The 70,011-nt window shown below is 55.1% G+C and overlaps 1 protein-coding gene across 3 annotated transcripts; it reads left to right on the forward strand.

Moving 5' to 3' along the window:
- The first annotated feature begins 2,605 nt into the window (after positions 1–2,605).
- NEK7 (NIMA related kinase 7) lies at positions 2,606–58,600 on the forward strand. Of its 3 annotated transcripts, XM_036277410.1 has the most exons (9): positions 2,606–2,688; positions 17,149–17,289; positions 23,530–23,592; positions 25,066–25,176; positions 35,303–35,411; positions 36,227–36,334; positions 44,857–44,951; positions 48,964–49,077; positions 55,852–55,983. In XM_036277410.1, the coding sequence occupies exons 1-9, from the start codon at positions 2,632–2,634 to the stop codon at positions 55,960–55,962; spliced, it is 909 nt and encodes a 302-aa protein (XP_036133303.1). In that variant the 5' UTR covers positions 2,606–2,631; the 3' UTR covers positions 55,963–55,983. The 3 variants fall into 3 exon arrangements, with proteins under 3 accessions (XP_036133303.1, XP_036133304.1, XP_036133305.1); XM_036277411.1 differs by lacking the exons at positions 44,857–44,951; positions 48,964–49,077 and having other exon boundaries at positions 55,852–58,600; XM_036277412.1 differs by lacking the exons at positions 23,530–23,592; positions 25,066–25,176 and having other exon boundaries at positions 55,852–55,984.
- Positions 58,601–70,011: the final 11,411 nt, after the last annotated feature.

Genomic DNA, 70,011 nt, shown 5'->3' on the forward strand with positions numbered 1-70,011 from the left:
AAAGATGCTGTGAGCCCTTCTTCATGCGGTGCCTGAGGAACATGTCCACACGGACGGCCCCTATCAGAAAAGCTGACCTGAACGGTCTGGAGATTTCCCTGGTGCCTGTCTCGATACCCCCTTCCTGTGGACGCGCCAGCGACCTCCACACTGTGTCAGAGCTCGAGCGGGATTCGTAGCCTTGGTCCTTCTGGGCTCAGTCTCCGGGGAGAGCATGGCGTCCACACTCCCTCAGGGACAAGAGCCGTGTCACTGGAGACCGGTGCTAGACATCGAGTAGGCAGGGGGTCCTGTCTCCTCTGCCAGATGGGAAGGGCATCGCTTTCCCCAGTTCGTCATCATCTCTGCTGGAAACGCGAGGTCTCATTTCTTTCTCCTCACTGGTGACGTGGCACAGACACAAATCCACGAGGCAGATGCGACACGGGGTCTTTGTGATCGTCTCGTGGAGGGGTCAACAATGCAGGGCTGAGCGAGGAGACCGCCGGGGGCCTCGGGGACGGTGTGGGCTCAGGCCGACCTGAGCTACTTCCTGTCCTGCCGGCCCACGTGATGGCCTTTGCACATGCGCCCTTCACTCCGTGAGACCCTCCTCAGCAGCCCCATCCTGGACATTTGCTCAGGTGCAGCGAGAGCTGGGACCCGCGTGTAAGAATCTGCAGTGGGTCCTTTGCCACCGTGCACACTGGCAACCGTGACGATGGCTCCGGTGGAGTCTGGTGAACAGACTGGAACGCACAGTGGGCACGGCGATGCTGCCTTAGGGCCATGTGTGTGTCCTCATGTCGAGATCAGGCGTGCGTGTCGGCAGGGAGTCCCCGAAGGGGCTTCTGGGTGCTGGTATGCGGAGGCGGGTGGTGGTTGCTCGATCCTCTGGCCAGGCGAGGGCTGCCAGGCTCTGCCGTGACATTTCCTTCCCCTGGTAATTGGTGGACAGGGTTTGTGTGTGGCGGAGATGCTCCGAGACTGTCACGACCTGCTCCACCGGTCCACCTCCGCTGATGAGTCTTGCCTGAATCAGTGGTTTCCCTGAAGACTGGCAAATAGTGGTTTTTCAATTCTACCACTGTTTCTGTATAACGTGACATTGCGTGAGGAATAGCTTCCCCCTTTCCGCGGCTCATTAATGTAACCTTCATGGCTCAGCGCTAATTCCATTCGCTGGACTACATGCTACCCTAGTATTGTCCCGGATGTGGCCAGTGGGCCCCATGCAAGCTGTGTCCTGGAGACACGTCCACACTGCCCTTTGCAGTGTTGTATTTGCCGGCGCACCAGGGTGTTTCAGGCTCACGTGGCACTTCCTGGCCCCACCCCACCCCGCCCGCCCTTTTCCAGGGAGACCAGGGACGGTGCCCACTGGCTGCCTGGTTCCCACCGTCAGCTCCGACCTCCTGGTGCTCTGCCAGCCTGGACCACCCTCTTCCAGAGCTGAGGGTGCGCTCAGCGCCAGGGACTCCCGGGGACAGGCACGTAGGGACGAGCTGCTGGTGCTGCACACTGCTGCCGAGCTTCCTCCGTCCGGGTCGGAAACCTGACTGGCCTGACGGTGGGAAATTCTTCATGACTCAGCCAGTTAAGTGGAGACCGAGCGTGAGGTCAGAACCATCTGCTCAATGGAGAGTTCTGGGCCAAGGAAATACCTGGTTCTGGATCTGAGCACGTAGACTCTGCCGAGTCTCGGCCACCCTGACATTTCCATGATGCCCTTGGTCAGGTTTTGGGTGTCACATGTCGAGTGTGAAGCCGGTGACTTTCTTTTGGACGAGGGTGGTTCTGCTATTTTAACTCGGCCGATCCTCTCTGCTGCTCTGTGTAAGTCGTTATTTTGCTCAATGGAATATAACATTGATATGTCCTCATACACTGTTTAGGTGCCACGTATAACTTGAGATTTTATGAATAACCTTGACAATTGAAGGGCAATTTCATTTCAAGGAAAGGAAACCATTAAATAGGTTTGAGCTAGTATTCCTCAACTCTGTAGAGTCCAAATTAAATCAAGGAAAGAAAAACTTCTAAAACCGTTTGTCTGAAATCTCTCTGCAGACGGTCTGTGCAGTTCCCTGTTTGAGTGCACGTTGAGGGGTCAGTGTGGAGGCAGCTTCTGGGGGCCAGGGCCGGGTCTCGTGCGCAGCTCCAATCCTGATCCCTGCGCGGGGCCTGGCGTGCAGCGGGTCATCGGCCGTGTTCACGAGCTAACGGGACACGCGTCATGATGATGCCGGCGTGTGCGTGAGGACTGGCCTTTTAGCCGGGCACACAGAACCGAGGAGCACGGGCTGCAGGGCCCAGAGGCGCGTGCAGGCCAGTCCCGCCCTGGGCGAGGCCGCAGGGGCGCTGTGACTGCCCGGGCGGGGGGGGGGGGGGCAGATCCGCAAGGCCTTCGGAGAAGAGGCATGTCCTCTGGTGAACTGGGGTTTGCTGAGCACATCACGTTGCTCTGGAGAATATCGCGGGGAGACGGGCCGTGCGGGTCGCAGGCGTGATGTGGGAGCGTGGCCGCCGGCGGGGGAGCGTGGCCACCGCGGTTCTTCCTGGAGCTGGGGCGCCGCCTGGGCTGGGTGACAGCGCTGGTGCTGACCTGTCCCCTTGCCTCTTGCAGATCCCTGAGGTCCCTGCGGACGGACGATGGAGCAGCCGCCACAAGGCCTGCAGGGGCCGCCCGGCCCTCAGTTCCAGCCGCAGGTAAGGCGCTCCCGGCCCCGGGACGGCGGCCTGTGCTCGGGGGAATGTCCGAATTTGAGTCAGATGTTCCGCATTTTCAGACAGCAGTTTAGAATAGTTCCCACGCGCAACAGTGAGAACAGTCGCAGCAGCTGTAGTTTTAGCTGGACGGGAGGGACCTGTGGGCGTCAGGGCTCGTGTGAGGCTGAGCGCGGAGGCCGGGCCGGGCCGGCTGTGGGTGAGCCCGTGCGGCCTCCGCTCCGGTCACTGACCCTGCATCGCCACGGCTGCCAGGCGTTTGCTTGGTTTCCTGGAGCAGGCGAAGAGCGTTTGGGTAACCTGTGCACAGCGCTGTGTTCACGCGTGGCCGCGTGCACCTAGCTCGAGGTGACGCTCACGGCGACATGCCCAGGGGCAGCCCCGGTCAAGCCGGCCCCTTCCCGGGGCGGCGCTCCTCAGTGTGGTGCGCGAGGCGCCTGCAGTTAGCTCGCTTTGCCTGCTCACTGGTCTGGGTTTGGCTTGGATGGTGACTCCGAAATCGTCACTGGGTCTTCCGACGCACCCTGCAGTCCTCAGGTTTGGGAGGCGTGGGTTCCCCTGGGTCAGCTGTGCCTCAGCCTCGCTCACAGCGGGGTGCTCAGCTTCCCGGGCGCCCTGGGGGTGTTCCCAGTCTCCCTGGCCAGTGGAACCCTTCCTTTCTCCTCTTCAGGACATCTGTTGACTCCTCCGAGAACCCGTCTGTGACGTGCATAGTTCAGAAACAGGGCCCGCCAGGAGACTGTAGTCTGTCCACACCGTCCACCACACTGCGGTTTGGCTCACTGTCACCACCGCCTTGTCCTGTTCTTGAACCCGGCAGAGACCCTCACAGGTCATCTCTGCCGTGACGTCTGCCCCGTTGGCCAGTGCAGTGTCTTTTCTCGGAAACATGACGAGACGCCCTTTGCCGTCCCTTCCGAATCCCGGCCGCGCTGGGCCATGTGCTGTGGGCACGGTCCTGGGCTCTCCTGTCGGGGGAGTCCTCCCGCCCGAGGACGAGGCCGGGGCAGAGCCGCCTCAGCAGCAGGGACTCCCTGCGACTCTGCTGGGGCGCCAGGACTCCGCCCAGCAAGCGGGGGCCGCTTACCTCCCCTCTTGGCTGCTGCTCCCTGGTTTGGAGGAGGGGCCCTGTGCTCAGGGTACGGCCACTGGGATTTCAGGACGGTCGCTGTGTCTCAGTCTCCTCTCTCCTTTGTGTCCTGTCCTCTGTGACCGAGCCCGGGCCGCAGGCAGCATCTGTCTGTCAGCCGTGGCGTAACTCTCCACCTCCTCCGTTGGTTTCTGGCAGAGGAGCACCTGGGAAAGCGAGGCCATTCGGCTGTCACCTTGAAATGGGGTTCCCGCAGCCCGAGGGGCGTGGGCCATCGCGCTCATTCCTTTCTGCCCTGCTGGCCTCCAGGCGGAAGGGCGTGGGGGGCGGGCAGCCGGAGCAGGTGGTCTCCTGGAAGCTTGAGGGGCTGCCTGGGGCCCTGGTCTCTCACTGAGCCTCCGTCTACGCCTTCTGCTGCTGCTTCTGCCTGCGGCTGCCTGGGTCCCCCCGAGGGCCCCCCTGGTTCCCGCTGTGGCCACAGGGAAGGGAGGAGGCATCCCGTCCTCAGACCCAGTGAGACAGTGAGGGGTCCTGGCAGGCGCTCAGAGGCCTTCCTGCTTATGCGTCTTCGAAGGCGTCCCTGCCGCAGCAGCACCTCCTGAACAGGCGGGGACAGGACGCCCTGCCCAGGGGGACGCCGCCCGCCCGCCCCCTCCGCGCCGCTGGCCTGGGTGATGGGCTGATCTGCAGCATGTGCTCAGCAAGCGACATGGGTCACCTGGGATGCTCGTGTCGTGTGGACAGGACAGAAACCCCGCGGGGCTGTCAGCTCGGCTGAGGGTCCTGGGCACAGCTTTCCCTGCTCTGCCCCAGCGCATCGCGCAGGGCTCGGTTCCCGCCTGTGGGAGTTTGTCTTCAGTTCCGGACGGACGGGACAGGGGGGTCTGCATCTTACTCATTTCTTTGGGGTTACTGTGCTCCTGTTGGACTGCGGGATGCTGACCTACCAGGTTCCCTCTCTCCCATTCCCTCCCTCCCCCTCCCCCTTTCCTCCCTCCCCCTCTCTCCCCTTCCCTCCCTCCCCCTCCCCCTTCCTCCCTCCTCCCTCCCCTTCCTCCCTCCCCCTCTCCCCTTCCCTCCCTCCCCCTCCTCTCCCCTTCCCTCCCTCCCCCTCTCCCCTTCCCTCCCTCCCTCTCTCTCCCCTTCCCTCCCTCCCCTCTCCCCTTCCCTCCCTCCCCCTCTCTCCCCTTCCCTCCCTCCCCCTCTCTCCCCCTCCCTCCCCTCCCCTCTCCTCCCCTCCCCTCCCTCCCCTCTCTCCCCCCCTCTCCCCTCCCCTCCCTCCCCTCTCCTCCCCTCCCTCCCCCTCTCTCCCCCTCCCCTCCCTGCTCTCTCCCTCCCTCCCTCCCCCGCTCTCCCCTTCCTTCGCCTCGCCCTTCTCTCCCCTCCCTCCCCCTCTCCTTCCTCCCTCCCCCTCTCTCCCCCCCGCATCCTCCCCCTCTCTCCCCCATCCCTCCCCCTCTCCCCTCCCCTCCCTCCCCCTCTCCCCTTCCTTCCCTCCCCCTCTCTCCCCCCTCTCGCCCCCCTCCCTTCCCTCTCGCCCCTCCTCTCCCTCCCGCTCCCCTTCCTCCCGCCCCGCTCTCCCCCTTCCCTCCCCCCTCTCTCCCCCTCCCTCCCTCCCCTCTCCTCCCCTCCCCTCCCTCCCCTCGTCCCTCCTCCCTCCCTCCTCTCCTCCCTCCCCCTCTCCCCTCCCCTCCCTCCCCCTCTCTCCCCCCTCCTCCCCCTCTCTCCCCTCCACTCCCTTCCCCACTCTCCCTTCCCTCCTCTCCCCTCTCCCCTCCCCCCCCTCCCCCCCCTCTCCCCCCCCGCCCTCCCCCCGCTCATCCCTCCCCCCCTCCCTCCCCCTCTCTCCCCCCTCCCTCCCCCACCGCTCCCATCCCCGCCTCCCCCTCTCATCCCTCCCACTCTCCCTTCCCTCCCTCCCCCTCTCTCCTCCCGCCCTCCACCTCTCCTCACCCCCTCCACTCCCCCTCTCTCCCCCCTCCCCTCCCCACCTCTCACCATCCCCATCCCTCCCCCCTCTCCCCTTCCCTCCCCTCCCCCTCTCTCCCCTTCCCTCCCTCCCCCTCTCCCCTTCCCTCCCTCCCCCTCTCTCCCCTCCCCTCCCTCCCCCTCTCTCCCCTCCCCTCCCTCCCCCTCCCTCCCCTTCCCTCCCTCCCCCTCTCTCTCCCTCCTCCTTCCTTCGCATCCTCCCACTAAGCCTTGAGGGGCCGACAGGACGTGCGCATTTCTCCGGCATGCAGTCATTGCTGCGGGACTCTCGTTTCCAGGGCAGGGGATTTAGCTTAATTTTTAGAAGATGCAGACTGTAAACAGATGCAGCAGAACTAGTGAGACAGGCACTCTGTCCTCCGAGAGGATTTTAAGGGCGGAAGGAGCAGCTGACTTCCGTGGGCATGATTCTGCGTCGCGGGAGGGCCGTGGGGCAGTCGTCTCTCTGACACACAGTGAGATACGAAACACTGACACGCAGGCCCGCGAGGCCTTTCTGGGCCGCTCGGAGGGAGGACGATTTTAATGGTAATCACCAGGGCTTGGGTTAAAACTGATATCTGGAAATTTGAAGATACCTGGTGCAACCCTTGGGCTACCTGAGACAGGGAGGGCATCCCCGGGCTCCAGGTCGGAGTGGTCCCCCCTGCTCTTTACCTCTGGATGGCGTGAGAACCTTCTCGAGTCGCCCAGCCCAGGCAGTGAGGTACTTGGACCGTTTCTTCAAGCTTCATGGCTGCCCCAACTACAGCCCATAGTGGCCACGCGTCCCCGGGAAGGGAGCGTGGACCGGGAGGTGGAGCCCACCTGGCAGCGGGTCCGGTCCTTCTCCAGGTGGTTGTGGGCCAGGCGCCGATGCCCTGGGGGCTGTGTTGGAGGTAAGGTTGGACGTGGTCGCTGGATTACCTTCCCTGCTCTCCGGGCGCTCCCAGCACTGCCTGTCGGTGAGATAGGGGCTCGTCCAGCTGGCCTGTGAGACAGCCCTGGAGGCCTCCATGGGGACGCAGCGGCAGGGTGACATAGGGGCTCGTCCAGCTGGCCTGTGGGGAGCCGGTGCTCCCGCATCACACGGCCCTGGAGGCCTCCATGGGGACGCAGCGGCAGGGTGACATAGGGGCTCGTCCAGCTGGCCTGTGGGGAGCCGGTGCTCCCGCATCACACGGCCCTGGAGGCCTCCATGGGGACGCAGCGACAGGGCGCCCTGCTTTGGACGCTTTGCCTCATCGAACAGCTTCCAGGAAGTGCAGGAGAATGAGCAGCAGCTCTTTGGGGACAGAAGACTCTTGCCACAGTTTAAACTCAGGACCACGGCCCTCGAGCTGCCCTTAACGCTGCTGCCCAGCGGTCCTGCCCGTCCCCGTCCCCGTCCCCTGTCCTCGGGCCGCTCAGATCCGCTCTCCTCGGCCCCAGGCTTTCTCCCCTTCTGCTTCCTGTTTCACTCCCCAAATGGGAGCAGTCAGAGGAGGACCTCCCCACCCTCCCGTGGGTGTCCTGCTCCCCGAATCTCTCCTTCTCTGTCGGCAGATGAACTGGCCACACTCTTGTCCCAGGTCAGCCTCCACCTCACCTGCCTTCTCCGTCCATGTGTCCGTCCGTCTGTTAGCCGAGACAGGCTGTCACTCCTGCCATCGGGACAGCCAAACCGAGCCGACGTCAGGCTGGGATCCTTGCTCTCGCCTAACCTGCCCCTCGCCGCCTTTATCGCAAAACTCCTGCAGGGGTTTGCGTGTCGTTCGTCTCCCCTTTCTCCTTCCACCTTCTGAACTGTCCTGCAGCCGCCTCCCACCTGCTCTCCTGTCCACCTCCCGGCCACCCGTCACGTCGCTCCGTCCAGGGTCAGTTCCCAGGCGTCCACTCAGTGGGCGCTCAGAGCGTGGGCCGCGTCAGATTGCAGGCCTGAGTCTCAGCGCCCAACTTGCAGCCGTGGGTGGAGGGCCAGGAGTCGAACCCCTACACACCCCGCTTTCCTTCCCAGCAAGTGGGAAGCATGGTTTTCACCCCCCAGAGTGACCTGGAGCACGTAGGGTGGTGATCGACACGGAGCTAGTGCTCTTCAGATGGCGGACAGTGCTGGCAGTCCACTGCGCCTGTGGCCGGGGGCCAATGCTGGTGGTCCACCGTGGCCGTGGGCTGACGCTGGTGGTCTACCGTGGCCGTGTCAGCAGGACAATGATGGCAGTCCACCGTGGCCGTGTCAGCAGGACAGTGATGGCAGTCCACCGTGGCCGTGTCAGCAGGACAGTGATGGCAGTCCACCGTGGCCGTGTCAGCAGGACAGTGATGGCAGTCCACCGTGGCCGTGTCAGCAGGACAGTGATGGCAGTCCACCGTGGCCGTGTCAGCAGGACAGTGATGGCAGTCCACCGTGGCCGTGTCAGCAGGACAGTGATGGCAGTCCACCGTGGCCGTGTCAGCAGGACAGTGATGGCAGTCCACCGTGGCCGTGTCAGCAGGACAATGATGGCAGTCCACCGTGGCCGTGTCAGCGGGACGATGATGGCAGTCCACCGTGGCCGTGTCAGCAGGACAGTGATGGCAGTCCACCGTGGCCGTGTCAGCAGGACAGTGATGGCAGTCCACCGTGGCCGTGTCAGCAGGACAGTGATGGCAGTCCACCGTGGCCGTGTCAGCAGGACAGTGATGGCAGTCCACCGTGGCCGTGTCAGCAGGACAGTGATGGCAGTCCACCGTGGCCGTGTCAGCAGGACAGTGATGGCAGTCCACCGTGGCCGTGTCAGCAGGACAGTGATGGCAGTCCACCGTGGCCGTGTCAGCAGGACAGTGATGGCAGTCCACCGTGGCCGTGTCAGCAGGACAGTGACCGTGGCCTGTCAGCAGGACAGTTGGCCGTGGCCGTGTCAGCGGGATGATGATGGCAGTCCACCGTGGCCGTGTCAGCAGGACAGTGATGGCAGTCCACCGTGGCCGTGTCAGCAGGACAGTGATGGCAGTCCACCGTGGCCGTGTCAGCAGGACAGTGATGGCAGTCCACCGTGGCCGTGTCAGCAGGACAGTGATGGCAGTCCTGCAGGTGGTCCACCATGGCCGTCAGTGTGATGACGCTGGCAGTCCACCATGGCCATGTCTGGGACTGTGCAGGCGGTCTACCGTGGCGTGTCAGCGGGACGATGCTGGTGGTCCACCGTGGCCGTGCCCACTGCTCGATTCTACTCCACTTGTGGCCTTGTCTGTTTTTATTGCCTGTCTTCTGCCCAGACTACTTCTCCCCTGGCCTTGTTGACACCAGTGACCAGCAGCGAGTGCTGTCATCCAGGTGCTCAAGCCGACATCTGTGACTTGTCCTTGGTTTCTGTCCCCCCATGTCATTCTGCTCACTGTCCATAGCACCCCGGAACACGTGGGCAAGTCCATGGCCTGCGTCCTGTCTCCTTGTGTCCTCCCCTCCTTCGCTCCCCTCCTTCGCTGCCCGAGGTGAATGTTGCGCGTGTGCGTTAGGTTACGGCATGGTGTGATCTGTCACCTCACCACGTGCTGGGTTCCTGCACTCCAGCCAGCCTCCTGTGCCGTCCCCCGACACACTGGGCTCCCTCTTCCCCTTAAGGCATTTCCTCAGCTCTTCCCAACCTACAGCCCAAGTGTCCATCAATGGATGAGTGAATAAAAAACTGTGGTGCATGTACGCAATGGAGTACTATGCAGCTGTAAGAAAGAGAGATCTCTTACCTTTTAGACAACATGGAGGGACCTCGAGAGTATTATGCTAAGCAAAATAAGCCAAGCAGAGAAAGATAAATACCACATGATCTCACTTATTTGTGGAATACAATGAACAGGATGGGCTGATGAACGAAATAGACCCAGAGACAGAAAGGAGTGTGGTTCAGACTGACAGACCTCAGAGTGGGGGGGGGGCAGTGGGCATGGATGAGATGAACCAAAGAACTTATATGCACGTGTGCATAACCAATGGACATAGACAACAATGCTGGGGGGGGGGATGGGATGGGGAGGAGGGTGTCTAGGGGGAAAAGGAGAAACATCTGCAACAAAAATAAATCAATAAAAATTGGAAAAAATAAAATAAAACACCCGACCTACAGTGCCTAGTCTAAATACCCGATGTGTGGGTGTCTACTGCCCTTTTCTTGTTTTTGTGTTATGTATTGGTTTGTTTAACCCCTTCCCCTGTTAATTTTGTAGAATGAATGGATACATTTTAGACAAGCTTTCCAATTCCCGTCTCTGTCTCTGTTGTGCTTCTCAGTCAGAGGCTTCTTCTTGCCATAGTTCATTTTACCAGGTGTGCGAGTCAAGGAAGGATGGGGTCCTTGTCACTAATTAACAGTCATGGTAAGCTGGGCGAGACAGTCAGTATTATCAGTTACATGATTGGGATATAGTAATCATTATGCTGGGCAATATAACTAATGATGATTAAATGATGCAAATACCAGGGGCTTATAAATGCTTAGCTGAATAATTGGTTATATTTGGCCACTCACTTTTCTTATGCTATAGTGACTTTCCTTTTTTTGTATGCTAAAAAGCCAGTTATAATGATTAATGGCATCTTGTTCAAACTGGTGTAAATCTCTGACACTTAGTATCTTTAGGAATAGGTTACTTTTGAAATAGTCCAAGAAATTTTAGGGATATAATTTTTCAAATGGGAAGAAGCATAAATAATCAGACTTTGTTAACACATGAAGTGTGTGTGTGTGTGTGTGTGTGTTTGGTTTACAGTGAGGTTTGTAGAAAATAGTGTATGACAGAGTTGTGCTAGGTTAGCTGAAAGCATATTTTAGCTTGGAGATGAGTAATACCTTTTTCAAGATCACAGGATGAGCTTTATTGACAAACAACATTGTTTGTTGTTTGTTGTTATGTGAAGCTTCATTCACGCTAGGGCTTGATTTCTGAGTTGTCTTGTGTAATTTTGAATATATATTTTTTGTTTCTGAGATTTTAAGTTTTGTTATTTTTAAATTCTGTTAAAATTCAACAACATTAATATAAAACATAGAGTGATTTGTTAATTTGCATAATTGCCCATCTGAAAATCACCAGTAAGCGATGGTTGCAGAACAATGCAGACCTTATCAATGACGCTAAAAACAGCTAATGTTGGCTTGTGTGCTAGATCATTGGTAACAGCGCCTCTGGGAATCGCCCGAACGTGATTTTCTCTCCGGGGACTTGCTGTGACTTTTTAATTTCCCCAGAGACAATCATCACTGTAATGTTACCCTGAATTATCCATTGCTCAGTGAACGTCCTTGGCTTCAAATTTAAAGCAAATTAATTAACCTAGTCCTAGGGAATGATTCACTGTCTCGAGCCCACACCTGTGTGTTGAAGTGCCGGCCGCGCAGCGAAATGCACTGTTTCAGAAGGAGGACCGTCTTCGCGATGGGGCAGGGAGCTCGCCAGGCAGAAGTTAACCCAGGGAGTCAGCCGGGCCTGGTGCGTGGGACCACGTGGTCTGGTCCAGGGAGATGCGCTCCCAAGAGCCCAGCACACTGACGTTGTTACGTGAAGCTGCATTCACGCTAGGGTTCGATTTCTGAGTTGTCTTGTGTAATTTTGAATATATTTTTTTTTTGTTTCTGAGATTTTAAGATGCTTCTATAACATAACCTTTTAGTATATAGAGTCAGATTTCTCAAGAGACTAAATATTAATTTACCACCAAAAGGGACTGTAAATGCTTCTACAATTGGTTGTAGTTGTGCCCTGTAAGTAAAGAGTTGTGGGTGTCTCATAGTCCGTCACTAAGAAATAAAATCATATCTAAAAACAGCGTATAGGCCGGTTTGGCTCAGCAGTTAGAGCTTCGGCCTGCGGACCAGAGGGTCCCGGCTCGGTTCCCGCTGGGGGCGCGTTCCTCCTTGCGGTTTGTCCCCGCCCTGGTTGGGGTGGGGTGGGTGGCGGCCACTCGATGCGTCTCTCTCCCATTGCTGTTTCTCTCTCCTCCTCCCTCCTCTCCCTCCCACTCTATCTAAAGATAAGTGCAAAATAAAACCCAGCGTAGAGGCTTATGTGATCCGTGCTGATTAGTTACGTTCCGGACTCCAGAAACGAGCTTGAACAGTGGTTACCGGGAGGCGCTCCCTGTCGGGAGCCGTGGAGCTTCGTGTCCGTTGTCACGGGGTGCAGGGCGGCCAGGGTCCCCGTGCGCTGTGATCTCGATCCTCAGCATGTTCCCACCGAGAACCCATGTGCCCCCTGCCCCCCCCCATAACTATTGGAAGGACTGCGGGCAGGTAACTAGGTTAGAGGTGCTGCGTTGTCCCCGACTCGCCTGCACCGAGCGCTAGGCTGTCTTCGCTCATGAGTCAGGAGCCAGTCCATGTGGAAATGGGGTCTCTGTGGGCCGCAGAGCCGGAGCCGGCTGATCCCTGGACCTCGTAGTAAGCAGGCCATTGGCCTGGGGGTGATGGGGCCCAGAGGGGGGGGACCAGACACTGGAGCTGTCTAACCTCGCAAACTGGAGGACGTCGGAGGTTCTGGACAAGCACAAGCTCCCCGTTAGTGGTCGGTGGGACGGGGTCGTAACCGGTGCTGAGCACGTGCCCTGTGCTTGGCTCTGTCCTGGGTGCTTTATGTTCATCCTCTCACTGAGACACACCCTTGGGGAGGCGTGACCCTGTTTTAAAGACGAAGGAAACAAAATTTGAGTTGCTCGCCTGGCTCAGAAAGATGCTGGTCTTGCCCACTAATCCCGAACCTGTGCCTTTTCTCCGCGGCAGCATGGGACCTGGAGGGGTCTCCGCCGGGCCTCAGCCGGGCTCCGGGGCAGCATGGGACCTGGAGGGTCTCCGCCGGGCCTCAGCCGGGCTCCGGGGCAGCACGGGACCTGGAGGGTCTCCGCCGGGCCTCAGCCGGGCTCCGGGGCAGCACGGGACCTGGAGGGGTCTCCGCCGGGCCTCAGCCGGGCTCCGGGGCAGCATGGGACCTGGAGGGGTCTCCGCCGGGCCTCAGCCGGGCTCCGGGGCAGCATGGGACCTGGAGGGGTCTCCGCCGGGCCTCAGCCGGGCTCCGGGGCAGTACGGGACCTGGAGGGGTCTCCGCCGGGCCTCAGCCGGGCTCCGGGGCCGTACGGGACCTGGAGGGGTCTCCGCCGGGCCTCAGCCGGGCTCCGGGGCAGCATGGGACCTGGAGGGGTCTCCGCCGGGCCTCAGCCGGGCTCCGGGGCAGCATGGGACCTGGAGGGGTCTCCGCCGGGCCTCAGCCGGGCTCCGGGGCAGCATGGGACCTGGAGGGGTCTCCGCCGGGCCTCAGCCGGGCTCCGGGGCCGTACGGGACCTGGAGGGGTCTCCGCCGGGCCTCAGCCAGGCTCCGGGGCAGCATGGGACCTGGAGGGGTCTCCGCCGGGCCTCAGCCGGGCTCCGGGGCAGCATGGGACCTGGAGGGGTCTCCGCCGGGCCTCAGCCGGGCTCCGGAGCAGGACTGGGGGCAAAGGTCACAGTGCTCAGTGCTCCCTGTCGCCCTGCAGGGACAGTGGACTGTCACTAACATCCCCAGACACCAGGGGTTTGAGGGACATCAGCTTCACCTGCTGAAAAGGTGTTAGAGGTGAGACCACAGTGCAGGGCAGGGCAAGGCCATAGCCTATGGTGAGGTCATAGCCCGTGGTGAGGTCATGCATAGCCCCTGGTGAGGCCATACGTAGCCCGTGGTGAAGTCATAGCCTATGGTGAGGTCATAGCTCGTGGTGAGGTCATAGCCCGAGGTGAGGCCGTAGCCCGAGGTGAGGCCGTAGCCCGAGGTGAGGCCGTAGCCCGTGGTGAGGCCGTAGCCCGTGGTGAGGCCGTAGCCCGTGGTGAGGCCGTAGCCCGTGGTGAGGCCGTAGCCCGAGGTGAGGCCGTAGCCCGTGGTGAGGTCGTAGCCCGTGGTGAGGTCATACGTAGCCCGTGGTGAGGCCGTAGCCCGAGGTGAGGCCGTAGCCCGAGGTGAGGCCGTAGCCCGAGCTGAGGCCATAGCCCGAGGTGAGGCCATAGCCTGTGGTGAGGTCATATGTAGCCCGTGGTGAGGTCATAACCCGTGGTGAGGTCATATGTAGCCCGTGGTGAGGTCATAGCCCGTGGTGAGGTCATATGTAGCCCGTGGTGAGGTCATAGCCCGTGGTGAGGTCATATGTAGCCCGTGGTGAGGCCGTAGCCCGTGCACTCGGGGAACAGCAGGTGTGGCTGCTGGCCCAGGCCTCAGGCCAGGTGCAGGAGCACTGAGAGCCCTTTGAGGTCGTGAGGCATCACTGTCCCTCTTTACAGGGTAAGAAACGGCAGTAGGTTGTACTTGGATGAGGTGAAGACTCTTTAGGTGACTCATGTAGAATCCACAAACCATTCTGTGCAGCTCAGAAATGCCCTGGTCACGGGGGACGGTGGTGACGGAGGCCTGGTTTATACACCACACCCAGGGCAGCAAAGGCAGGTTAGTGATTTTGTTTGGTTATAATTCATCCTGATTTGAGCCTCATCCTTTTGCCGAGTTATTTCACTCCCAGTGTAAGAGTATGGCTCTTTCTAGAAACAGGTCTTAGCTTGGGTGGCATTCCCCTGGTGGTACCGTGCTTTTGTCGATTTACTTAAAAAATTTTTTTTCTTTACTGGTTTTAGAGAGAGAGGAAGGGAGAGGGAGAGAGAGGTAGAAACATCTGTGAGAGGGAACATCGACTGGCCGCCTCCTGCCTGCCCCCCACTGGGGATCGGGCCCACAACCTGGGCATGTGCCCTGACCGGGAATTGAACCGGCGACCTCTTGGTAGGTCGACGCTCAACCACTGAGCCACACTGGCCAGACCGTCCTTTTGTTTAAAGCACCTGACACAGTGCTCCCTGTGGTCGGTGTGGGCATCGAGCGAGGCATGGCACTGAATGGTCTGGTAGGTTCACTCCCCAGGTGTCTGCACCACCCACCTGTCTGCCGGTCTCCAAGGGGCCCTGTCGCACTCGCTCGTTTTGTGCAAAGTGCAGTGCGGTGGCGAGACCATGGCACTTGGGGTGTGCAGCTGTGACCCTCTTGTGCCAGCTCGCATGTCCCACTGGGCGCCAGGACACAGGAGCCAATGAGAACAGCTGTCATCAGCCACAGTGCCTTTGAAGAGCCATGGCGAAGGGGCCGCAGACAGGCTGCGAAGCTGACACACTGCCCACTGTTCAGCAGACGACGTGTGACGAAGCTCTGATGCTCAGGCCACGTCAGCCTAATCCTCGGTGGCAGCTCATCCCTCAGCTGCCAAAACACACTGCCCCCTGGCCCTCTCTCGCCACTCTGGCCCCGAGCACCGGGAGGTGCCCAGTCTAACAAACCCAGACAATGTGCGATCGACATGCAAATGTAGGTCATTGCATATGTAAATGTGTGATTACAGACCTACATGCCAGGCCGCATTAGCGAGACTCCGCTCTCCGCGCGTGGCTGTCACAGAGCCTTAGCGCTCATGCTGACGGTTGTCAGTTACTGTGCCGACAGACGATGGGATTCCCAGTCCGCACAAGTGCGGCTACGACAGCGCCCCTGCGGATGAGGTCGATGGGGTCACCGGAGAAACCTGGAAGAGGAAGGAATTCTGCTTCTTCCATGTTGTGGACGGTTTAAAAATACCTGCATTTCTTAGAAAATAGCAGACAATGAAGAAATCTCCTTGCCCTGGCTGGTTTGGCTCAGCAGTTAGTGTCGCCTGTGGACCAGAGTCTCAGGTTCGGTTCCTGCTAAGGGCACGCACCTCGGTTGCTGTTTGGCCCCGGATGGGGTCGTGTGGGTGGCAACCACTTGATGTGTCTCTCTCACATCAATGTTTCTCTCTCTTCCTCCCCCTCTATCTGAAGATAAATGCAAAAATGTCCTCAGGTGAGGATATAAATAAATAAATACGAAATAAAAAATCTCTCCTCTCTAAATAACAGCTTCTCCAGCTGGCGCAGTGGGGAGAAGGGCCGGCAGGACGTGAGCGGAGTTACTCACCCCTCATCCAGGGGTCTGGGAGAGGCCCGTGTGCACTTAGCCAAAACCAGAAACCAAAACCCCGAAGGGCCCACGGTCACTGGGCTGTCTCACGTAGGTCGAGCTGCTCCGAGTAGGGGCGATGTCATGAGCGTAAAGGGGGGCATCCTTGGGTGCGAGCTGCGGCCTCACAGTGGACAGTCTGCGCACAGTCAGGCTCAGTGCCTCCCTCTGATCGAACGAGTGAGTCGCGAGACGCAAATGACCGAGGGGCTGGGCAGACGCACTGGGTTTGTCTCAACACGGGAATGGCCGTCGTGCCCCCTCCGAACCCCGCGATTATCGCCCGCGTGGCATTAGGAGCTCTTCCACGGACTGGCAGACTCCTGGCGCAGAAATCGTCCTGACCCACCTTGGCCTCCCCAGCAGCGAGCCCAGTGTGTGGCGCATTGTGAGCACTGAGAAATGTTAGTTACACAAAGAAGTGACTTTTCCAAGAACAAAAAACCATGTTGTTTAAAAATGTAATTATGAAGTAAGTGAAGAGGCCACCATGAAAAGTCTGCAGTGTGTGGTTCCAACCCTGTGCCCCCCTGGGAGGCAGACTAGGGAGACAGTCTGCTGGGGTGGGGGGGGGAGGGCGCGGAGGCGGGGGACAGGCTGTCAGGGCAGGAAAACCCTGTGCGGTACCCCAGGGCTGGACACGGGTCCCCACACAGCTGCGCCAACCCAGACTGCCCACCACCCGCAGTGACCCTGACGTCCACTGTGGACTCGGGGTGCTGACCGCGTGTCCATGCGGGGCATCGACTGTAACACACGTGCCATCTGGTGAGGCCCTGATGATGGGGGGCTGTGCATGGAGGGCAGCGGGCGTCTGGGAGGTCTCTGGACCTTCCTCTCGATTCCGCTGTGAGCCTACAACTGCTCTAAAAACAAAGTGTTCTGTTTTTTTGTTTTTAAGTAATGATGTACTAGTCGACTCCTTGCCATTGGAAACGCTCTTAGTAGAAGTTAAATGATTGTCGGGGAAACTCAGAAGTTTTCATGCATTTGTGGGCAGGGTGAGCTACTGAACATATATACTTACTCCAGTTCAACTCAGAGCCTTTGAAAAGAGAGTTACCCGAAGTACTAGATGCACAGGGCACGTCTCTGTCCGCCCACCTCAAACCCTGGTCTCTCCTCCCTACATTTCACGTCCCTGGTCCTCGGTGGGCATCTCAGTCCTTCCTGCCTGACAGACTCTGTGTATGTTTCACATTTGCCCTGTGTGCGGCCCCCTCAGCATGTGAGTTTTGTGGGGCCGGGCTGTGCACAGCTCAGGACCCCGGCCTGGAGGAGAGCCCGCGGGGTGGAGGCGCCTGCGGGGAGCGTGGCTGCTGCTCTTGGGAAACATTGCTGGTTGTGACCCTGTGACTGACATTTCTCTGCCTTTTTTTTTCTTCTGCCTACAGAAGGCCTTGCGGCCAGACATGGGCTATAACACCTTAGCCAACTTTCGGATAGAGAAGAAAATCGGCCGCGGGCAGTTCAGCGAAGTCTACAGAGCAGCCTGTCTCCTGGACGGAGTGCCGGTGGCTTTGAAGAAAGTGCAGGTGAGGGGATGTCACTCTTCGGATCCGTGTGGCGCCGTCCTGAGTGACCGTGTCTGGCAGGGAGGGCGCGCTGTGCACTGGCCGGCGCGGGCTCACCTGGGGATCGTGGGAGTTCGCACAGGGACCCCCAGGCCTCCCGGGGCGCCCAGCGCAAGAAGTGTCTGCTTCGCTGTGGCCTCCGGGCTTCCAAAGCGGAGCGATTTGCTTTGTGCGGGTTCGGGGGGAGCGCGGTGTCCCAGGGCCGCTGTCCCAGGTCTGCGGGTGACCAGTCTCCGGCATCGCTCCCGCGGGACGCGGAGCTCCATGCGCTGCTGGCAGGGGTCCTGCCGCCTGGGCATCAGTGGGACAGCGGTACCGCCTCCACTGCTGAGGTGCGGGCAGGGCGTGGGCAGGGCAGGGCAGGGCACGGGCAGGGCGTGGGCATGGCAGGGCGTGGGCAGGGCAGGGCAGGGCGCGGGCAGGGCGTGGACAAGGCAGGGCGCGGGCAGGGCGTGGACAAGGCAGGGCGCGGGCAGACCATCGGTAGCAGATGAGACGCGCGCAGTGATCCGAGAGGGGCTGCGGTCCTGCCGGGACCCACGCCGCGTGTGCGTCCGCGGGAGCCGGCTGTGCTCATTCTGGCTCCTGTGTTCCTGCTCCCACGTGTCCTGCGTCAGCTCCTCTCCCCACGCCCTGCCCTCACCTGCGACCAGCCCCGCGGAGCCGCTTTCACGGCCGAGGAGGTCCCGCTCCCCTTGCCGTCTGGTCCGAGGACTGTTTCTGGCTCCGGGCCCCTCTGGCCGCAGGCAGTTTGACTCACCTTCAGATCCGGTGCCCTGTTCACCCCTGCGCAGCCGCCCCACGCGACTCCGCAGCCCTGATCTCTTTTCTCCGCAGACACCCGAGAAATCCGAGCTTCCCTTTTTAAAAACTGGTTATGATGTCCAGTGGAAGCTAAACATGACCGCCCTCGGCCGCAGCACGCGTGCCCTCGCTCGGCTCCCGTGGCCGGGAGTCTCTGCTCTGTGCTCACGATGGCCTCGCTGTCCTGACTGCACTGGGCCCGGGTGGGACCTTGTCTTCTCCGTGGAGACTCTGCCTGTGGCACGGGCAGCTGGCTTGCTGGCCTGTCTGCGAGTCTGGTCTTGGACACGCGGCCGCTTCACACTGGCCTCGGCCGTCGGCGGGCACTTGCTGTTCTCCCCCGTCCGGGTTCCCCTCTCTCAGCCCTGCAGCGGCTTCTCTTTTCCCACTTCTTTTGGGGCGTTCCTCGGGGTGATGATGCTGGATCGATTGCTTCGCCCACACCCACCTTCTCTCTCCAGCTTCCGCTGCACCTGAGCAGCTGCTTCCTACCCTGCGGAAGCCGGGCTGGGCCTCACGCTCTCAGAAGTCCGAGCGGCAGGTGATTTCCTGCCGTCAGTCCGGAGGCTGTTGGCTGGAGGAGACCTGCCTGTGGACAGGGCTTGTGACAGGCTGGAAGCGAGACCTCTGCACTGGCCCACGGAGTAGAGAGGTCCCCCCTGCCCATGCAGGTGTTTCCACAGTTATGGGTGGTCAGTGATACCAAGAGGTACCCAGTTCCCTACCCTCGCCGCCAGAACCCCGAGGACCCCACAAGAGAGAACCTGAGGCCTGTCTTCTGACTTGTGGGTCAGACATGTCGCTGCATTGGGAGAGGGAGACCGGCAGGCACAAGCCTCGGGCCATAGGCGGTGAGACCGAGGGGCGTGCACATCTGTGGCAGCAGGGCCAGGAGGGCAGAAGAGGGGGTGACCAGGGGACTGCTCCAGGGGGGATCAGAAGGGGAAGGCTGTGGGACTCGGTTTGGGGACAGGCTGCCTGGCTCATTCCCTCGGGCTCTGTAAAGCTGGGGAGGCCCAGGGGGTACTGGTGAGATGCCCACTGATGACTCACTTCAAGTGGGTACGGCAGGTTCGCGAGCTCTCTGTGTGTGTTTTTAAGCACTTTCTGTGCTTTGGCGTTGAGTGTTTTTTGTCTAAAATTGACGCGCGTCTTCTCGAGGACGTTCCTACCAAGCTCCTCAGGCCTCGTGTGTGTCTTGGAGGGGCCTCTGTCGCCCTTGCAGCCCCGGAGCCACCGGTAATCAGAATGGGAAGGCGACGAGCTCTTTTCGGGTGATTCAGAGTCCCAAGAACTTGTCGGCAGCAGTGCCGACACACTGCCCGTCGCCTCGCGCTCGCCAAGTGTACGGTGGATTTCAGATTCAGAGGAACTCGATGACGATGGCTTCCGAAGCCAGCTCGTAAATACCTCGTGGCGAGAATTCCCGCCCAGCTCACGCTCTCATTTCCCCGCGTGTGTCCGCTTCTTGCCCATGAACCGAGACGGCTTCGGGTCCCAGACTCTCATTTCCCCGCGTGTGTCCGCTTCTTGCCCATGAACCGAGACGGCTTCGGGTCCGTGTCTGGGAAGAATTGAATCCCAGCGTTCTGATTTTACTTTGTCTTGACTTGCTGGCCGAGAGCAGAAAGATGAGGGACGTCTGACTCTCCAGCTAAATGTGTCAGTGGGCCGGCGCAGGCCGTGGCTCAGCCTTGGCGCTGGAGAGCTCAGCTCTGCTGGGAGACTGTGGAGTCACGTCGGTTTCAGTTCTAAAGTCTTACGCTGGGAGCCGAGCCAAGGACTCGAGGTTTCCATGCGGCACCTTCTGTCTGTGTTCTGTGTCCAGCCGGGACTTCCGAAGCGCTCTACCTGTCTTGTGCCCCTCCCACTCACTGGCGGTTTCTGAGTATTTTTTTCAGCATAAAGACATTGATTGCTCGGAGGTTGGATTTATTCATGTCTCCAGACTCATGACCATTCTGTTTTGATCACTGGCACCGGAACTGCCCTTTCTCTGTCTCCTGAAGGAGGTTTCCGGGATTCCTGGGGCCCGAGGCACTGGGGACTGTGTGCTCCCTGGCACTGCCTTGTCGTCTCCAGTGCCTCGTGCCTCGGCCCGGGAGTGGCGGCAACTCCACACCGGCAGGAGCCGTGGTTTCTCTTGCTGTTTTTATTCTGTGAAGTGTAAGTGGTGTGTGTGTGTGTGTGAGTCTAACATCAGGTCCGGAACTGTCTGCGACACTAACGTTGGTCGTTTCTGTTCGGTGTGCTTCGTGGTGACGTCACTTTCCCGGCTTTGTGCAGGGGTCTGGGATGGGCGGCTCGTCCCTGGGAACCTGCTGAATGTCAGGCTGACTCCTTTCACCGGGACTTCCGTGAGGACTCTCCGAAGCGGCCTGTGCCCCGCGGGGCAGCCCTGGTGGCTCCGGCCCACGCGCTCAGCAGCAGGGTCTGGGCGGGTGCCGGGCTCCATGCGCCCCTGCAGCTGGTGCGGCTCCGGCGGGTCGCGCTCTGCAGCAGGGTCCGGGCGGTGCCGGGCTCCATGCGCCCCTGCAGCTGGTGCGGCTCCTGCGCTCGTGCTCAGCAGCAGGGTCCGGGCGGTTGCCGGGCTCCATGCGCCCCTGCAGCTGGTGCGGCTCCGGCGCTCACGCTCTGCAGCAGGGTCCGGGCGGGTGCCGGGCTCCATGCGCCCCTGCAGCTGGTGCGGCTCCGGCGCTCGTGCTCAGCAGCAGGGTCCGGGCGGGTGCCGGGCTCCATGCGCCCCCTGCAGCTGGTGCGGCTCCGGCGGGTCGCGCTCTGCAGCAGGGTCCGGGCAGGTGCCGGGCTCCATGCGCCCCCTGCAGCTGGTGCGGCTCCGGCGGGTCGCGCTCTGCAGCAGGGTCCGGGCGGGTGCCGGGCTCCATGCGCCCCCTGCAGCTGGTGCGGCTCCGGCGGGTCGCGCTCTGCAGCAGGGGTCCGGGCGGGTGCCGGGCTCCATGCGCCCCCTGCAGCTGGTGCGGCTCCGGCGCTCGTGCTCAGCAGCAGGGTCCGGGCGGGTGCCAGGCTCCATGCGCCCCCTGCAGCTGGTGCGGCTCCGGCGGGTCGTGCTCAGCAGCAGGGGTCCGGGCCGGTGCCGGGCTCCATGCGCCCCCTGCAGCTGGTGCGGCTCCGGCGCTCGCGCTCTGCAGCTTGCTTGCGCCTCGTTTCTGTGCTCAGGTGGGACAGTCCTCTGGCTTCCGCACGGGTGAAGCCGGGGTGCGGCACACAGCAGGTCAGTGGGCTCGCCGCCCCGTGTCCGTGGGGAGGAAGAGGACGGCGGCGTGTGAGGGCTCCTGGGTCCTCCCGCCGCCTGTGCTTCGGGGCCCAGCTGTCCCGTCCACTCCCACCTGCTGCGGCCCCAGCTCTTACCAAACTGGGGGGAGGCAGGGCCGTGCGCGGAGCTTCCTACTGTATTGACGTGCCTCCCACAGTCCTGGGCTCCCCCCGGCTCCTTCCACGCATCCTGTTCGTCCGAAACCATGGTCGCCAACAGGTTCGCTGTGGCCGAGGCGGTGGGCGGCACACTCAGAGAAAAGAGGAGTCACCGCTTCTGATAGGCCTCTGGGCGACCTTTCCTGTGACTTCAGCTGACGGGCCATCGGTCTCCCTCACTGACAGCCATTCACTAGGACAGAGCCTGAATTTTTTCTTCAAATCTTAACAATATGTAGGCTCAGCTGTTTCACATTAAACTTGAAAACCATAAACTTGGTATTTGCCGTTTTCCCTACAAGCAGCACGTCGGAAACGGCGGTGGCTGCGGGAGGACAGTGCTTCGCTGTGGCCCGGCGAGAAGCCGCACCCCCTCCCGCGTGCTGCTGTCCCCCACGGCCGAGGCCCGAGTGTGCGGACGGAGGACGCGAGCGGCCGGATTGCTTAGGGGAGTGGCGTCGGGATGGATTTTGGCTTAAAATTTTATATTTTCCCCACTGATTTTTTTTTTTTTTAATTTGGGAAACTTGAGAACCACGCGTGCGGGGGTGTTAAGAGTGATCTCGAGAGGACGTGGCCCTTAGAAGCCAGGCCACTGCCTGCACTCAGCCTGGTTTTCCTGCCGTCTGGGCCGTGCCCTCCGGTTCTCCAGGGCAGCAAGGGGGCCCCTCCGCACGGGACTTCCTGCCGCTGCCCTGTGCACACGGGGGCGGTTAGAACTTAGTGGTTAGTGTGTGTGTGTGAGTGTGTGTGTGAGACACCACAACAGCCGGGGCCAGTGGACAAAACACAGACCCGGAGCCGCGATGACCAGGTTCGGTCCTGGCTGTGGCGCTGACTGGTGTCAGGGTCCCGAGCGCGGGTTGGAGCCCTCTCAGCCCCCAGCCTGGCCGCTGAGGGGGTGTGTCCCCACCTGCCTGGTGGGAACGGGGTGCGGGTCGGACGGCTCTGGATGGCGTTCGGGAATTCCCTCCCCAGCGGCGCTGGCGGGTGCCCATGGCCGTCCTGGTGCTGGGTCCGCAGCACTTGATCAGGCTGATGACTCTGGTCGTCATGACAGTGGCTTTGTGTGTAATGGGGTTCCCATCGGCTGGGGTATTGACTTCATCAGATCTTTCTGTGGTCTTTAGGGTTCGCTCTGCACTTACTGTTTGTTTTCCACACTTAGAACGTCGAGAGATTTCTTTTGTTTTCAGAGACATTAAATATCTTTGATTGTATGATTTACTTTTATGTGTCTTCACATTTCACAGACCAGTATTTCTAAACCTTTCATCATTATCATCCCCCAGGGAGCCTTTCGAGACGTTTTTCCCTGATAAGCCCTCGCCCATGAAGTCTTAGTTCCGCAGATTTTTCCGTGTACCTAGCGTCCGTGTGCATGTCTGTGCTTGGCCCTTAAAAGAGGGCGCCGTGTCTCCCCCGTGTCCAGGCACCAGTGTCGCCGCCGCCGGCGCAGGCTCTCGGACACGGTCTGGGCGCAGGTTCATGGCTCAGCGCTTCGGTTCCGCCGGACTAGCATCGGGCCTGGCTGCTCAGCGGTCGCTGTGGGAACGCGTCTCCCTCCCTTGGGCTTCCTCGACCTGCCTCCTTCATCTGCGAGGGGCTGCCAGTGTCCCACAGGCTGGGGTGGGGATTAGATGGGGACGTTCACGGAGCACATCACTGTCCGATATATATTAACTGTTATCTTTTGTGTGAATGTCCTGCCTTCATTCCGTCCCACTCGAACTTCAGACTTGAAACACCTCCTCTCTCCCTCCGCTCTCAGTGCCGACGGCCTCGGGGAACGTAAGTGCTGGTGGTCACGCTGAGCAACCTGCCGTCTCTGCGGCTCCTAAAAGCTGTCGGAAAGAACATTTTTTAGCGTGTGTGTAATGATATGTAAAATACCGTAGTGAATTTACATGGTAGCTTGAACCTCAGATTGGCATTTTATTAAATAATGCTGGATTCTGTTTTCAGATATTCGATTTAATGGATGCGAAAGCCCGTGCAGACTGTATCAAGGAAATCGACCTGCTCAAGGTGAGTGACCAGCCGGCCACTGGCTGCTGAGCACAGCTGTGCGTCTCGATAAGTAACGTGTTAAAATATTACACTGACAGGCAAAAGGGTTTTTAAGACAACTTATGCTGCTCTAATTTCAAGTAACATATAAGTTTGAGTCTCAGTGTAATGAAGAATATAGTTACCTTTTGAAATCATTGTAAAATAATTTAATTAGATCGTTAGGTAGGATTAGTGCCCCCCCCCCCATTTCCAAGCAGGAAATAGATGAAGTGGGCACAGAGCACAAGGAATTCTCTTCCCGGCCACCCCCGTCGATTCTGAAGACTGAGCGCACGTCAGTGTGATCTCAGATGTGATGTGTCGAGAACAGGGACCGATGCAGACAGCTCCCAAGGGACTGATATTTTTGTATCTTTTGCAGGTTAGGTAGGGCGATGTGAGGAGCACGTTAGAATCAGCCTTTCCGTTCCCACCCACTCCAAGCCTGTGCCTGAAATTCAGTCATCTGCCTGCTCCGTTCTGGTGACATGGCTTTAGAGGGACACTGTGGCCTAGGTCGCAGTCCTAACTTCTAGATAAGACTGGGCGTTCTTTTCTGTTTGTGAACAAAATGAATCCGGTTGATCCAAAGTGAAGAAAGTGAGACCACAGTGAATGGTGCCTTTCCCCGTTCCGTTGGCTCTAGTTACTTCCTAGGAAATGAGTCACGACTTTAAAAATAGACGCAACTTGGTGGGGGAGCCTTCCGTGGAAAGAGAAGGAACTCATGTATCTTCTCTCTAGAACAATTGTTGAATAATTTTCTTTGAGAAACTGTTTGTCTTATGTAACTTGTTTAAAGATTGAAAAAAGATTGTATAAATACATCGTAAATGTGTATAAACTGATTCATGCATTTCTGCATGGTGAGATTTTTCCTGGGGTGAATCGGTTCCATAGATAAGTTCAGTATATGTGTGTCATTTGATGTGAAGGCAGTATTTAGATACAATGTAACAGATGCCAGTTGTTAAGTTTTTTTTTTTAAGTTTTTGTTTTGTCTTTTAACCACTGGATGTAGTTATAATAGGATCAGCCCTAACTCCAAAAGAGGAGTAAAAAAGGAAAACTTTATTTACCATTGAGTGCCCTGAAATGACAGTTCTCATTCTGAAGGAAGTAATTTTTGGCAGTTGATGACTTAATTATGTCATTCATTTGTTTGAATATGTTTATTGAACATAGTAGTACTTTTTAAAATTTTAAGTGCATAATTTACTTTATTATTTCTAATAAAAGACAATAAAATACAATTAATTGATACCTAGTTTTACTTTCAATAATTATAACACTTGTTATAAAATTCACAAGATTAAAAAGAAAAATACAGTCATGTTAAGATTTCTGTAACTTAAAAATGAAACACTGTAATGAAGTTTATTCTTAAGTTATGAAACTGTTAGGAATTTACCCTAAGGAAACATTTTGATGCCTATTTTCTCTCCTTAGCAACTCAACCATCCAAATGTAATTAAATATTATGCGTCATTCATTGAAGATAATGAACTAAACATCGTTTTGGAATTAGCTGATGCTGGTGATCTATCCCGAATGATAAAGGTAAGGTTTAAAACAAAACAATACAGACCAAAGATGTATTATAACTACTAGGGCTGTCTGTCAGACGTACAGCATGCCAAGTACTTTGAATTAATCCGTGTAGTTATGTAATCAGTGACAGTCTGCAGTAGTTACGGCTCTGATTACGAAGCTGGCTTACCTGGTGAAGCTCACGCCGGGTGACTTAGGGGCATGAACACTCCGGAGCTTGGGAAGAGACCCCAGGCCTTGTCTGCTGTGAGCTGGAGCTGAATTCTGCAGCTGGCTCTCTGAGCAGAACACCTGTGGGCGTCAGGCAGAGGGGGGCAGGCAGGGGCCCCAGCAGCTCACTGTGCCGGGGCAGAGTCACCCAGGAAGAGGCGGGCTTTGCATCAGACCTTGCTCATCGAACCCCAGTTCGACCACTCAGCAGTTATTTAACTTTCTTTTCTAAAGGCGTATTAATTGGGTTGAAGTTCAGCTACAAGCCATAGACACCCCCAAGCAACAGTAGCCTAAAAACTGCTTGTCCTTGGACAACTTATTTCTGCGTACCACCTTTTCTGAAAGTCAGAATAAGAGTGGAACCTGCTTTGAGGGCTATTTTATTTTTTATTTATTTATTTATTTTTTGGTACGTGCCCTTAGTGGGAACCGAACCCGGACTCTCTGGTCCACAGGCCGATGTTCCAACTGCTGACCCAAACCGGCCAGGGCTTGAGGGCTATTTTACATGATTGATGAATTGATATTTATTAAGAGCTTAGAACCATGCCACACACACATTAAGGATGTGTGTTAAGTGGAAGCTACTGCTCTATTATTGTTGTCACGTGTATTTCTTTATTACATGAAATTCTGGGGCTAATACGGCAGCTCGGATCGATCCCATCCTCAGAGACCAAGCCTACGTACCGCTGATGGTGTCGCCACCCAGCGTGGAGGGACAGGTGGCCGTGCTGGGTGCTGCCGCACAGCTCCCCGGCGTCCTCCCGCGGCCAGAATTTAGCCGTGAACACGTCTAGCTGCAAGGGAGGCTGGAATGCATCGTGTGTGTTTGGCTGGCCATGTGCGCAGCCAGACTTCTACTCTGGAAGACGAGGTGGACAGTGGAAATGAACGAAAACCAAACGAGAAAGAGAGGCTGTTTATCCCGGGCTTCCAGTAGCAGGGAGTCGGCGCTGTCACAACTTTCCGCAGGGTTCACAGGCAGGCGGGGAGGGGGCCGCCGCGTGTGCCCTGGTCACCGGCGGTCGGAGGGAGGTGCTCACTGGAAGCCGGGCACCTCCTGTGACTGGCCAGAGGAACATCTTTGGTTTCTCCGTTTGGTCCTGGTTGGACACAAGTTGGAAAAGCTGTCAGTTGCTAAGAGCTGCCTGGGCACAAGTGACTGCTCAGCTCCTGGGTTGTCCCTGGAGGGAGCCCTCTGGCCTCCTCAGGTCTGACGCAGGCTGGCTTCCTGGGTTATTTGTCAGGGACAAGAGGTGGGGCTCTGGTCAGGTGGCTGAAGGCTGTGGCGCAGAGTCTGCTTTACACGTGGCCTGGCCACTGCCTGTGTGCAGGTGCGGAGCGCAGGGAGGCGCCCGGCTGGACACACGGGTGGAGTGTCGGAGCAGTACCAGGTACCTCATACGCGTGGCCTAGTCGGTGCGCAGGACTGTCGGGGGGACGCGACCCTTAGCCAAGATAAGCATCGTGACTTGTGACTAGAAGGCTGGCCTTTGGATTTGAGTCTGCTGATGCAGAAATCCAGGGTTTCCTTTACGGCCCATAACGACATGTCACGGAAGTCCTTCGAGGAATCAGGTGACACGCTCGATCTGCATCTGCTGCGAAGGCTCCACAGGCCCTGGCCAGGCCCCGGGCGGCCCCCAGCAGCGGTCACGCAGGCTGCCCTCGCGAGAGCCCAGTCCCGGCCGCTCCCCGCTCACGTCACTGCGCTGCTCTCGGGCCAGTGTCCTCCTGTCGGGTGCACACAGCTCGAGTCTTTCTGGGTTACGAAAGCGCTGCAGGAAAGGAAGGTGGTCTTGTTATCACGATGCCATCGGCTGACGGCTGAAGCCACGGCAGGAGTGACCACTGCCCGTCGTCATCTGATTTCCGGGGTCAGGGACTCCCCACGGGAGCGCGGCCAGCTCGCCGCCAGCAACGGCCGGGCGGGTTGACGAGCGACCAGGAACAACTGCCGACCTGGTCTTGAAAAGGAGCGAAAATACACGGACGCGAGATTTTACAAAACAGCTGCCAACATGAGACGTAGAGAGAAGACAAGTGTAACATTCTGTGCTTAGACCGTTAGGAGCGGGACTTGACCCCAGGGGGGAGGATGGAGGGAAATCCTCAGTGGGGAGAGCCTGCTGGGGGCTCCCAGAAACGGACCACGTCGGTTCTGCGTGGTGCCCACAGCTGATGCAGGGTGCGGACTGTCACACAGTCTTTTGCTCTGTCCACTCCTGCTCCACACATACAGGTGAGCCCATGTGTTTCCCTGGGGCAGCCCCTCCCCTCCCCACGAGGGCCCTGCAGGACCCTGGTCTCCACCGTCAGCAGCCGCACGCGTGGGCCACCGTCAAAGCCCCGGTCTGCCCGTGTGCTCACGCATCTGTGGTGACTCAGCCTCCTTATTTAGGGGATCTTGCCGCCAGCCGACTGTACCCAGGACAGCTCTTCATCAGCTGACCCAGTGGCTGTGCTCAGACGGGCTCAGACCACGGGGTTTTGTGGTCACGAGTGGTCATGCACCCGGAGAGAACTGGTAACTGCTCTCGCCACACCCTTGGGGCTTCTGCCTCAGACACGAAGGGATCGGCCATGAGAAAGGCCACTTGGGGAACTTCTCAGAACAAGAGCTATCAACTGATTGTGAGTGAGTTCTAAGCTTAGCGCGCAGCCTGAGGTAGTTGGTAGAATTCTCAGCGCTCTTCCCGGAGGGTCCGTGAGGTCCCCCCGCCCTGTCGCAGGCGTCCCTGTGTAAGCAAATCCCGTTTGACGGCAAGTGCCATCCGTTTGCCTCGTCAGCAGATAGCCCTGCGGTCACGTCTCCAGATCGTCCTGGGGCCCCACTGAAGAGTCACAATGTCAGACCTCTGCTCTGTGGTGGTCTCGGCACAGCGACCAGGACGGTGGTGCGCGTGTCTCACAGGCGGACTGGCAGCTTGTCCTTGCGGAGGGTCACCCTCCGGGCATGATCACGCGTGTCCTCTGCAGTCCGGCATTTCCGGTCCGACCGACCAGACACCTAACTGCGTGGAAAGAGACGAACTCAGTACCTTGGGCGGTCTGATCTGGGAGGTCTCCTGGTCCTCCTTAAACACACCTGGGTTTCTCATGGGCGATGCGCTGTGCAGTGTACGGAGTTGGCCTGTCTCAACGCGGCTCAGCAAGCTCGGTGTTTTGTTTCTTCTTTTTCTGAAGTCTCGCCCCGCGTTTTTGTCCAGTTCTCCATCAGACATCATCTCCGCGAGTGTCTTCTGACCCATACGCTGTTTTTATTTTTCTTTATTGACTTTAGAGAGAGAGGAAGGGAGAGAGAGAAACATGGATGAGAGAGAACAATCAATGGGCCGCCTCCTGCACGCCCCCCACCGGGGATCAGGCTCCCAGCCTGGGCATGTGCCCTGACCGGGAATCGAAAGGGTGACCTCTTGGTGCAGGGTCAACACTCAACCCCTGAGCCACAGTGGCCGGGCCCAGACGCTGTTTCATGCTGTTACGACCTTCGGTATCTCCTTCTCTGCACTTAGCACTGCAGCCAGTAAGTGGACGATCATACTCACGCCTGTGCTCATTACTGACGTCTGCAATTCCCACTCGACTCGAAGCTCCGCTGAGCCAGGGAGCAGGTCCGCTTTGCCCAGCAGGTGGGTGCCAGGGCGGTGCCTGGTGGCGGTGGTCACTCAGCCAGCATGTGCCCACTGTGGGCTTCTCGGTGCCGGGGCCCAGGGCTGAGCACACGGTCGGAGGACAGCGCTCTGCTCCCCTGGGATGGAGAGGGAGACACGGAGAGGTGAGCTGTCCAGGGAACTCGGCGCCCTGATAGGAGGAGGTTTCTTCTTTCCGGCCCTGCGAAACCCTGTAATTGTTCTCCAAACACGCTTGTTTGTGCTGTCAGCGATGTCGAGAGACGAGGCTGTGAGGAGGAGCGCAGGCACTTCGTGATGGCCGTGCGTGACTTACTGTCGTGAGAAGGGCAGCGGGCGCTCGGACCGTAAGGCGTGCGGTTCGTCTCTGCAGCGAGGAGTGTTGCAGATCACGGCCCGTCGCCACCAACACTTCCCTGTCTCGAGCCTTCAGCTTAATTGGGGTGGAAGAGGAAATGCAGCCCCTGGTCCGTGTTCCAGAAAGGAACCTCTGGACAGCATGGCATCAAAGGTTTTTACAAGTAAATAATTAATTGGCTTAGAGCAGGCTGACAAATATAATTAAGCAATTTATAGTTGAAATGTTCAGTATTTCTCTAATTAGTGACAAAGGAATACCTGAGGCTATGGTCAGAGGAAATGCTCCCAGATGAGTTTCAGGATGAAAGGAGCCCACATTTCCGTCGTGTGTTTCCCCCGCCACCGCCGCCGCACGTCCAGCTTCGGGGAGAGCAGTGCCCACGGAGCAGGCTGCTGTTGATCGAGGTGTGGCCATGCTCCGTTTTCTGTCGTATCCGAACTGGACGGACTCGTGCTGACTTTGTAGCTGCCTTATCAGTTCTGTCCCCCTCTCTTGTGATGTCAAGGGACGTCTTTGGTGATAGTAGAGGGAGGGCATGAGGAACAGTCTCAGAAATACCCGGACTGGGGTTTGTTTCAGCCTACCCAGGGCACCTCCCTCCGGGTAACGCGCAGAGCTGCTGATTGGGGACCGAATTCCCCCAGCAGCCCCCTCTCCGCCGCGAGATGACTTCGCCACGTGGCTGCAGTTCCTCGTGTCCACAGCCCAGCTCACAGGCAGGGAGGGTGTTTCACACCCGAACTGAGGAATCTGGGGCTGAGGTCTGAGACTCGACTCACCACAGACTCATAAACTAACTGTAAAGTATCAACCGTGTTTTGGAGATAATTACGTTCTTTAAATATTATAACTTATAAACCCTGTTCACCTGCTCAGAGCGGTGGTTTTGACACTTGCAGAAACCACTTCTGCATTTTTATCTGCACTTATCCAAACTTAGAGGCCGGGCCGGAAATAAAACCACTTTGACGTGTCTCTTCCGCGCTTGCCCTCCGAATCCTGGGAGCAGCCAAGTCTCCCCAGTGGTGCCGTCTGCCTTCGCCACCTCCGAGGCTCGGTTCACCAGCTGCCTCTGCTTTCCACTGCAGCCTGGCACGCTGGGAAGCCCACCCAGACAGTGTTCCTGAGACCGCGTCTGCCCTGCGCGTCAACGGAGTTATTCAGAGGTCTGAGGCTGCAGATTAGTGGCACCCTCTGAAAACAAACAAACCTCCTCCGCTGTCCACACAGGAGCCCACGCAGGAGGCTGTTGGGGAAGCAGAGCGGGGGCTCCTCAGGGGCTCGTGCCCGCACTGCTCCCTCCGTCCTGTCGGGGGGGGGGGGGCGTGGCGAGTGTTTTGAGGATTTTCTCTGTTTCAGAGACGTGGACGTTTCTCTTCAGAACTGTCCACGTGGCAGCCACGCAGGGTTCCTCCTTGTAGCTCTGATGCAGACATTCTTTATTGCTTTTAAAAATCATCCTGACTTAGTCTCTTTGGTATTAACGTACCGGTGTTGAGAAGACAACTTTTTGGGGGAAGAACCTTGTGACATCATAGGCACTTGGTCTCTCATTCGCCGAATAATTCTGTTTCCCAGGCGTAATTGCTCAGAAAACTCACCTGTTTTCACACTTTCTCCCGTGGGAGTCAGCGTGGCTTCGGCTTCCATTAACAGCCTGTGGAGTTTTGGTCTGGGGAAGAAAGAGACTGCACTGGTGATCCGTTATGGATTACAATCTAGAAGCGTCTGAGCACCTGGTGGGTTTCCCACATCACAGGAAGATGCGCATGGCTTGGGGGGGGATGCCGTCGGGGCAGTGAAGTCGTGCCTGAGATGAGCGTGGTCCGCGGCCTCGTGGCTGCGGGGCCGTCCGCCTCACGACTCACGATGCCTGGATTTTATTCCGAGTGCTAAGCGGAAAAACCCTCTCGTGCTGCAAATGAGGGTTACTCCCCAAGATTCTGGCAGACTCAGCTACTTCTCACGTTGAGTGGTCCCCAAACTGTGCGCAGTGGTCACTCGCGTAGCCTGGTCCAGGAAGAACTACGGAGGGAGGAGATGTTCCCGTAGAAGGAGGAGGTGAAAACACACAGCGAGCACCTGCCTTCCCGTCACCCGGCTCTGCGAGATGACCTCTGTGAGGTGTGCTCTCAGATGGCATCTGACCGCCGAGACGGCCTGGGCACGCACCGCCCCGACGGGGAACGCTTGACCCAGTACGAGTGTGTGGCAGAGAACTCGGGCTACCTGTCTCCTCCTGTGAAGACCAGCTGCGGTGTCAGCTGGACCTGTGGGGACCTCGGAGCTAGAGTACAAGTAGTAACTGTTGTTGGCTTTGTTTTATTAACTGGAGATTTGAAGGATGGCCCATTTCTGGTAAAACAGTATAGTTTATAAGTGAGAGAATGTGCCTTATTTGCAACTGAGTTCGTAGAACCACAGATTCTAGTTTAGAGATGGTGGGGGCCGCAGAGGCCCCCTCCGGTCGCCGTACCCTCGGTGAGGAAGCTGAGGCCCGGCCAGGCTGCTCGCTCACGGTCGCCGCCCGGGTCCTGCCGCGCCCACCGTCAGGTCTGTTTGAAAAGGTGACTGGCCCCTGCTGCGGTACATGACACATGGGGCACCACCCCGAGCGGGAGGTCCTTCCTACCTTGACCGTGAGTCATGACCTCTGGCTGGGCCCTGGGAAGGGACGGAGGAGCGGCCTGGGTCCACCTCTCAGCGTTTCTGTGGCCCCGAGTGTCTGCTCATCATCTTCAGGACTCCTTGCACGCCAGGGTCACGGGCTTGCTTTTATATTTTGTCTCAGCGACAGCAGTCCCTTTCCAGAGGGGACTCAGTGTGAGGTCCCCAGTTCCAGCTGCCTGTAGCGTGGGTCCCAGTTAGCGACTTACGGGGCATGTTGGGGTGGCGGCCCCGGGGCGGTGAGCTGAGCGCAGGGCCGGATGGCGGGTGACCCATGAGGCTGGCCCGGCGCTGCCCCGGCCTGGTCTGGAGCGCTGTCCTCCGAGACGGACATGCCTCCTGTGGGCTCGTGTATCGTGAACCACGGAGATTAATTTCTTATGAAACAAGAACGTCGTTTTCTGTTCTTTCTCGGGGGACGAGCTCATTCTGGTGATGCCTGAAGCTTTCCCCAAACCTCTTGGGGGGGGGATTCTAGGCGGAGACCTTAGAAACGCGTCGAGTGTGTGCTCCGGAGCTGTAGGGTCTGGGAGGCAGGGCCGAGGGATCCCGTTGAGTCCAAAGTGGTGCTTAGATATTCAGTGTCCACTAGAGAGCTGATCTGGTCGGAGCATTCAATCTGTAGGAGAGGGTGTTTGAGGTTTTATTTTTTTAAAGGGTGTATTTTGCTAAAATATTACGTAAACAATTTAAGTAATGATGGAAGATAGAAAATATGCTTTAAAATAAACAGTATTAGAAGCTTTGCAGAGAGAAAAGAGTAGTCTACTTAAATTTTCAAAAACTAAACAAAAATTATGTCCAAGTGGTCAGGTGTACCTGCGTGCTAATGCCTGCCTTTTTATTAACTTTAAGGTATTTTATTGGGGGTATACAAAAGTTACAGCTGTGTTTTATTGAATGAATATAGTAGTAAAAGTGCCACATCGCATAATCTTTTGCACATAAATCTTTATCGATACTAACCTTGAAAAAGTCTGCTTGCGTTTTTTATTATTTTACTAAATACTTAGCACGTGGCAAACGTATGTCCATTTCTTATTTCTGCATGTTGGCCTTAGAGTCTTCTCCTAATCCAGAGCTAAATATTGTAAAGGGCTGTCCTTTTTCAGAGAAAACAGGATTTTTGAGCAGTAGTGCTATTTGACCAAAGATTAAACTTTTCAAAGACTGTATATATTAGAATATGTTTCGAGAAATGGCTGTTGTTTTCTCCCCAATACTGTGCCACCGTGGGGGTCCCTGCTCTGGCGCGCGGGCGTGAACTGGCCGCGCAGGAGGAGTGGGAACCTGTCGCTTCTCCGGCCCCTGCCCCTGTCTAGGGGGCCAGCGGGGCCACCATCCGATCGGACAGGTTTGCTCCCCTGAAGCCCTGGTTTTCTCGACGAAGCCTCGCTGAGCGTCAGGAAGGGCGAACAAAGGCGCGTGTTTGAACAGACACACACGGAACGTGGGGAGACCCACGGCGTCGCGAAACTGCCTTTGGTGTATTTTATGATCAAATCCGATTTATAAAGTTGCTCTTCAGAAACCTGTTTCTAATCGGATACTTACCTTCTGACCAGGTCGCTCTGTCCGTGTGGCGCTGTACCGCCGTCGGGTTATTGTCATCGTCCTAAACTCGTTGTTCAGGGAGAAAATCCCAAAGAGGAGCATAGGACTGTGAAACATCAGGCCGTCGGGTCCGGGAGCGGCTCCCTCGTGTGCATTTCGAGGGCAGTTTTCCCTTCTGCCTTTTTCCTGTGCATATTATTTACTTTGTAAATAATGGGACGTTCTTAAGTGAACTGCCACTTAAGTATAATCACGATGATTTCAGAATCTGTATGAGCGCATACGGCTGAGCGAGCACGATGTGGGGTATTTGTTTCTGATGGAAAGAGACCTGGTCCCCATCTTCCCGTCGACGTCAGACAGCCCTCTGACATGCTGATCCGCGGCAGGGAGAGCAGCCGGCTGCGCCTGGGCGCCGTCCCCAGTTAAAACCGCCCAATGTCGCAGCGCCACGTGGAGCAACATTCCAGCAGCGCCCTGCCTGCTTTCCAGTCACCTGGTCATCTGGTCCTTACTCGTCTCTGGCTGCTGATGTTATAGCCACTGACACTGCCCATCAGTTCACGGCCGTGGTGTTGCGATCACGGTGACCCCGAAGCGACTAGCGTTTCCTCCGAGACCTGCCTGTGCGAGGCAGCGGGTGCGTCTCGCTGACCGGGAGACAGGTGTCCGCAGGTGTCTGTGGCCCGCCGCTCCGCTCGGCCTGCCCACGCCGGTCACGGGTCAGACGCCGGGCTGCAGCGTGACCTCAGCCAGGCTCTCCATGTTCAGTGACAGAAGCGACGAGTCCGCTCAGCCCCCAAAGTGTCAGGTTTTCAGATAACATGCATTCAGCGCACAGGTGAACGTTACCCGTTACCAACTCTGTGTTTTAAAGTTATCCGAAAATTTTGTGAAAACATGTTTGAATGCAATACTTCATGTTGGTCACTTATACTGTGAAAGAGCCAACCAATTGTATTTCTGTTTTTGAAACATAATTTTCGTGTAGCGAATCTTGAAGCATCTTTCACAACGAAGAACTTGGTTCTCAAACGAGTGTGTCACTGCTGTGTTCTGCCGGCAAACGGCGTGTGGTCCTTTAGTGGGAGGTGGCCCCCTCCCAGCCCCTGGTTGGCGCCAGGTCTCCCTTCCTTTTGTACTTTTTTTCATCTACGAAGTTTAGTCTCATTCATGCAAAGCGACTGCAAGTCTGATGTGTAACGTGCATAGAAATGTTTATGAAAACTTTTTACCCGAATCCCTTTAATGCTCAGTAAACTAAGTGATATTTCAAATCGCCAAGGTGGCTCATGATTTCAAAGGGATTCTGTAGTGAAACCTCTGTCAGCGGAAGAATTGTCTTTTAATGAGCATAATTGCCTTCAGGTTTCTAGACTGTGTTATTCTGGCTTCTCCTCCCATGGAGTCTGACGTCTCCCTGGTAGAAGTGAGTTTGCACAGAGGTTAGTGGTTTGAAACCGCTGGCACCAGGAGCCCGCGCCCCGTGGCCGGTGCCAGCTCGTGCTGCAGCGGGGGAGCGTGAGCTGCTGAGTCGGGCGAAGCTCTCGGGACCTTCCCTCTGGAGACTCACACGCTGTGCAGCTGGTCTTAGGTGGATAAGGCAGGTGTTTCTCTGCCTCGGCCCTTTGCTTGTCTGAATCCAGTCCTAAGGTGTCTTAGTTCTTATAATTGTTTTGTTTTATTTTTTCCCATTTCACAAAAGCATTTTAAGAAACAGAAGAGGCTGATTCCGGAAAGGACCGTGTGGAAGTACTTCGTCCAGCTCTGCAGCGCCCTGGAACACATGCACTCGCGCCGGGTCATGCACAGAGGTGAGCGCCGACGTCCACCCGCGCGGGGCAGGGGCCCTCCGGCCACGCGCAGCAGCTGGCCTGCCCTGTCGGGGGCGGGGGCCCTGGATGGTGAGCCTTCGAGGGAAGCCCCGCTTGGTTTCCAATGAGTGGGAGTTCATTCTTTCTCTGCGGGGCTCTTCTGAGCATCTTCCCGACTCAGTTGGTGACGAGAAAAACAGATGCAGGAGAGCGTAAGGAGGAGGTTGTCTTTCATTTTCCCCCAAATGAACAGTGTATATTCCGGCTACTTACATTTTAATTTTCAGCAGTAGCTCTGATATAGTCGTGGTTATTAGTCGAATGCTTGGGCATCATGCGGAGATCACATCTCTAGGGAATTGACCCCTTGATTTGGGGGCATGAAGAACTCCAGTGACGTTTATGTGAGCCATGAAGATTTCCGAGGACCGCTCCGTAAAGGATACGTATATAGAGTTACGATTTTATATTTCATGGGAACCTATCAGTCAGTTAATATTTAGCACAATATTTTATTTAAAGCTGACATGAAAGGGACACACTTTTATTTTGTGCTTTGTATTCTGCCCGCGTTTGTTCGAAAATGGGGAGAAATGTGCTTTAAATGAAAAGCGATCATGACCTGTCTCCTGCTGAGTACAGAACACAGAAATGCTAGGATCTGTGAAAATTGCTCAGAATAAAGTGATTGATTCGGAATTCAAGCAGACTTATTTTTACAGTACACTTTGAATTCTACCATGAAATGTGGTTTTTAATCCTTGAAAACAGCGACACTGACCTCGCCCCTCCCCGTTGCCTTCGTTTGTTTGCAGACATCAAGCCGGCCAACGTGTTCATCACGGCCACGGGCGTGGTCAAGCTCGGGGACCTGGGCCTCGGCCGCTTCTTCAGCTCCAAGACCACAGCCGCACACTCTCTAGGTGAGAGACGCGGGGTGGTCCACCCAGGTGCCCCCCCCCCCCCCCCGGCTGGAAACAAGGGCTGCGTCCGCTCTCACATGCTCATCGGCCTGTGAAGCTCATCAGGTCCCGGCAGGTGGACCTCCAAGTCCCTGCCAGTCAGGCTGGTGCTTGGTGAGGGAAGATGCTGGTGAACGGACCTGGTGCTCACTGTGCCCACGGAACCCTCCTTTTATTTTACATTTGAAATATTAAGATAAGGAAGAATTCTCCACTAACAAGGCTGTGTGTGCAATGAGAGGCGCCCTGCACAGGCTCATGCGTGTTGATAAGTTGACCCTGATTTTTACTTCTAAAGAATTAGGAGCCTTGTATGTTGTTGTCATATATTTTTAAGAGAAAATTTAGAAGATTGCTTTTAACGGTTGGTTCCAAAAACCAGTTAAAAATGTGGCCACCTGTGCGAATGAATCTCACAGAAAATGTGCTAGGACTATAGGTTTTATTGCACGTCGGTTTGCTTTCTGACTTTCCTGAGGATAAAGTGTTTAGGGCATGGCTTGTCCACAGAGCAGGTCTGAATTTCAGTCAGACCACAACCAAATCTGATCTGTGTGTAGCTCGTAAAGGAAATCCAGAATGAGTTCGCTTTGACTGCAGTCTGTCCTGGAGCCAAATTGTATTTAACGCTGTAAAGACATTTTTAGGAATTTAGTTCCAAGAGGTAAGAAACATCTTGCAATAATTATGCATTTATACTCTCTCTTCTCCAAAATACAGTTTGTTGTTCAAAAACCAAATAAAGGATACCATTTTCACATATTTTGATTCATTAGTAGGAACTCATGCTTCCAAAGTTTATATATATATCAATCCTTAAGAGATTGGCCAGTTTTTGAATTTTTAAATCGTCTCTTTGCTTTGTATCTCTTATTTGTATCTTTTGATTCCATGAGAAAAATTCAACATGCAATAAAGTCTGATCTCTCACATTTTCTGTAGCAAATAAAGTTGTCTAGGTGGCCACATTTCCAATGTTCAGAACTAGTTCTAGTTCTGTGAAAAATGCCGTTGCTGTTTTGATAGGGACTGCGTTGAACCTGCAGATTGCTCTGGCTAATGGAGTCATTGTGACAACGTTAGTTCTTTCAACCCCTGAGCATGGCTGTCGTTCCTTGACGTGTGAGCTGCAGTTGTTTCCACCTATGTCTTAAGGTCTTCAGAGTACAGGTCTTTTACTTCCTAGCTTAAATTTATTCCTAGGTGTTTTATTCTTTTTGATATAGTTGTAAAGGGATTAGTTTCCTAATTTATCTTTCTGATATTTAGTTATTACTGGTGTATAAAGATGCAATAAATTTCTGTATATTAACTTTATATCCTGCAAATTTCATGAATTCATATATGAGTTCCAGTAATTTTTTGGTGGAATCTGTAGGGGTTTCCATGTACAGTCTATGTCATTTGCAATAGTGACAGTTTTACTTCTTCTTTTCTAATTTGGATGTCTTTTTTTTTTTTTTTCTTGTCCAATTGCTGTGGCTAGGACTTATAACACTATGAATAAGAGTGTCAGAAGTGGGCATCCTTGTCTTGTTTCTGATCTTAGAGGAAAAGCTGTCAGCTTTTTACTATTGAGTATGATTTTAGCTGTGGGTTTGTCCTATCTGATAGCCTTTTGTGTTGAGATATGTTTCTTTTATTCTCACTTTGTTGAGAGACTTTGCCATAAATTGGTGTCAGATGTCTTTTATCTTTTGCATCTATTGCAATGATTATATGATTGCTATCCTTTGTTTTGTTAATGTGATGTATCAAATTGATTAATTTGTGGATGTTAAAATCCTGGAGTAGATTCCACTTGGTCATGGTTATGATTTTTTTATTTAATTAGCTAATATCCTATTGGAGATTTTTGCATCTGTGTTCTTTGGGGATTGGGGCATGTATGTATGTATGTAGGTAGGTATGTGTGTGTATATATGTCTATATGTAGCTATGTGTGTGTGTATGTATGTAGGCATGTGTGTATGTAGGTATGTGTGTGTATGTATGTAGGTGTGTGTGTGTAGGTATGTGTAGATGCGTGTGTGTAGGTATGTATGTATATAGGTGTATGTGTGTAGATATGTATTATATAGGTATGTGTGTATGTAGGTATGTGTGTATGTAGGTAGGTAGGTATTTTAGTGTCTTTGGTTTTGGTGTCAGGTGTCAGGATGATGCTGGCCTCATAGAATGAGTTTGTGAGTGTTCATTTATCATTAATTTTTGGAATAATTTAGAGGACACTTAACTCTTCTTTAAATGTTTGGTAGAATTCACCTGTGAACCATCTGGACCCGATCTCTTGTTTATTGGGAGTTTTTTGATTACTGATTCAATCTCATCACTAGTCCTCACTCTGCTCCCATTTTCTTTTTCTTCATGAGTTGGTCTTGGAAGATCATATGTTTCTAGGAATTTATTCATTACTTTTTAATTGTATTGTCCTATTTGTTGACATATAATTGTTCACAGTAATCTCTTATGATCCTTTGTGTTTCCGTTGTATCAGCTGTAATTTCTCCTGTTTCATTTCTGATTTTGTTTATTTTGGCCTTGTCTCTTTTTTTCTTGAAAAGTCTAGCTAAATTATGTTTATCAATTTTGCTTTTCTTTTCAAAGAACCAGCTCTTATTTTTATTGATCTTTTCTATTTTTTGTCTCTATTTAATTTATTTCTTCTAATATTGGCTTTGTTTAATCTTCTTTTTCTGGTTCCTTTAGATGTAAATTTCGAGTGATTATTTGAGATTTTTCTTGTTGTTTTGAGGTAGGCTTGTATCTCTATAAACTTCCCTCTGAGAACGGCTTTTGCTGCACACCAGACCTGAATGTTGGGCTTTCATTCGTCTCGGGGATACTTTGATGTCCTCTTTGGTGTCTCTGTTGACCCATTGGTTGTTTGATAGCATATTGCTTAGCCTCCTGGTTTTTATACCATTTTGGTGGGTAAAGATGCTTGGTATGATTTCTGTCTTTGTAAATTTGTGGAGACTTGTTTTGCATCCTACCACGTGATCGCCCCTGGAGAACGTTCCGTGTGCACTTGAGAAGGATGTGTGGTCTGATGCTGTGGATGGGGGTGTTCGTATGGTCAGTTCTGCCACCTGGTCTGCTGTGTTGTGCGAGGTCGTTGTTTCCGCGTTGACTTGCGGCCGCGTGACTGTCCCCTGATGAAAGTGGGATGTCGAAGTCCCTTACTATTACTACCTGCTGTCCATTTCTTCCTGTTTTCTGCTAATATTTGTTTTGTATATTTTTGGGCCTTTTATGTTGGGTGCATAAATATTTACAAACGTTCTATCCTCTTCTTGGCTTAAACCCTTTACTGCATTGTGACATACATTTACTTTTTAAAGATGACAGTGCCACACTTGGTATAATATAAATTTTGTAAACAAGTCCTTTTTTTATCATTACTGTTAGTTTATTGTTAGTTCTTTTTTATTAAGTAAAAAAAAGTGTTTAATTCTCAAGGGGCTTTTCTCTTCTGAACACCCCTCCTGCTTCTGAGTGGCCGCCTCTCTCAGGGACTGACAGAGAGGAGATGAAAAGTGATTTTAACAGCACTTAATGAGAGAAGCTAATCTGCTCGAATCTCACACGCTCTGCGCTCGGAAGGCAGGGAAGCAAGGGGCCGGCCGCGCTCTGCTATCACAGCGCCCAGACCGGAGCTCCCGCTGCTGACGGTGAGGGAGAAGCCCTGGGGGCCGGCCGCTGGCCGCGCTCTGACCTGGCGCTGGGCTCGCTTTCCTGGTGCCCCCGGAGAGAGACGCGGAGAACTTCCTTTCCGCATGTACCTTGGTGAATTTAGTTATCCCAGGCGCTGGCACAGACGGCAGACAGAATTGTGTTTGTTGAGCTCCTAGAACACTCCAGTACTGATCCCCGTGCTAAACAAATATTAAAACCCCTTGGGGAGGGAATGCTGTTGCTGTCACTGTTTTTGTTGAAGGATTAACTCCACTTCACCTTCCACAACGAGGCAGACCGGTGTCTGGTTTTGTGATTGTGCCAGCAGAGCACACGCGGGACACGGTTCAGACCAGTGCGGGGATTTTCTCCCTGGAGTCCCCGAGGGGGCCGACCGTGCTCCCCACACTATTTCCAAGCGCGATGCACCCTCCGATTCCCACTGGGAAAGGGCACGCTCTTGACCCAGGCATCAAAACGGCTTCCTGTGGGTGCCGGGTGCACCTGCGGTCCGGCCCTCACTGTCCCGCACCTCCGGCCCCTCTCCGAGGCTGTGTGCTCTGTGGTCGTCGGGGCTGGGGCCCGGAGGGGGCGGGGCTGGGGCCCGGAGGGGCGGGGCCGGGGCCCGGAGGGCCGGGGCCGGGGCCCGGAGGGGCGGGGCCTGTCCCGTGGGCTCCTTTCAGTGGTTCACTTCGCTCTCTCGCCCTTTCTTGATAAACTGTTGCTCTGGGAAGAAGCTGTTCTCTAATTGTAAACGGTGCCCATCGCCCCAGTCCCTGTGAAGACGGCCCCCAGTTTCCCGCGTGGCCCGCTGAGCCCGGAGCCTGCCTCCTCCTGGCTGCTCCGTGGCGTGTAGGACGCCCTCGGCTTCTCAGCTGGGAAGGAAGGACGGGCTTGTTTTCCGTCCCGTCTACAGACGGCCGTTTCAATGAAGCAGCTGTGTGCAGAAATGCAGGCTTTGGGGCTACCTGGCTTGAAGCTGGGTCCACACTCGACTGGTTTTGTGACCTTTGGCAAATCACTGGACCACCCCCTCCCCCCATGCCTCCTCTGAAGAAATGTCCGGTAGTAGCGTCTCCAGGCCGCTTCCCAGGGTTCTCCACTGCCCTGCCCGAGCCCCGAGGTCCAGGCCGCTTCCCAGGGTTCTCCACTGCCCTGCCCGAGCCCCGAGGTCCAGGCCTCCCCGTCCACGCCCGTCTCCCAGCCCCGGGGACAGTGATGCCTGGAGGGCCCGGGTCAGTTGTCCAAGTTCAGCAGCACGTTGACTCGGTGCCTGGGCGGAGAACAGTAGATGGGGTTCCCCTTGCATCACTGCAAACTCTCAAATGTTAACAGCTACACTTAAAAGATGACAACTTTTATTTAATGAGTGTCTTTTGTAGAAGAAATATTGATCTGCCACGCAGCCATTCAGAGCTGACCCAGGAAACGCTCCCTAGGGTCAGTGCCTTTGGCCTCGGGCTCCGCCCGCCAGTGAGGGGCTGACCCGGAGGAGAGGCGGGTGTGGAAGTGAACGCCTCGCCCCGAAGCTGTGCGTGTCGGTGCGTGTTCTACATCAGCCCAACAACACGACCACTCGTGTCCTTTCTGCTCTGCGCGCGCCCCGACCTGAACCGAGCAGGCTTTCTGGCCGGAATCCACTGTGCTCTCGTCCCAGCTCCCGGCGAACAGGGACAGATGGCTGCCTCCGCCTCACTTCCGTCTGCGTGTGGGTCGCGGGCCGTGGGGCGGAGAGCTCATGGGATCTCAGACTCCTCCTCCTCCTCACCCTGCACCTCAGACGGAGGTGACAAGGAGAAGTTGGGCTTTTGCGGCTGGGTGAACCGTGACCAGAGTCCCTGACCTTCGGCTGGTTTCTTCCCGCTTCTCCTTTTTGAAAACCAGCCACAAGACAGCTCCCCAGCTCCGACCACACGGAACCCGCTCCGGGGGTCACTTCTTCTCGCCCAGACGGCTGCAGGGACGGCAGTGCTGAACCGGAAGCTAAACTGTTGAAAAGATTCCTGTGCAGCGTGTCCTGATGATATGAAAGTTACTGATTAATGTGGTCGTGTGGCCCATGGTAGCAGCCTGTGAGCAGACTTTTCCGTAATGAAATTTTTAAATATTTGAATAACTTTGTGTCATTTTAAAAGTGGTTAGATAGCATTTTCTGTTGTTGGCAATTTCCCCTTCAGATTAGCCTTCCTCTCTGTTTTGTTTTTGTTCTTTATAATATTGTTGTTTATTCCTCACTTTTACTCGTGTCAGGAGGTGAACATCACGTAAGCGTCTGCTGTGGGGACAGGTCCCCACTGTGGCTCCAGCCACGCGCTCTCGGGGGTGCATGTCCGCGCTCCCATCCACGCCCTGCGCGGCCGTGTCAATGTCCGACCTGTCACTCCACAGCCGGCCCCGCCCCTCCCTGTACAGCGGTTCAAAGGAGTCACCACAGTCTTGAGGCCACAGTCATAACAGACACAGCTGTCACGGACTTTAGGAAGAGCGTTTTATAGATGATGTGTTCATTACGTTTGAAGTGCGTGGAGCGGTCACTGCGTTGGAGGCATTTCGGGCGTCCTGGGCACACGGCCGCTCTGGCCCCTCTGCCAGGTGGAGAGGTGGGCGGGTCAGTTAGGTCGTGAGCCCCGGGCGGGCACAGGTGTCTCGGGAGCTCCTGAGAGGACAGCGGGAGCCCCCCAGGCCTGTGCGGCGGTGAATTTGGAATGTGTCCACTTAGTCATTGTGGTCATTGTGTGCAGGACACAAACTTTCTCCTCCTCACACCGTGACTCTGGGGAATGTGTCCATCACAGAGGTGAGCGGCACGCTCAGGTTTACGTTTTAATATATACCTGAGAGATACGGCATTTCACTCTGAAAAGAAAAGGCGCATATTTAGCATAAAGACTTTTTTTTTTTTTTTTTTTTTGCGCTGAGAAGAGTGGCGGGTGGCCTCCCTCAGCTCCCTGGCCGATTCCTGCCTGGTCCCTTTTCCACATTTGACGTTGAGTTGGGAGGAAATCCCAGTCTTCTCTGCTCCCGTCGCCGGCCGTCGGTGGCGTGCTCGGTTCTGCTGCGTCCGGGGGCGGTGCTGGCTGGCCCAGCCACGTGCTGGCGTTTGTCCCACCTGCGTCACCAGCCTGTCACGCCCAGACAGACCCGACGGCTACCGGGTGAACTGCCCTGGGCTCCGCGGAGCCTCTCCGCCCCTTCCTCACCCCAGTCAGCTGCCCGGTGTCCTGAAACCAGGGCTGTGCCCGCCGGTATCATCCCAACTCCCGCACGCGGCCCGGTGGGCGGGTGTGAGCATCTCCCGTCCTGGCCTCGCTTATGCCAAGTATGGGCGGAAGTGCCGGGACCCCAAAGCCACGGGCCTCGTGCCCCCTGTACCCAGCGACAGCACAGATTCTGCACACCCAGCTGTTCCCAGGTTCCTTGGCAAATTGATTTGTCCTCAGCAATTTATTTCTTCAAGTTTGTCTCCTTGATTTCCGGTCCAAGAGTCTGTGTTCTGTCTGCTTCTGTCGTCCCGTTTGCGTACCCTGTCCCTCGCGTCGCGGCCGGCACCAGCCCTTCCCTCCGTCGTTGGAAGAGCACTAAGGCGGCGCGTGAACTTGGCTTCCCGCACAGGCCGCGTTTCTTGCGAATGCGGGGTGTTCGACCCTTTCCTCCACAGCTGTGAGGTTGTCCCTTGGTTTCGGCTTTGGAAGCTGACTCTGCCTTTGAGGACGATGCTCGGGTTGTAAGGGTGCTGCCTGTCCCCGGACCCCGTGCAGTATGCGAGTTACTTCTCATTCAGGTTTGCAGTCAGTATCTGGGCGCTCTGGGCAGTTCCCAGAAAAAGGAGGGTGGATTTCTCTGTGCGTAGCAGTGTATTTTTGGTAGCTCTTGCTTCGAGCAACTAAAACTCCCAAATATTGTCCTCAACCTTTGATTTTCTCTTTGGCAAAAAAAGCCTCAGGCTAACAATGATGGCGAAATAGCCTTCCAAGGTTGAACTGTAATGCATTCACTTTGAGAGTCACTTCAATGTGTTTACCCTTCCAAATGGAATGTATGTGCCTTTGTTTAGTGTTAAATGTGTAATCAATATTTATTTATTAACCGTTGTGATGCCAGCATTATTAAAGATGGCCACAGGACAGAGAAAAGGCTCCCACATCCCAACACAGACAAAACCAGACCTCAGCCAGGGCCGCCTGTCTGAGGAGGGCTGCCTTGTGGTGCAGACTTACCGTCTGCAGAGACTTCAGTGACCTGCACAGGTTACTCTGACCCTTTGATGTGCAAGAGGCTGTTACATTCTTTCCAGAGGAGGAAGGAGTGAGGCAGGGAGCTGATAGAATGTGTCATTGTAAGAGTTACATTGTGTTCTAAAGGATGTTTCTATAAAAGTTAATGAGTGTGGTTTATTTATCCATACTCTACTAAATGGGTAGATTGTAACAGTTAACTAAATTATTATATTATTGTGTTTATTTGGTGCATGCAAGCAAAATTTTTTTTAAATTAAATTAAGTGAATGTGAATCACTTACCTAGGTTTTCTTGTTAGAATTCCTCTTTTTCCTCCACTATGTTCCCCTGATTCTCCTTGGACTGCTGACCGACCACGCCTTTGTAGTGTAGGGTCATTTCTAATGCGCCGTTTACAGGCCGGTGAGTATGGGGAAGTGGCAACGTTCTGAGGATTCTGGAAAACAATTTCCTGATCATAGCGCATGATCTTGGTGACATTTTTAATGCACAGTTTTGTGTGTAATTTCCTACAGTGGCCGCATCTCCATCTTTACCCCCTCTTGTTCCATTTGGTCTGTTTTGCAGTGGGTACACCTTATTACATGTCTCCAGAGCGAATACATGAAAATGGGTACAACTTCAAATCTGACATCTGGTCACTCGGCTGTCTCCTGTACGAGGTAGGTCATGTCGATGCTCCTGTGTCCACGCGTTCTGATGACTGTGACGCGTGTCCTCTCTCCTCATAGGACGCACTCATTTTCTCCTGGGTGATATTAAGAATTAATGTTTTAATTGTGAAGAGCTAGTCCATTGGCTTAATAATTGCTTTTCTAATGGAATTTAGTGATCTGCATTCCTGCACATTTACTTCCTCTAATATATTTTATTTTATATATTTTTTTATTAATTATCTTTTGTTACATATGTTTCTCCTTTTCCCCCCACTGAGTCTCTAATATATTTTAAAATTATTTCCCTTTTGATGAGAATTTTATATTTAAAAAATATTTTATGTTCATATGTCTTCCGCATATCGTATTTATGAACATATACATTTGGACATCTGTGAGAAAACTTGCTCACCCCCGCGCGGTGGGAAGGCGAGGACTGGATTCACGACAGCAAGGCGCGGTGGAGACCTTGACCGCGGCGTGGTTTCACATGGAGTGGCCGGGCTGTAAGGCTAGTTTGCCAGCCGACCGTTCTAGGGCGTCACCTGCTTTCATTCCCACGAGGAACAATTTGTGTTGGTCAAGCTCGGTGAGACACCCTCGCCTGCTTCACTGTGGATAATTTACCACAGGGACGTGGGATCGTGTCTGCAGGTCCTCCGGAGACGTTGCAGACTCGCGTGTGACGAGCCCGCTCACCCCCGCTGCAGAGCAGCGGCACCAGCCAGGGCCGCTGGTGACGGCGGTCGTTTTCTTTTTTAACTGAAGGGTAGTCTTCCTGGGAATAAAGGCTTTGAGTCAAAGCTGTTATTTTAAAATTAGTCTACATTTAAGTAATTTTTAAAAATTAAATGAAATGAAGGAAGATAATACATAGAATCACCCTCCTTTTTTAATGTATACAAAGAAAATCTAAGTGGATACGTAGAAACCAGTGTGTCTCTTACTCTGTATTGTATCTCTTGCCTCTTAAATGAAATCCATAATGCGGTCACCTGTTCTAATTGTTCCACCAGTACTTGGAAGTGGAGCATAAGAAGGTTGTTTTTAAATGTGTCATGATCTTTAGTTGTTATTTTACTGATGGCATTTCACATTTTCAAATTTTAAGAGATTTTTTTATTTTGTTCTCCCCACTTAAATGACTCATGATACCTTGAAAAGAAAGGATTTTTAAATGTTCTTAAGTTATATCCTTAGGATAAATTTTATTAATGCAAAATTATGAATCAGTGATATAACAAATATTTTTATATATGCATATGAGATTACTTTATACTTTGTTTTATTTTGTTAATAATTTGGTACAATGTTCAAAAGAACTGATTTCATTAGATGAAGTAACTATAATGTTTAAAAGTCACTATACATTTAGAAACATTTAATGCGTGTTCAGGTCTTAGATTGCTTCAGGCCGTAGTCTGCTATTATTAAAGCAAGAGTTTTCTTTCAAACATCTAAAATAAATAGCAAAGTGGATTCCACCGATGAGATTAAATGCAGCAACGAAAAAGGAAAAGTTTGAAGTTGTAAGTGTCCGTTGGGAAGTTTGCGTCTGTCTTTAGGACCAGCAGACTCTCGTGTCAAATCTGAAATAATTCTGCACGTTCTGAACTGCCTTAGGGTCAGGCAGTACTCCCACAAATGTGTCCCCAAAATGGTCACCCCAGTAAAAATGGTTTCTGGGGCCACTCCTACGCCCATGAGTTTTAAGGGTTGTGGGTGATTTGAATTCAAGTATTTGTCTAGCTAACATTAATTTTCATTTTGGTGCATTTTCTCTATTCCTGCACACGAGTCCTTTGGAAGAGCCAGGACTTTTCCAAAGATTTAATTTATGTTTATGTGGCTCCCGCTTCCAGTCAGGGTTTAATATCACGTTGCTAAGATGCGCAGTACCCGAGCTGTAGACATGGGCGCGAGGTCACGTAGCTGTTTTAAATCGCATCCCCCTAAGAGTCTACACTGGAGAAGTCGGGAGCCTTTCTTGAAAATGTATTTGAAACTCAGAAAATTAGACTTTCAAATATTCCTGAAACCTCAAAAAAAAAGAAAGAAAGAAAGAAAAGAAAAAGAAAAAAGCCATCTAGCAGCCCTGTTTTAATTGATATGCAATAAAGTAGACTCTACTAATTAAAACCGAGGCGCTGCGTTTCTGCTACACGGCCCTTTACACGGAAAAGTGGGTTTTACACGTTTCCTTATTGTTCGGCTCAGCAACCGCATCTTCCAGGGTTGTAGGTTGGTGGCTTGCAGTTCAGAAAGAGAGGGAGCTGCCACCAGCCCCGAAGACAGACAGTGGGCTTTGGTCCCTCCGACGCCCCGAGAATACTAATGAGGCAAGTCAGACCCTGGAGGTCAGGGAGCAAGTCAATCATCCCGCGACCGTCTCAGTGTGGAGGATCAAATTAGCCTGAAAAATCTCAGCTGCCGGAGGAGAGGCGAGCAGCTGCCAGGGCAGCCCGAGCGCACTAATGAGCCAGATGAATAGTGCAGGGGCTGGAAAATAAAAACAGGACAGTTGACATTTTTCATCTGTCAAAGCAGGAGATGCATGAAAATATACTATTCCTGTTTAACTCCTTAGGGGACATTCTGCTTTTTTTTTTTTTTTCACACTCTGCAGTGTTGAGACACAGTCCTGGGGTGAGCTCCTCGCACAGGATAATGAATTCCGGGACACTCACGGAGGGGTCCCCCAACATGGGCACAGCCATTCACACACAGCCGGTTCTGTGACACTCTGATGCACCCTGGCGTGTCCCTGCATTTTGAACAACAACACAATACCCGTGATTGTGGTTGGAGGTCCTCTTTTAGAGATGTCCTCCCGATGGGGTGTTTCTGCGCTTGGGGACGGTCGGGTTTTTACCCCCTCTTCCCCCGGAGCAGCTGTCCCCGGGGTGGCTCCCCAGGGCTGTGTGCGCTGGACGTGAGGTGCAGGCCAGGCCGATCCCGTCGGATGGCTTTATGTGCAGGCTGGCGCCTGCTCGGCGAGGTGGCGAAGGGGTTAACGCTGTGCGTTCAGCACCAGCAGACAGGTAGGGGCCGTTCTCAGCGCGCCCTGTCCCCCTGACGCTCGCTGAGTAGCGCAGCATGGGCAGCCGTGTTCCACACACACTGCGCCTGTCTGGGGAATGTACACATTGTCCTCCCAAAATCAAACTTATTAGCACATGCAGAAAAGGGTGACTGACTTCGGGCAGCCTCCCACCCCGCACCGCGTGCTCGCCGCGCTCCGGAGGCCTGAAGGCCTGAGCGGCCGCGCACGGCGAACCGAGCCTCGGCGCGTGGCCCGCGGGCTCCTCCCGGCTGGGGACAGCCCGGCTGGACACCAGTTTGGATCCAGTACTGTCTTTCCAAAGTGTTCATTCTTTGGCTCTTTTACTTATTTTTCCCCGACATTAGAAGTCTCATTCGGAGCCTCGGAGGAGCGTCTCTGAGTCACAGAGCATTTGGACATATTTAGTGTTTTGGGAGACGTGACCGGAAGGGAAGAATGTCCAAGTCGCTGTGAACGACTTGGGGATGAGGAATCAGAGCAGGTGGAGACCTCTTTTCCTAGAGGAACTGTTCCCAAGACAAAGGCAGTGCATGCTGTCCCCAAACCACTGCTGGGTCGCAGCCCAGCGTCAACTTCGGTCTGGTCACATTTCGGCCGTTACGTGTTTGATCTGGACCAGCGGTGTCTGCTTAGTCCTGAGACAGCACTAGTTGCTTTTATGGCAACTAGTTACAAAGAGTTTTAAGTTACTTTATGTGCTTTTTCAAAATACTGTTTTACGTTGCATACGTATATAAATACATGCTAACCAGCTCTCCCTTTTAGGGAATTTTAAGTGTTAAAAAACTGAAGTGAGACTATTAGAAGTTACTAAATAATGACCCGAAAGGGGTGTTCAGAAGACCGCAGGGCCAGGCGCGGCACGGAAGTGCTATGACCGTCCGCGCCGGGCGCTGCTGGGGCGCCCTCCGTGGCACCTGTGACTACAGCAGTCTCACTGGGAGCCTTTTGCAGATGGCCGCGCTGCAGAGCCCCTTCTACGGCGACAAGATGAACCTCTACTCGCTGTGCAAGAAGATCGAGCAGTGTGACTACCCGCCTCTGCCTTCGGACCACTATTCGGAGGAAGTAAGTCGCCCTCAGCCCGTGTGTCCCGCCTGCCAGCATTTGCATTTCACTAGGAAATGTGTCTTTACCCCGAAGTCCGAACGGCTTCGAGTCCGGGTGCCACTTCCTGTTCTAATTTCATTCCCCCGGAGACTCACCGCTTAAGGGATGGCTCTGCAGTTCGTGAACAGAGGGTGTCGACTGGGCCGCTTGTGGTGCGACAGAAGACACCAGGCACAGGCTGTCTGTGTGTCCGGCAGGCCCTCGTCCTGGAGCAGCTCCTCCTCCTCAGTCTCAGAACAGCAGACAGCTAGAACTTTCTTTTTTGGCAGAACTCCTCTCTTGTTCGTGTTTCCCAAAAACTGAAGCACGTGTCTCTTAGCTCCATGTTCCTCTGCCCCATGTGATCAGCTCCGCCCTCCCTCTCTCGACAGTCCCGTCCTGTCCACCCCTCCCTGCACACTGTTTCCCGTGGGGACGGGCCTCAAGCTATCGCTGCAGACACGGTAAAAGTATACCGGGTAGGACTGAACATTGTGGGAGACCTGCCCTTCTTAGGTCCTGGGTCTGGATCCGTGCTGCTTGGGTAACCTGTTGAAATGAATAGGTTTGCCTCTACCCGAAAGCTCCCGTTTTAGCCTAATACATCATGATTTTACCAGATAGGTCCTGGTTTTACCAGCTGCATCATTATTTTACCAATCACGTCATGGCTTCACCAGCCGGGTGGTGCCGTACCAGCCGCACCGCGGATCTGTGAGCTCAGAAGGGTCTGAGCAGATGAGTGTGTCTCAGGTCACCCCGTGTGTTCACACACGTCTTTGGGGAGCTCAGGGAGATCGGCCCAGAGGACACAGTCTCTGGTTGGGACAGCTCCCTTCTCACAGCAACAGAGTTCTGTTCGCCCAAGGAGAACGGAAGGGGCGGAGGAAGACAGTGAAACAATTATAATGCTCACGTAGTGGCGGTCTGGTCGCTGTATTTTGGAATGAAGAACAGTTCATTTTCGCTTTGTGTTTATAGAAGGAAAATGGAGCTGGTGTGGCTTGAGTAGCAGATCTCTCTGCAGAATTGTTACATGTGCCGCACGTGGGGTCCTAGGGTGTGGTGAGTCCCTCTCTTCCTAGCAGTTTGGTGTGATGTCGACGGCGCACAGCGTGTTTCGTAGCGTTGGTGTCCAGGTAACTAGAGTGACCCCTTTCCGGGCAGTGATGCCAGTTCAGAAGTATCCTCTGTATCTGATGTGCTGCTGTTACGCGAGCCATTTTTAATGACCACTCTGGGTACGGAACGTAAACAGCCTCTCACGGAAGCGCGCCCCGCTCGCCCGGAACGCAGGCGGGTGCGCGGCGACGCAGCGCGCAGGAATGTCAGCGCTGGACCTTTGTTGTATCATTCATGCTGCCTCTCCCCCAGCATGAATATTTCACGCATGTGCATCCTCGCCGGCGCCCTGACTAATTTCAGACTGTCTGCATTTGCATCTCACATGGCGGCTGATTAGGCGAGGCCGTCCGCGTGAGGCCCAGCAGGCGGTTGCCATGGTGACCTCCAGCAGGATTTTAATGACGATGCCACTGGTGTGTGGTTGAAGTCGGCCTGCCTGCAGGGCTGCCTCTCCGCAGCTAAGTGTGAAGTCGGAGCTGGGATTCTCAGCCCAGGGGCAGCTATCAAAGTCTGGCCAGGCCGCAGGTCTCCGCGTTGGGAGAGGAAAACAGCTTCACTCTTTACCAGGTTCGAAAAGAGATGAAGCAGAGCTTTTCCCAGAAAGACAGCCGGTTCCTCCCGCCGGTGAAATGTGCTGTTGTGCCGAGTAAAACAGAAAGCTGCGGTCTGCAGAGGAAGATGGGCGCTGCCCACGGAGGAAGGAGCCGGCGAGACGCAGCCGGACGGCCTCCTTCGGAGGACAGGGAGGCAGGAGAGTCCTCGCGCCCTGACGTGCAGATGCGCTGATGCATGTTCTCTGTCCCTAAGTAGGAGCCCTGTTTGTAGATAGTTACTCAGAGTTTATGGGCGGAGGAGACCCAACCCGAGTCACGCTGCCAGGCCTCACGGTGTCTCCACATCCCCACTCTTAGGTCGCTTGAAAGTCCAGTGGGGCCCTGGCCAGTTTGGCTCAGCGGTTAGAGCGTCGGCCTGCGGTCCGGAGAGACCCGGGTTCGGTTCCCGCTAAGGGCATGTACCTCGGTTGCAGTTTGTCCCCAGCCCTGGTTGGTCGCGTGGGTGGCAGCCACTCGATGTGTCCCTTCACGTCGATGTTTCCCTCTCTCTCTCCCTTCCTCTCTCTCCCTCCCGCTCTACCTGAACAAAAAATGGAAAAATGTCCTCGGGTGAGGATAAAAAAAAAAAAAGAAAAGTCCAGTGGGGTTGAGTCTTCTCGCAACGTACAGGAAGCGATGAAGGCGAAGTACAAAGTGTTTCAACTAGACTTTCCGTCAGAAGACCAACTGGTGGAATGTCAGTGTCATAGCCGCCCTGGTAGCCGGCTCCGTAGCGTCCCTAACCCGCCCGTGGGGAGTCTGCTGGGGGTGCGGCGGGTTCCCGGGATTCTGTGGGCGCCGTCCTTTCTGAACCTTCCTCGTTCTGTAGCAGGCCAGCTCGCTCTCTAAAGCAAAGCTTGGGCGCCGTCTCCTCCCCGAGGTGGTGCTGCCCACGGCCCCCTTCCTGTGCCCGCTCCCCCTCCAGCCTGCTGGACCCACTCCGAGAGGGCACCGCTCCCCACCTGTGGGTCTCCAGGGCCCACTGGGAAAGCTCAGTGAGGGGAGAGGCAGGGGAGGGACGGAGAGGAAGCAGGCGGGGAAGGATGGACGAGCCGGCCAGTGACGGCCGAGGAGCCGGGAGGAGTCTCTCCGAAGGACTTTCCAGCTGGGGAGGCAGAGGTGGCTCGGAAGCCAGGCTGGCGATCACAGTTTCTGTCACTGTTTTCCTGCCATCTGCTTTTTTGTTTGTTTTTTCTTCATTCTTCTAAGCAAGCAGCGTTATTTCTGGAACATCCGGTGTTCATTTACCGGGAAATAAGAAAAATGCTTGTTTTTCTCTGTTTCAGTATTGAATTTTCTCTGCAAGACCTTGGACAGGTTATCAACACTGTACGTTTTACTGTTGTTCACTAAATGATCTCATGATGCTCTTAAGCTAAAAATAGTGACCAGTGATATTGGCAGTTATGTAGACAGTGTGAAGTGTCTGGCTAGGCTGAGTTAGTTCTTTTTAACCAACGTATTTTATTGAAAATCTGAGCGTGAACCTCATGCGGATTGTAGATTTTGTCTGGCTAAATCCTTTTTACTTATCATTAAACGTTCCTTGTTTAAATGGAGAAGACAGAGGAGGGTCATAGGGTGCCCAGCTTTCTCGTTTGCAGCAGAAGGGTCTGGAAGAGGCTGGGAGCGGAAGTCGCGCGGGTAGACGAAGAAGGAGGTGGCGGAGGGATGGCCGCTGGTCTGGGCGGAGACACCAGCGCGGGGAGAAAGCCGCGGGTCTGAGCAGCTGGGTCTGGTCTGGGTGAGAAGAGGGGGCGCCTCAGGCTCAGTGAGCTGACCGCGGGGCCTGGACAGGGGTGCCCTCGCCCGCCGAGCCCGAGGGAGGCGCTTCCTGGTGCCGCAGCGACGTCCAGGCGGGTAGGGGTGAGGACGACGTCCGTCACGGGACAGTGTCCATCCGTGGGACGGTCTTGGTGGTTCTCTGCTGCTGATGGTTCTGGAGACTTCCCTGAAGGACAGGGAAACGCTGAGTGAGAGCTTTAGAAAGTGCCGCCGACGTTCTAACCCAACATTCGTGAACGGTGTCGGTTTAATTCGGAATATTCTTAAGGAAGCTTTGTAAGCGAGTTGTGTACACAGCACAGGGCCCCTCAAAAAGCTGCTTCATGTAAACAAGGAAACAGCAACATAGAAATCATCGGGTGCGGCCTCTCGCATACTTGGGAGTTGAAGTAAGTTGATCAACGCTTTTTATTCATCAAGCAGCCTAGAGAGTTGCATCTGTGGTTGCTGGTCTTCACTGACTGGAACGGGCCTGGATGAGTTCCCTGGAGTCCATGCGGGGCTGAGCCGGCGGACACCTGCACGTCCCTAACACTCTGCCCCAAGAATGTGTACACGAGGGCGTCCCCGTATCCGGCACAAAGTATGTCTGGAGGTAAATGTGTCCCCACCCACATTTTGTAGTCCTCCTAATTACGCAACAAAAGCCAAGTGAGATGAGAATACTTTGAGATGTAGGAAGAGTCACATACTGAATCCAGTGCTCACCTGTGCCATGTATTAAACTTCGCTCAGCACGGTGTTTCCTCCAACACGGTTGGCAGCGTTGCTTTCCTCCCTCAAGTGCTTCCGGACGTTGCACGTTCTCATCACTGTGGTGTCCGCCACCACCTTGCTTCAGGTCGCCACGTGAGATCGGATCTTTAAGCTTCGGGTGTTTCATGTTCGTTTCAAAGTATCATCGAGCAGGACCCCTGCTCACTTATGCTTCTGGGGGGACACTGGGGACTTGCTCCTCGAAGACACGGGTCAGACAGTGTCCCGTGTGCCACGGACCCTGCGGGACCTGTGACGTCCGTGGATTCGCCCAGTTTTCAGCCGTGGTGTAGGCGTGACGTCACCTTCCTTTGGGAAACCCCCCCCCGTCAGCCACTGGTGACACGTGTGGAGGCGGACACGGCCCTCGTGTCGCACAAGCTCCGAAGCCCCCGAACAGGCTGTGTTCGCGTGTTAGACCCACTCCGGGTGCTCATGTCCTGGACTCGGGGAGATGGGGCCCATCTGAGAGGCTGAGTCCCTGGTCTCCCAGGGCGGGGGTGGGGGTGGGGGAGAAGCTGTGCCGACCGCCCGTCCTTCTTACTCCACTGAGACTTGTGTTAGTGACCGGAGGCTGGGCTGTCACCGCCCGTGGGCGACGGACTGGACGGTGATGGGCTGGGCCCGTGACGACGCGACGCTCCTTTGCAGTGCTTCTGTGCCAGCCTGTGTGCGCTGGTATCTGTACAAATACACGGACCAGAATATAGGAGTATTTTTTCACTTTATTGACAAGTATTCTTTAATTTCCATGTGACTTACGATTTCATAATCCTCTGGACACGTTATAAATAATTCACTTTATTTTTGCTTTACATGCAAAAACAAATGTTTCTGTGCCGCTTTTTAAACTTTTCCTTCGGCGTCTGAACCGAACAGCTTTGCTCTGATTCTGTGATAAAGGCTTTCACAGCCGGACCTTACCCCTGCCGCCTTCCCACCTGTTCTGTGAAAGCCGAGCTCCAACCACAGCAGAGCGCCGTCTGCAGGACGTGAGGTGGTGCGGACCAGACGCAGTTTTGAGAGACCCTGACCCATGAACTAAAAGCCAAGCTCAGTGTGGCCCCATCGGGAGCGGCCCCGCAGCGGGACGGCCGCAGTGTGCCAGGCCCAGCCTGCGGCCCAGCCTGGGGGTGGGCCTGTGACCTCCGTGCCGGCCCGCCCTCGCCCCTGGAAGCTCCCCCACCTCCGGCCGGCCTGCCCCCAGACAGCCCCCCTCCGGGTCAGACTGAGCAGGCAGGCCCGAGCGCCAGACTCCGTCCGTCTGCTTGTCGGGGCGCTGGGATCTTGGGTTCCCTGTCCAATTGGCTGAAGGAACACAGACAGGTCAGGTGGCCCCTGACCAGGCCGAGGCCTCTCGCCCTCATGTTCTCCGGCTGGAAGGTGCCGGCTCCCGGCCCCCTTCCCTCGGGTCACTTTACGAAGGCCTGTGCTGCTGTCCCTGCCCTGCTGCAGGAGCACAGGGGACCTGCCCTCTCCGTGCTGCCGCCGCCGCTGCCCTGTCCAGCCCGCGGGTGGGTGGACGAGCCGCTCAGGGTCATGCTGGTGAAGTGCCACGAACCCCGTTTAGGCCGCCGGCTCCCACCGCCCTGCGGGGAGGTGGAGACACCCCCAGAGACACGAGTCCCTAGGGCGGCCCAGAGTGCAGAGCCAGGCAGGTTCCCTCCTCGCCCCGCCCCAGACCCTCCCTTGCCCGCCCCCCCCCACCAGTTTCAGGGGGACGTTTCTCAGGCATTAGTCTTCTCCATGGCACACGCACAGGTCGCCCCACAAACCTCACCACCACCAGTTTCCTCGGGATGGGTTTTTTATGGTAGAAACGAATGACGGAGAAATCAGCAATTTGATCATTTAACAGGTGCTAGTACACTGGCCAGGAAGGGTCAGTCCAAGTTCTGGGAAGACCTAGCGTATCCCGGAGACCTGCTCACGAGGAAAAGGTCTGGCTCCTGCTGTGGACACACCTGTGTGCAAATTCAGTCCCGTGGGTGCCGGGCTGATGAGGTCACGTCTGATACACAGTCTGTGCATCGCGTTGTGTGCCCGCCACCCCGGGTCAAGTCTCCCAGCACATGTGTTTGACCCCCTTTGCCCTTTACTCCCCCTCCCCTCGGTAACCCCCACACTGTTGTCTGTGTCTGTGAGTTGTCGGTTGCTGTTTGGTTCCTCTGTTGTTTTCAGTTCTCTGTCCCACGTGAGTGAAATCAGATGGTTCTTGACTTTCTGTCCGACGACTTCGCTTAGCATGTCTTCTGAGTCCAGCCCTGCAGTTAGCCAGGGCAGTGTCTCGGGTGGGAAAGACCCCTGCTGGTCATGAATGCTCACCAGCGAGCGAGTCCCCAGAATACTCACCGTGGTGACGTCGCCGTCACGTGTGTTCTGGTCCGGTGCATACTGAGCCGGAGAGGCCCCCGTGCACCTGGCTGCCCAGGGCCTGCGCCCCTGCGCCCGAGGCCGGGGGTGTCTGCAGCGCCACCCGTTTCTGTCTCCGCAGCTACGGCAGCTGGTGAACGTGTGCATCAACCCGGACCCGGAGAAGCGGCCGGATGTCACCTACGTGTACGACGTGGCCAAGAGGGTGCACGCCAGCACCGCCAGCGCCTGAGCCCAGGGGCGTGGGCCCGCCGTAGGCCCCAGTGCTGTGCGCAGACCACACCCCGGCTCCGTCTGGGGTGAGATGGACACGTCAGAGCTCCCGCTTCGAACCCTTAACCAGTTTTCAGATGAGCTTCATGCTGTCCCGATCGGGGTCGCCTTCTCGCAAACCCAAGGACTCTGGGGATCACGTCGCGTGTTAGGACAGGAAGTGGACGTGATGGTCTTTCGTGGCTAAAGGTTTGAGACTTCACGGGCGTTTTCTGCTGATACGTTGTGTTCAGATCGACTCTCAGTGCCAAACAGTGTCGGTGTCCCCGGCGCTCATCAGGACAGACGGACGCCCGGGCGAGGGGTCGGAGCGGACGGGTGTGCGCGGACCTTTGAGGCGAACACAGTTGTGAACGTCTGTGCTTGTTTGATTTTTAAAAGTTTGAAGTAGGCGTTTTAGTTCTTAGCATTGTAGCTTCCCAACATGATTCTTAAGAGAACCTTCGACATAAACTATTTGAGAAGCATTTAAAATCCTTCGTTTAAACATTCAAAATGCAACTCTTAAATGTGAACACATTGGGGGACGAGATGTGAGTCAGACACTGAAGAGGTTTCGCTTTGTTGTCCAATCTCTGATATTCTCTCAGCATTAAAATGGTATAAATGAACCCATTTAAGAAGTGGTTAAGGATCTGTGTGGCTGTCGTGACGGTCATTTTGAAGGTTGCACATTACCCAAGGCTTCTTTGTGTTTTATTATTGTTTGTACATTTGAAAAATATCCTTTAAATAATCCTGCAGTACTTTATTTCCACTTCTTTGTCCATTTACATGCCCCTCGTAACTGTACACTGTGTGAGCATGTGTTCTTATCCAGCCCAACTGAAGTTCTGATCGGTCCTCTTCAGAACCCTTTTATATTCTTCCCGTAACTTTCTTATTTATATTCTATGTACCTGTTACCCACGGATGTTTCGGATTTCCTGACAACAGTAAGCCTTCGACAGTGTTTGGGGTCCCCACTGTCTCCGCGGTGGAGGGCAGTTCGCCTGAGCCCCTCCCACGGGCCGCCCGCTGCCGTGCGGCGTGTTGCTGCGCAGGGCGGGTGTGCCGCACCCGGGGCGTCGCTCCAGTGCGGTTCAGTCTCCAGGTTGTGATCTCAGAATAAGTGTGAAGGGGTGGAAGCTGACGTGGCCGTGGCCAGAGTTCTGACGAGGTGAGCATTTCTGTGGAGAAGCTAAGTACGTGCTGCCGTGGACGGAGTGGACAGACGGCGGCTTCTGAGGAAGGAGGCGGCAGAGTCTCGTGGCTGCCACGGGAGATGTCCTCTCCCCGAGTGTCCACGTGGGAGTGGCGACCGGTTCCTCACAGAACTGAGGCCACGGGCCAGAGTCACCGTTGAGGACGCTGTCCCACCCTGCCAAGGTGACGCCTCGTCTCTGGAGAACACCTCCCTTCAGCCGGTGCAACTGCTGGTTTTGTTTTTTTCATGTAAGTATTTTTCTTACAATCATTTGAATCCACGCAAGTCATCTGTTAACGTAAAACAGGTATAAAGGACACAGAAGTATAAAGTCTTCCTTTCCCCCAAACCGAACCGGAGCCGGTGTCCTCCGGTGGGGCCTGAGGGCTCTGTCTTGGGGTAGGCTCCGAAAGCCCGGCGGCCCTGTGTCCTGGGCTGGAGCCTGTCCTGCTCAGGTCCCGGGACTCACAAATCGCACGGTCACTTGGCGTCCGTAGGCCTGTCTCCAGAAGGGGAGCAGGCTGCTTTGTTGCCCACAAACAGCCTGTCATGTAACGTGGTCGAGGTGAAGTGTTCTTCACTTGGGATGGATACGCTCCTTTTTCTTGCAATCTTTAAAAAATTTGTGGATCTTAAATTCACTGGCTCGGCCCCCTCACGGAGACTTGTAGGCAAAGGTGGGAGCTGTTCCCCGGGGGCTCTGCCGGAAGGCACCGGTGGCGGAGACGGGGCGGTCAAGGGAATGCAGCCTTACTCTCCACTGGTGGAAACTGTCATGTTCATACTGTCTCCTGAAGAAACCACTGTGTAAAAAACAAATTTTAATTTTGACTGGGATCATGTCAAAGAATTATGAAGGTGATTAGAAGTTTTAATTGTTATCACACATAAAATGTTGTCTTTATATATTTCTGTTTATAAGTGAATTTTGTATTAAGGAAAACATTTGGATTGATTTGAGGAACAATAAAATGAAAGGTACGTCTGATTCTAACCCTTATTTAGACACGGGAGCCAGCCCCCCGGGGCAGAGGCGGGTGGCGTTGTCCTGTGTGCGGGGCCCAGGGGCGGAGGCTGCGGCGTCCCTGTGGGAACAGGCACAGCGAGTGTGGGCACGTGGGGGGTCCTCCCCCGTGTCAGTGTACTCCCCGTGTTGCTGTTGACACGTACACGGTATTTATTTTAACCGAACCTTCTTCATATGAAATGTTCTTTTCCCTTGAAGATGAATGTATCATGTTCATAACCCGCGAGCGCGTACTGACCCCGCCCCCTGTCCGAACAGCACTGTGCACAGACGCCTCCTGTGACCGCTTTCGTTGTACGCTTCGAATGCACACACTGAGGAACCGGATGTTAGCTTTGAGAATTGTATAATATCCTAATATAAATAAAAATATGAAATTAAACAAGCACAATAAACTTTTTACGTATTTGTGATGTTTTCCCCTAACGTCTACCATTATTTATTTTACTGAATATCCATCCTACTTACAAAAATAGCTCTTGCTCACTTCATCACTATTGCTTTGGAGACACCCAAGATTGACCCCGTCCAGGGTGACCACCGTCCACCCCATCCAGGTGACCACCATCCTCCCCGTCCAGGGTGACCACCATCCACCCCGTCCAGGGTGACCACCATCCTCCCCATCCAGGGGGACCACCATCCTCCCCGTCCAGGGGGACCACCATCCTCCCCGTTCAGGGGGACCACCATCCACCCCGTCCAGGGGGACCACCATCCACCCCGTCCAGGGGGACCACCATCCTCCCCGTCCAGGGGGACCACCATCCTCCCCGTCCAGGGGGACCACCATCCTCCCCGTCCAGGGGACCACCATCCACCCCATCCAGGGTGACCATTATCCAGGTGTCCACCATCCACCCCATCCAGGGTGACCACCATCCACCCCATTCAGGGGGACCACCATCCTCCCTGTCCAGGTGACCACCATCCACCCCATCCAGGGTGACCACCATCCACCCCATTCAGGGGGACCACCATCCTCCCTGTCCAGGTGACCACCATCCACCCCATCCAGGTGACCACCATCCACCCCGTCCAGGGTGACCACCATCCTCCCCATCCAGGTGACCACCATCCACCCCGTCCAGGGTGACCACCATCGACCCCGTCCAGGGGGACCACCATCCACCCCATCCAGGGGGACCACCATCCTCCCCGTCCAGGGTGACCACCATCCTCCCCTTCCAGGGGGACCACCATCCTCCCCATCCAGGGGGACCACCATCCTCCCCGTCCAGGGGGACCACCATCCTCCCCGTTCAGGGGGACCACCATCCACCCCGTCCAGGGGGACCACCATCCACCCCGTCCAGGGGGACCACCATCCTCCCCGTCCAGGGGGACCACCATCCTCCCCGTCCAGGGGACCACCATCCACCCCGTCCAGGGGGACCACCATCCTCCCCGTCCAGGGGACCACCATCCACCCCGTCCAGGGGGACCACCATCCTCCCCGTCCAGGGGGACCACCATCCTCCCCGTCCAGGGGACCACCATCCACCCCGTCCAGGGTGACCATTATCCAGGTGTCCACCATCCACCCCATTCAGGGGGACCACCATCCTCCCTGTCCAGGTGACCACCATCCTCCCTGTCCAGGTGACCACCATCCACCCCATCCAGGGTGACCACCATCCACCCCATTCAGGGGGACCACCATCCTCCCTGTCCAGGTGACCACCATCCACCCCATCCAGGGTGACCACCATCCACCCCATTCAGGGGGACCACCATCCTCCCTGTCCAGGTGACCACCATCCTCCCCATCCAGGTGACCACCATCCACCCCGTCCAGGGTGACCACCATCCTCCCCATCCAGGTGACCACCATCCACCCCGTCCAGGGGACCATGGGCTCTGGCCGGCCCGGGAGGTGGCTCTTGCACACGCATTACACTAGAGCACACCCTCACATGTCCCCTTCAGTACGTCCTCTTCCTTGACTGGGAAACGTTCTCTCAAATTATAAAAAGCCTAAAATGTAGGCGACAAATTGCTGTCTCTATAGTGTGCGGCCGACGACATTGCCGGCAGGTTGAAGGTCCTTTCACGTAAGAGCAGGTCGTGGCTGTGCCTGGGGATGTCGAGGTCCTAAGACCTTCACGGGCGACACCTGCCGGGCCGACGGTGGAGGGGTGCAGGGGCCTCACTCTGCAGGGTCCCCTCCAGACGTGGGCAAGAGCTGATGTCCTAGCCTGTGACTCCGTGAACGGCTTTAGGCTCAAGGTGCTGGACTAGCTACACATTTTTTTCAAATGTATGTTTGTTAAATAGAAAAGTCACTCCCCGGAATGTGTGCTGAGATGTGATGATTTTTTCAAATCAAGTCAATGAGCCCGGCTGGTGTGGCTCAGTGGTTGAGCGTCGACCCTGCACCAAGAGGTCGCTGGTTCGATTCCCGGTCGGGGCACGTGCCCAGGTTGTGGGTCCGATCCCCAGTGGGGGGCGTGCAGGAGGCGGCCAGTCGATGTTCTCTCTCATCCATGTTTCTATCTGTTTCTCTGTCTCCCTTCCTCTCTCTCTGAAATCAATAAAGAAAAAAATTTTTTTTAAATAAAACATGAAATCAAGTGAATGAGCACATAGTCGACTGAGGAGACGGCGAGAGCGGAGCCCGCCCCACAGGACTCCGCGTGGAGCCGGCCCGTGGCCGGCAGCGCAGACTCAGCCCATCGTGTTCCCGAGACAGATGCGAGGCTGTCAGTCAGGTTTCCCTTCGCTGGGACCTACCGCGGAGGGCGTTTCAGGTCTACCTGCCCACTTCCCGGTCCACTTCGGCCTCTCAAAGCCATTTAAATCCTTAAGAGCGAAAAACGGAGTCAGGGGACCTGAACGTCAGGGTTTGAAACCAGGGGTTTTCAACTATTTTCACGGTGAGGGTCACAGCGCACAGAAGTCACCTCCCCACTCCTCCGGAACCGTGATCCTGGGAGTAAACCCGTTCCTCTCGTCTTTCCTGTCCGGTGACACAAAGTCCCTGCCCGATGAGGACTAAACACAGCGCATTTGGTCAAGGACAGAGCGTGGCCCGCGCGAGCCAGTGCTTGCGACCGAGCGCTGCCGCTCAGTGCGAAGAACACGCGCGCGCCTTCCCTGGCGCCAGCTCCCTCCCCTTCTGCCTTGTTTTCTCCGTTTCGTCCCCCTGGGCCGGTTTCTCTGGGCTGTTTCTCACCTGGGGGCAGGAACTGCCTAAACAGCCTTTTCTTTGTGGCTGGAAGAAAACGTATCATTCTGGTAATGAAATTTTCTGCCATGATTATTCTTCAAGTGTGTTTTTATTGATTTTTTAGAGAGAGAGGAAGGGAGAGAGAGAGAAACATCGATGAGAAACACCCATCGGCCGCCTCCTGCACGCCCCCCACTGGGGATGGAGCCCGTACCCCGGGAATTGACCAGGAATTGAACCGGGACCTCTCAGTCCATGGACGATGCTCCATCCACTGAGCCACACGGGCTGGGCAATTCTGCCCTTATCGAATGACTGTTTCGGTGTAAGCTCCCTGACAGCAGGGACAATGTGTCATAATTACTGTTACACGTTCACATGCGTGAACTCGTTACCGTGTGTGTGTGCTCAATGTCCCCGTGAGCGTGGTGCCGCTGCCCCATTTAGCAGTTGGGAAAACTGAGGCCCAGACGGGAGAAAGGGTTTGCCCGAGGTTCCTGGGGGTCCGGCTTCCTTCCAGTTCTGCGCCGCCCGGCGCTGTCGCCTGTTGACTGCGAAGGGCTGAAGTGCAGGCGAGCGAAGACCGCGGCTTTGTTCTTGGTTGTTCTGCTCGGATTGGTCTGGGGACAGGGACACGCCCAGCAGCAGAGTGGAGGGAACCTGGTGGCTGAGCCACCCGGGTGAGGCGGGGACTCGGCCAGCAGCAGGGGCACCAGGGCGAAAGCCTAGTGATGGGAGATGCGTGTGCACGTTTAGTTCCTCCTCGCGGGACTCCCCACGTGCCCAGCCTGGTGCTGGACATGTTCTCTCTCCGAGTGTGTGAGTTGTCGTGACTAAGTCAATAAGCAGTTGTTAACATAAGTCCCACTTTAACAAGTTAAGACACATGGAGCTCAAATTATTGACTTGGTTGCAGCCTGGGAATGGGGGTGGGGTGGGGTGTAAAAATCTATTATATACTCAAAACTTTTTTTTTTCCATCCTCACCCAAGGACATTTTTGCATTTATCTTCACCTAGAGCGGGAGGGAGAGAGGGAGGGAGAGAGAGAGAGGAACATCGATGTGAGAGAGACACATCGAGTGGTCACCATCCACATGACCCCAACCGGGGCCGGGGACAAACTGCAACCGAGGTACGTGCCCTCAGCGGGAACCGAACCCGGGACTCTCTGGTCCACAGGCCGATGCTCTAACCGCTGAGCCAAACCAGCCAGGGCTCAAAAAACATTTCTTTGATGGGAAATTGAAAAAAAAAAATGTTAGGGAGACAGGATAAAAAGGGCCTTTGGGAAGAATATTGAGGTGTTGACGGGGTCCAAAGGTGTGTTTCGCTGAAAAGAGAAACCGCTCTCTTGCCTGGCAGGGCAGGCGGGCGTCCACTGGAGCCCCCTCTCCCACTAACCCCGTCAAGGCCGGTCCGAGTCGCTCCCGTTGCACACGTCACAGCCGTGTGGTTTCAGGGCCCACCGGCCCGGCTGAGGGGCTTCTCGGGCACCTCGTGAAGGCCTGGTCCACCGAGGCAACACAACACGCGCAGGGCGTGCTATCGGTACCGGGGCGCTGCCATGCAGAAACCCCACACGGGCTGCGTAGCCGGGTCTGGATCCCCCCTCGGGCTGCGCGTGTTCACATCCCCGAGAGGCTGTGCCCCGAGTTAAATCTCAGTGCCGGTCAGAAACAGGCCTTCGAAAGGATGTGCCGGCCTCATCACCGAGCTGCTAGTTCAAGGAGTTTCGGCGACGCGGATATTCTGCGTAAGTCTCGAGTGGGCGCCAGAGCCAGCGTTGGGGGTGCCCTGCTGAGTCTCCCCCACGACAATGAGGCAGTCATGGGATCAGTTTGTTGTAAGTCACACCAGTAGGTTATTTATTTATTTTTTTACTGTTTTGATGGGTTTGTCCAAACGCTTGGTATCAGAAAAGTTCGCATGGAAACAGCCATTCTCTGGAGCTGGGTGGCGTCAGGGCGGGAGCCCCAGCCCCTTGACGACAAAGCCGGGAGCAGCTTGGCTGGTGTTCTGTGAACCAGGCTGCTGAGCACAGTCTGTTCTGTGCGCGTGAACCCGCTTCCAGGTGAGGACCTCACGCCGGCTCGTACGTTCACAGGAATCAGATGGGAACCTTTGTTCCACAAAATGGGGCAATTATTTTGTCCTCCAATAGATTCCGCGTCCCCCGCGCTGGCACCGGCCAGGCGCGGTCCCTGCGGCGGCTTCGTTAACTAGAGCCCCGCTGACCCTGACCATTGATCTGGGGGAGCTCAGGTGCACTCGGCCACCGTCTGTCCTCCCTCTGCTGTTCGCGCCTCTCCAGGGACAGCCAGCCCCAGGAAACGACCCTCCAGCCTCGTGTTTGGAGAGGCAGAGGGCAGTTTGAGTTCAAGTGCCAACCTGTCCACAAGCTTGCTAAATCAGATGCTACTTTCCTAAGAGCAGAAAGACCGTGTAGCCTGCATGTCTGTGTATGTGTGTGCATGTATGTGCATGCACGTGCATATGTGTGCATGTGTGTGCACGCATTGTGACATGTATGTGTGCATGTATATGTGTATGCATGCACGTGCATGTATATGTGTGTACGTGCATGTGTGTATGTGTGCGTGTGTGCATGTATATGTGTGTATGTGTGTACGTGCATGTGTACGTGTGTGCATGTATATGTGTGTATGTGTGTGTGTGAAATGATGGAACAGACCTTCCTCATTCTAGCCACAAGAGAGAACAAAGCCAGAGAGAGAGAGAGAGAGAGAGAGAATGTGCTCATTGAAGAAGAAACTTCTCAGAGTCTGAAGTACGTGAGTCCAAGTCAGAAACACAGGTGATGGAATTCTTAGCGCAGTCATGTCAAGATACGATGAGACGGGTCCATGCCGCCGGCGCAGTCTCAGTGAGATTGTACCATTAGGATGGGAATATCGAGACCTGGAAAGAAAAGAACACCTGGAATCAAACTGGATCCGAGTCGAAAGGTCTGCCCCATCCTTTCTCCTACAGCCCGAGGGCCCGCAAGTCCCTGGGGGCCTCCCAGAGCGCCAGGGGCCTTTCCCCAGCGGCTCCGAGGACGTCAGACAGTTTACCCCATCCAGGGGCGGCTTTCCAGCCGAGAGCTGGGGTCACACTTCCGGGAGGAGCTGTGTGTTCTAGAACAATTTTCTTTGTTTCCAGAACACGTTTCGGAAGGAAAATACAACGAGCAGAGCTCTGCGGAAGAGCCCGGGATGTAGAACGCCAGGGAAGGAGGGCGACGAGGTCTCAGCTGCCAGCACTGTCCTCTCTGGTTTCTGCAGGAAGGGCCCCGTCCGCACCCGGGAGCAGCATCTCCCTCTTGGCCTCCCATTGTCTGTGCAAAGCAGCGGTCCCCCCTCCCCACCCCACTTTCCGGTGTCACATTAACTTGAGAGTAAACTCAAACATTGCTACTCATTTCCACCAAGAGGAGCCTAAAGAGGACCTGATACTGCGTGTTTCAAATCAAAACGGGAAGTGGGACTGGGCGTCAGCGTGACTTCTGCCGGCAGCAGCCGTGGGCCTGGCGGCTGGCTTTGTTCCGAAGCGTCTCATGGCCACCGGCAGGCGGAGGATTCAGCAACAGTCAGACGGTGATTGTTCCTCTGGTTGAATAAGCTGACAACAGAGAGAAGTAAATAGTGCTGCTGGCCCTGCGCTGCCCAAATCCAAAGGCGCACAGATCTGCCGGCTCACGAGTCCGGTGTGGAGAGGCCCGTGGGCCGGGCTCCTGCGTGGTCAGCGATCACAGCGCTCCGCCTCGCCTTCCTGCCGGCAGCCCTGTGCCCCTCACCGCCTCCTGCACACAGCCGGGCCCGGGCAGCCCTAGCAGGGCTCCCACAGAGAGCAGCGCTCCCCACGGTCCCCCCACCCTCCGGGCCAGATGCTAAGGGGTTTGAAGGGACCGCTACCAAACTGCACAAACAGAAGGAACTATTGATCGGCTTGCGCTTTGAAGAGCTGAGACGCAGCGGGGGAGGCGGGAGGCAGGATGTCACAGAGCCCCGTGCCGATGCCCTTGGAGCAGAACCAGGCCGTCGAGGCGGCTCAGCCGCTGGCTGCCCGGATCCGCCGGCCCTGCTGTGGGTTTCCGAGTACAGGAAACTCGGGCAAACGGGTTTCCACTTTCTGCCTCGCTAGGCGGGAGGTTGGCATGGCCATACCCTGGTTTCTCCTTTGACTCTTTCTCCCAGTCACATCTGAGGGGCCGTGCGGGCCACTGGCACCCCGAAGGGTGGCCATGGGCCAGCGTCGACCTCTCCTTACGACCAATCACATGTTTAGCATCCAGGTCTCTGGGGAACCCTTTTGCTTGGAACTGAGACCCGCGGTTTGCCAAATACTCCGCTTTTCTGCAGGAGAGGATTTTGTAGGACAAGCCCGCGGAGGCAAACCCTTCGCCTCCACAGACGGAATCTGATGGCTCGGGTGGCAGGTCGGGGGCAAAGTCCACGCCAGGGGCCCCAGCCCGCGTCTTATTAAATGGTTACTGGAGATGACTGGCCTCTGGAATTGCAGGATCATAAATCTCGCTTTGCCGGGTCTCAATTACTGTCTTCGCGCCGACTCCGGAAGGCTTGCGGCTCGAGGTGCGGTATTTCATTTCTGACACTTAATCTATGAGGGTGGCCTTGGAGATCTATTATGCCTTTAAAATAATTCATGTACGTCCTGCGATCGTGCGGAGCCCACGGTGCTCTCGGAAGGCGTGGGCGCTCTGCAGGGGCTCCTGGCAGGTGGGAGTGAGGAGTTAGGGGAGCTCCGGGGGCGCCATCGTCCACGCGACACCGCGAGCCCTTCGCTCCAAGGGTGGGGAACTCGAGCCCCAGCCCAGCATCGCCCCAGCACGGGCAGGAGGAGCGTGGGTTTGCGTCCGCCCGGCGGGGCTCACGCCTCTCTCTCTGACACCCACAGCTGCGTGGGGTGAGGCCGCCCTCCGACCTCGGTGTCTTCATCTCCAAAGCAGGGATGACAAAGAATAGTTTCACGTCATGGTGACGTCACGGGGAAACCTGGAAACGTGTTTGCCTTCAGGATAGGTCCTGGGGATGACGATCAGCTTGCCCGCCCCCCGCCCCACCCAGATTCTTTCCCGGGGATTAATTTGGGGACCTCGTCCAGATGAATTTCCTACCTTGGTCTCCAAACCGTGTCTCGGGAGCAGTCTGTGAGCAGCGGTACGATGGGCATAGAAACCGGTTCACGGCAACCACTAGGGTGACTGCCGTTCAGTTCTAGGAGGTGACAGTGACAACCGTCCCCAAAGCCCCAAACCAATGACCCAGAAGAGACTTCCAAGTGCTCACTCAGGAGCCCAGGGCCTCTTAGCCCTGCCAGGGTTCACCAGCCGCCGGCCTGCTGGCCCCTGAGCTCCGGTCGGAGCGTGAGTCACGGTGGGCGAGGCAGTAAAGGCTCGTGGTGGATGGTGGGCAGTGACCCGGGGGGCTCCGTCCGCGTCTCCCCGTTCCTCCTGGAAGTGGTTCTGTCTCCAGGTGCCGGCCTTGGGGGCCCACGGCAGGGCCGTCGAAGAAGGTAACTGATACATCGGAGCCTCCTCCGCCCTGCTGAGCACGTCAGTCACCAACCTGCAGACCTACCGCTGTCCACTATTAGGTCCGCAGCTGCTTGGCAACCCCCATTGCAACCTCTCCTCTCTCGTCTGCTCCCACCCCTCTCTCCATCCGTCTCCACTGCCTTACCGAGCCCCTCCTTTTAGAAACAAGAACCCCTGAGTGTCACAGGTCCGCTGGTTCCTTAGCAAGGGATCCCCGTCCTATCCTGACCAGTTCCTCTAAAAGAACCTTCCCACCGCGCCCCGGCCGGTTTGGCTCAGCGGGTAGAGCGTCAGTCCGTGGACCAAAGAGTCGTGGGTTCGATTCCGGTCAAGGGCACGTATCTCAATTGTAGTTTATCCCCGGCCCTGGTTGGGGTCATGTGGGAGGCAACCAGTAGATGTGTCTCTCTCACACTGCTGTTTCTCTTTCTCCCTCCCTCCCTCCCTTCCATTCTGTCTGAAGGTAAATGGAAAAATATCTTTGGGTGAGGATTAAAAATAAATAAAAACCCTTCCTCGGTCTGAGCCGCCCTGATGTCCCTTCCTCAGCCCCTGTCCCAGGACCTCCTGGCCAAGGTGTCTCCCTTCTGGAAGCTTCTCAGTACCATCGCCCTGTCCTGTCCCTGCCTCCCTGTCCCCTGGCCTGGAGTTTTCTACCTGCACTGCCCCTTTGGTTGCTGAACATTCAGGAGCTAAATAAGCCTAAGGCTGCTTTGCATGGTATAACATTTTTTTTATCCTTATCTGAGGACATTTTTGCATTTATCTTCAGATAGAGCAGGAAGGGGGGGGGGAGAAACATCGATGTGAGAGAGACATATCGACCAGTTGCCACCCACACGACCCCAACCAGGGCCGGAGACAAACTGCAACCGAGGCACGTGCCCTTAGCAGAAACCGAACCCGGGGACTCTCTGGTCTGATGGCCAACGCTCTAACCACCGAGCCAAACCGGCCAGGGCTTCATGGAATAAATTTTAATGTATTGGGGAGATAGGATCCCCCTTTAACAGGTAGCGGTCAGTCTTCAGAGGGAGAAGATGCGACACAGCCAATTTAGTGAGATCTCACGTGGCTCAGTTACTTGCTTTCAAGTAAACTCAAAGAAAGCAAATAAAATAACCCTCTGAAAAACCCAACACACATTCACACACACACACACACACACAGTCACACACAGACACACATATACTCACATAACCACACACACACATATGCATATACACACACATACACTCACACTGACACACACACACATTTACACACACACTCACTCACAGTCACACTCACACAGCCACACACACCCTAACACACACACCAAACACGTCCTAAAAAGAACAACAAAAATGCACACGGCGCGTGATGAGACTGTAGTGATGGGCGGGCGGGTCATTCCGGGAGGTTTGCTGCCTCGGACCCCGAAAGAACAGGGGGAGGAGAGAGAACCCTCAGAGGAAGTGGGTTCCTCTGTGGGATTGACTGACAGACCGAATCAATGGCTGACAGATTCTTTAAGCTTCTGAAGTCTTCCTGCAGTCAAAGATGAAAACTGAGAACAAACCGTCTACTTTGTACCATTCTCAGATTTTTTAAGACTCCAGGAAAATGACCCAGCAAGGCCCTCCCCTATCAGATATGTGGACAGTGGAGTACAATGCTGACAATGCTGAAATGAGACGTGTTGGTCTCATCTTTTTTTTTTTTTTTAATTGTTGAATTGTTGAAAGTATTACAGATGTCCCCCTCATCTTTATTTTAATTTAAAAAAAAATGTTTTTCTTTATGGATTTTAGAGAGAGAGGAAGGGAAAGGGAGAGAGATAGAAATATCGATGACAGAGAACATTGATGAGCTGCCTCCTGCGTGCCCCCCACTGGGGATCGTGCCCACAACCTGGGCATGTGCCCTGACCGGGAATCGAACCAGCAACCTCTTGGTGCATGGGTTGATGCTTAATCTCTGAGCCACGCTGGCCAGGCTATCTTTATTTTTATAACAGGGCAGCCAAGGCTCTATCAAATGTCTATCTTATGCAGCTAAAATAATGGAGTAACTTGCAATCTTCTGTTAAAAGACTCCTTGGACTTGCACACGTATTCATGGTCTTTCAGCGAGGGTCGGTGTCTGAGCCTTCACATTCTGCAACATCATTTCAGTACCATTTCTACCTGATGTTCTCCATGCCCTTGGCTGCCTCTTCAGCCTCACCCTGTGGCATCCCAGCTGATGCCAGCCTCGGGGTCTAACCCTGTTCTCCCAGAACTGCCCTCATTGCTCAGCACAGCCCTGCAAACCCGGACTTCTGTAGGGCCATCCGGGTTCCTAAACCACATATCTAATAATAACACTCCTATCTGTGTACGTAAAAGCAGACACATAAACATCTGAAAGGGAAAGCTTGAGATTTAAATAAAAGCAATAACAGGTCCAAATCAATATCACATCATGACATTCTTCAATAATTTTAATATTCGGTGAAGGTTTGGGTTGAGTTACCAACCCTTAGACTTTAACAGGTGAGTTCTTTTCTGAGTGTTGTATTAATTTGACCCAAAGAAACACATCCAGCCAGGGATGTAGTAACAAGATTCTCCTTTCAGAGATACATTGTTGCCAGCATCCTGTTCCAGGGCAGCAATATTCCCACCTTGGGGAGCTTTGCACGTTTCCAGGCTCACAGGAGTGACCGCGCCTCTGAGTTTCAGGTTAGACTTCTCAGATCACCTGCTCAGCTCAGCATGGCCACTGGCCCCTGGAGCCCCTTTGCAGAAAAAAAGAATACCTATGCTCAAGACATTTTGTCTTCATCTGTCAGCAACTGTAACACTTGGCTAATTGAGTTCGAACAAGACTCTTTACTGCCACCTGCTGGAAGAAATGTCATAATAAATAAATCTAGGATTAAATGACACACAATGGCTTGTGGGGGCCCTGTGGTGAGCCTTGAAACTCACACGTTTTTTCAGTTTAGATTTTCATACGGTTTGCTTTTTTTTTTTTCTAAAAGAACTAGACAGACCACTGTAACATAAGAAACTTAACACAACCAAGACCTTTGTTTGTGGGA

The sequence above is a fragment of the Molossus molossus genome, unplaced genomic scaffold, assembly GCF_014108415.1.
Source record: "Molossus molossus isolate mMolMol1 unplaced genomic scaffold, mMolMol1.p scaffold_m16_p_23, whole genome shotgun sequence".
Taxonomy (NCBI): Eukaryota; Metazoa; Chordata; class Mammalia; order Chiroptera; family Molossidae; genus Molossus; species Molossus molossus.

Bases quoted from the DNA above. Each gene is read 5' to 3' on its own strand.
- NEK7 (XM_036277410.1), top strand. From the start codon at position 2,632: ATGGAGCAGCCGCCACAAGGCCTGCAGGGGCCGCCCGGCCCTCAGTTC. The intron at 2,689-17,148 runs GTAAGGCGCTCC...TTCTGCCTACAG, and splicing joins GCCCTCAGTTCCAGCCGCAG to AAGGCCTTGCGGCCAGACAT. The intron at 35,412-36,226 runs GTGAGCGCCGAC...GTTTGTTTGCAG, and splicing joins GCGCCGGGTCATGCACAGAG to ACATCAAGCCGGCCAACGTG.